This window comes from Ovis aries, chromosome 8, assembly GCF_016772045.2.
Source record: "Ovis aries strain OAR_USU_Benz2616 breed Rambouillet chromosome 8, ARS-UI_Ramb_v3.0, whole genome shotgun sequence".
NCBI classification, from domain to species: Eukaryota; Metazoa; Chordata; class Mammalia; order Artiodactyla; family Bovidae; genus Ovis; species Ovis aries.
The window spans coordinates 16,023,127-16,095,215 of NC_056061.1; the positions used below are offsets into that span (position 1 = coordinate 16,023,127).

At 38.9% G+C, this 72,089-nt stretch overlaps 1 long non-coding RNA gene across 2 annotated transcripts; it reads left to right on the top strand.

The window, feature by feature from the left end:
- The first annotated feature begins 22,527 nt into the window (after window positions 1-22,527).
- Window positions 22,528-60,162, top strand: LOC121820228 (uncharacterized). Of its 2 annotated transcripts, none has more exons than XR_009601513.1 (3): window positions 22,528-22,610; window positions 39,396-39,520; window positions 56,262-60,162. It is a non-coding gene; the product is annotated as an uncharacterized LOC121820228 (long non-coding RNA). The 2 variants fall into 2 exon arrangements; XR_006060714.2 differs by lacking the exon at window positions 22,528-22,610 and adding an exon at window positions 24,448-24,497.
- Window positions 60,163-72,089: the final 11,927 nt, after the last annotated feature.

Below are 72,089 nucleotides of genomic sequence, written 5' to 3' on the forward strand. Positions count from 1 at the left end.
AGTAAACACAGTGCTATAATATAGGAACAGCTCAATAAATATTTGTTAATGAATAATTTTAGTTTCTGATACCTTTTGCATAAAATATACTGTACCCAATAATAAGGAAACACCCTATTAGTAGGGCTCAGTCTGTACAAATTTTCAGTTTTTAGGAGAAGAGAATGAAGAGAAGAGGAACTTAAGGATAGCTCAGCTGAAAGGCATGTGATTGAGGAGCACTTAGTGGAATAAATATCAGAATCTTGGAAATGTCAGAACGAAATGGAATGTCATAGAGTCCCAGGCTTCAGGTCATCTGCCTTTGAAACAAGCAAACCTTTGGTGATAGTGGCAGAGTGCTTCAGTTCAGTTTAGTTCAGTCGCTCAGTCGTGTCCAACTCTTTGTGACCCCATGAATCGCAGCACGACAAGCCTCCCTGTCCACCAACTCCCGGAGTTCACTCAAATTCACGTCCATCGAGTCCGTGATGCCATCCAGCCATCTCATCCTCTGTCTTCCCCTTCTCCTCCTGCCCCCAATCCCTCCCAGCATCAGAGTCTTTTCCAATGAGTCAGCTCTTCACATGAGGTGGCCAAAGTATTGGAGTTTCAGCTTTAGCATCAGTCCTTCCAAAGTACAACCAAGACTGATCTCCTTTAGAATGGACTGGTTAGATCTCCTTCCAGTCCAAGGGACTCTCAAGAGTGCTTAAAGACCCTTTAATAAGTTTTCAAATAAGTACAGGGCCAGCACATTATGAAAGCTAATTTCTTAAAATTTTAAAGAAGGTCAAAGAAGAGCCGCCTTTTTTTTTTTTTTTTTCTAGGACTGCAACTTGAATGTAAAAGGGACTGGCTGGAGGAGTTTTTTAAGTCGGAGATGCGGAGATGCGTAGGTACCAGCCTTGTGCTGGTGCCACTCCACGTGAAAGTTCCATTGTGTGCCACCTATGATAGAATCTAACCAGTCACCCAACAACAGTGACATACTGGTCCAGATTTGCCCAGGACTTGACCATTTAAGTACTGCAAATCCTATGCCCCAGATACTACTTCACCCCTAGGCAAACCTGGATGGTGGGTCACCTTAACTCCAGCCTGTTCAAGCTACTGATGTTTTACAGGAAGCAGGAACTCATCAAACTAAACCAGGTGACTTGTATAGCAGCTGGTGTGTGCTGTGTGCTGTCACTTCAGTCGGATCTAACTCTGTGCGATCCTAAGGACCATAGCCTGCCAGGCTCTTCTGTCCAGGGAAATGTCCAGGCAAGAGTACAGGAATGGGTTGCCATGCCCTCCTCCAGGGATCTTCCCCACCCAAGGATGGAGCCTGCATCTCTGACATCTCCTGAATTGCCAGGCAGGTTCTTTACCAGTCGCGCTACCTGGGAAGCCCATATAGCAGCTAGCAGAAATGAAAGATCTGCAACTTTAATGCATTTCTTAGCCTTTCTGGATGCAAGTTACTTTTCCTCAGAACCCCAATAGGCAGCTGATAAATAGAAGGAATATATGAACCCCACAAGCCAATATCCTGGTGGAGGCCCAAAACCATGCTGAAAGATGATAAGAAAGAGAATATAAAAGGACTGCAAGCAGTAGAAAAAAAAAAATGTTCTAGTTTCTGTTCACCTGGGACTGGTTTCGCTCCCAGTGAAAGTGGTAGCCAGGATAGAAGGTGTTTTGACTTCATCTTTCTAGATACTGTGTGTGTTAGTCATTCAGTCATGTCCTACTCCTTGTGATCCCACGAACTGTGGCCCACCAGGCTCCTGTGTCCATGGAATTCTCTAGGCAAGAATCCTGGAGTGGGTTGCCATTTCCTTCTCCAAGGGATCTTCCCCACCCAGGGATTGAACCCAGGTCTCCTGCATTGCAGGCAGATATACAGTGTGGTTTTATTCAAATAAATAGTGGGACTTTATTCATTTTAGACAGTGGGGTTTTATTAATTTTATTCAAATCATCTGATGGTGGGGATCTGAGCCCCCTCAATGATGAAATGAGTTGGGTTTTATGGCTTGTGGGGGCTTTCCTAGTAGCTCATCTGGTAAAGAATCTGCCTGCAATGCAGGAGACCCTGGTTCAGTTCCTGGGTTGGAAAAATCTCCTGGAGAAGGGATAAGCTACCCTTTTCAGTATCCTTGGGCTTCACTGGTAGCTCAGATGGTCAAGAATCCGCCTGCAATATGGGAGATCTGGCTTCAATCCCTGGGTTGGGAAGATCCCCTGGAGGAAGGCATGGCAACCCACTCCAGTATTCTTGGCTGGAGAATCCCCATGGACAGAGGAGACTGGCAAGGTGCAGTCCATGGGGTCGCAAAGAGTTGGACACGACTGAGTGACTAAGCACACACATAGGGCTTGTGTACAGAAATGTACCCATACCTTGAACATAAGACTGAATGGGAGAAATCTGTTTTCAGTGAGGAGGTAGCCACTCTCAGAGATGTGTGTGGTGATCTGAAGGGTGTGTAGGAAGAGGTAGCAAATGTTTGTTATCTGTTTAATTTGAAGCTGAGTACTATGAGCAGCATCGAGGGACGAACTGGAAAGGGAAATGTCCTTTCTAGTCTCTGAGCTCACAGTGCAGGTTCCGAACAGTAAAGATCAAATTAGGATAGAGTTGAATCAAACTGGAATCAAGATTGCCAGGAGAAATATCAAGAATCTCAGATATGTAGATGACACCACCCTTATGGCAGAAAGCAAGGAACTAAAGAGCTTCTTGATGAAAGAGGAGAGTGAAAAAGTTGGCTTAAAGCTCAACATTCAGAAAACTAAGCTCATGACATTTGGCCCCATCATTTCATGGCAAATAGATGGGGAAACAGTGGAAACAGTGGCTGACTTTATTTTTCTGAGCTCCAAAATCACTGCAGATGGTGATTGCAGCCATGAAATTAAAAGACACTTGCTCCTTGGAAGAAAAGTTATGACCAACCTAGACAGTATATTAAAAAGCAGACACATTACTTTGTCAACAAAGGTCTGTCTAGTCAAGGCTATGGTTTTTCCAGTGGTCATGTATGGATGTGAGAATTGGACTATAAAGAAAGCTGAGTGCCGAAGAATTGATGCTTTTGAACTGTGGTGTTGGAGAAGACTCTTGAGAGTCCCTTGGACAGCAAGGAGATCCAACCAGTCCATCCTAAAGGAAATTAGTCCTGAATATTCATTGGAAGGACTATGCTGAAGCTGAAACTCCAATACTCTGGCCAGGCTGATGCGAAGAACTGACTCATTTGAAAAGACCCTGATGCTGGGAAAGATTGAAGGCAGGAGGAGAAGGGGATGACAGAGGATGAGATGGTTGGATGGCATCACCGACTCAATGGACAAGAGTTTGAGTAAACTCCGAGAAGTGGTGATGGACAGGGAGGCCTGGCGTGCGGCAGTCCATGGAGTTGCAAAGAGTTGGACACAACTGAGCGACTGAACAGAACGGAACGGAAGATAGAGTTGAATGACTTCTGATCTTTCAGAGAAAAGTTTTGTAATGTTTGAATGCAGAATCACATTAAAGAGCTACTAATTAGTGGCAGAATTCATGACTAGAAATCCCTTATATCTGGTGATTGTTACACTTGCTATAATATACTTTAAAATACTGCTGTCGTGTCCAACTCTGTGCAACCCCATAGACGGCAGCCCACCAGGCTCTGCCATCCCTGGGATTCTCCAGGGAAGAACACTGGAGTGGGTTGCCATTTCCTTCTCCAATATAGTATGATAGTTTGGTGTAATTTACACCCTAAGGGCAGTTTGAACTATGGTGTTGGAGAAGACTCTTGAGAGTCCCTTGGACTGCAAGGAGATCTAATCAGTCCATTCTGAAGGAGATCAGCCCTGGGATTTCTTTGAAAGGAATGATGCTGAAGCTGAAACTCCAATACTTTGGCCACCTCATGCGAAGCACTGACTCATTGGAAAAGACTCTGATGCTGGGAGGGATTGGGGGCAGGAGGAGAAGGGGACAACAGAGGATGAGATGGCTGGATGGCATCACTGACTCGATGCACATGAGTTTGGGTGAACTCCAGGAGTTGGTGATGGACAGGGAGGCTTGGCATGCTGCAATCCATGGAGTCGCAGAGTCAGACGCAACTGAGTGACTGAACGGAACTGAAGGGCACTTAGTTAACATTTGAATTACACTAATTAGGTATGCAGACTTCAGGGGTGGTTAGTTAGCACTTGAAAGATAAAGCAAAGCTCACTCTCAAGAGTCTTTAGCCTAATTTTATTAAAAAAAAAATTAACCAACACCAAAAGTTTTGTTAATTAGAAAAATGGATGTGGAAATGATTTTTCCTTTGTGAAATGACTGAACTTCAGGTGTCGATTAGAAACAGAAAGCCAGTAGGCTCTCTGCTTTGAACTATACTGGGCAACAAGGTATAGTGAGCCAGCAGCCTCTGCCTTTGGGTAGGGGCTCTAACCTTAGGACTCTTCTAAATCCTGTATTCAGGGTACTTTTCAGACTTGTTCAGAATATTCCGGTAGCCTAGATCAAAAGGAAAAGGAGAGGCTCACATACATATTTTAAAACCTTTGAAGATCACAAATCAAATTAACAAACTGTAAAACCAAGGTAGAATTCTTCCTACCCTGACAAATTTAGCTTCATAATGACATTTGAAAGATAACTGTAAAACTATAGTTTTATAAAGTCACTAAGTTGGCAAAATACCCAAAAGACTAAATTTAATTATTACTGTCTGGTGACTGTTGAATAGGAACTGTTTTAGATGACTAATAAAATTATATATAATTCATAAATCATTATGTGTTTATTCTATGAACTTTCTTTCTTGCCTTTATTTCAGAAAAATCATTAGGTTGTTATCAAGATTTTTACATAATCTGTGTTCTAACGATAATGATGATAGAATTAAAAAATGTAATTGTATTCCAAGCATGATTGCATTTAAAATCCAAATTTGAACATATTTTATAAAATGTATTCTTAAGTAAATGTAAAAGATTTAAAATTAAGGTTATATTAATGTTTTTAAGTTACAAAATATTATGAGTTATGTAATCGAATTTTAAACACTTCTACCTTTTGGCTATTGTGAATAGTGTTGCTATGAACATTGCTATAGAAACATAGTTTTATGCATTTTGCTTTTCTCACTTGACAACACAGGGTGGAAATTCTTTCGTCATCTGGCATAGCTGTAATTTATTTCTTTTAATGACTCCGTGATATCTGTGATATGTGTGCAGCACAATATATTCAGCCATTCTGTCACTGGTGGGCATCTGCTTTGTTTCAAGGCTTTTATCTATTTATTCACTCTGGAAGCTGCTGCTGCAAAAAAAAAAAAAAAAAACCCTAAACATAAGTTATTAAATACTCGTGCTTTTATTTCTCTGGATTAGTGAGTTCAGATATCCATGTAAAATTTGCATGGCAAATCTATACGTCCTATTATTGTACCGGCATAGAAAGAGAAAGTCCTGCTGATTAAAAAGCCCCACATCTAAGCTGACAGAATGCTATTGTATACGTACGCAATGCTATGACTCTCCTAGCAACCAGAAATATCAACACCACGTTTCTATGGCAATAAGCAAATGTTTAAGCTTGAGAGAGAATACTCTAATATGTGGTGTTCAGGGAAGTTTTGACTATTAGATAGAAATTAAAGGAGATACCTTTGTTCTTAGATATTTGCATAATATATTAATGCAAAGCCAGGAAAATGTAGATTTATTACATGTGATTTTGTGAGCACAGGTGGCTGAAGATACATTCCATGTTACTACTGACCCTGTTTAATTCTGGTTTATTTTTCACTAGATTAAATTTAAAATTGGTAATTATCTCCTCCAGTCCAACTCAGCTATGCAAAAAGAGTAAAAAAAAAGAATTAATGTTTACAGAGATGTTTACTGAATTTAAGGGCTTTCCTGGTGGTTCAGATGGTAAAGAATCCACCTGCAATGCAGGAAACCCGGGTTTCATCCCTGGATGGGGAGGAGCCCCTGGAGGAGGGCATGACAACCCACTCCAGTATTCTTGCCTGGAAAACCCCATGGACAAAGGAGCTTGGCAGGCTACAGTCCATGGGGTCACAAATAGTTGAACACCACTGAATGACTAACACTTTCATTTTTTTCACTTATTGAATTTGAAACCCAAAGAGGTGTGATCATATTCTGACAGATTCACAATCAGTATGACACCTATTTAGTGTTTTGATTCAGAACTTTTTCACTTTAAAGCTGATGTCTTTCCACCACTTTGCTTAGGATCTACCCTTCTAGAGCTCTACAGGAATCCAAACCAAGCCTGGTATCCCAGGTCTCCTATCTGTTGTGCCAGGAGTGAGTGTGTGGTTTTCCCTGTCCACAGTCGCAATTTTCTCTTTCAACTCTTTTTACTCCTCTGGACCCTATAACTGAAATTCACTGATAGTCTTGTGACTTGTATTCTAATTCCCATGTTAGACCAGAGCCCTGCCTTGGCTACCCATCCCAGTCCTTAGCTAGGATGACCTCAGACCAGCTTAGACCCTAGGAGGATAATTAATGGGACTAGTATAATAAGTAAAATAAATTTCTGCTTTTTCCGTGATGACTGTTTTGATGCTTTCTGAAAATATCAAAATCTGCAAAAACAAACAAACCCCAAACACAAATGAAATCATATTTTAATTCTCCTGTTTTGCCTAGTGCTCACTTAGGAAACTGGATGCTGCATTTTGAGTTTTGCTTCAACCAGACAGATGATTCAGATCTTGCTAGGTGTTAGGGGCTGGATTGTGGCCCCCGCCTCCCCAGATTTCTCTGTTGAAATTCTAATTATTAGGACATCAGAAAGTGACTGTTGGGAGGCAGAGCACTTAAAGAGCTAATTAATGAGGTCAGATGGATGGACCCTGATCCAGTATAACTGGTATCCTTATAAGAAGAGGAGATTAGGACACAGACAACACACTGACCAAGGCCCAAGCATGCGAGGACATGATGAGAAGACGACCATCTGCAACCCAAGGAGAGAGGCCTTGGAAGAAACCGAAACAGCCAACACATTGATCTTGGACGTCTAGCTTCCAGAAGAATGAGAAAAAGATTTCTGTTGTTGAAGATAACTATTTTGTGATAGTTGGGTTATTATTAAACCTTTATTTATTAATCTTATTATTAATAAATATTTCGTTATGGCAGTTTTAGCAGGCTATACCTTAGGTGAGCATTACAGCAGCCCAGCTACTCCCTGGGTTCCCTTTCTTGGGCAACAGTACTGGCTCCAGTAAGGAAGAAGTTCCCTCCACCCACTGAACACTGCGATGGATCTGCTGGCCATCCACTCCCATGAGGTCCGCAGCCAGCTCCCTCTGCTCCTTTGGTTCTTTCTATTCACTCTTCCTCCCCTGCGTACTGTTATTGCTGGAAGCCCTGCTTCTGAGAGTGCTAATCTATTTTCTGCAGGAAGTCTGTGACCTTCAACTATACCAAAACTTGAGCTCTCGCCAAAAGTCCAACCACTTATCATATCAAAGCAACTTTAATCAAAATATTTACTAACCTAGTTGATTTATAATGATTGGACAAACTGATAAACGCATTATCAGTTCGGTTCAGTCGCTCAATCGTGTCCAATTCTTTGACCCCTCATGGATTGCAGCATGCCAAGCTTCCCTGTCCATCATCAACTCCCGGAGTTTATTCAAACTCATGTCCATTGAGTCAGTGATGCCATCCAACCATCTCATCCTCTGTCTTCCCCTTCTCCTGCCTTCAATCTTTCCCAGCATCAGGGTCTTTTCAGATAAGTCAGTTCTTTGCCTCAGGTGGCCAAAGTATTGGAGATTCAGCTTCAGCATCAGTCTTTCCAGTGAATATTCAGGACTGATGTCCTTTAGGATAGACTGGTTGGATCTCCTTGCAGTCCAAGGGACTCTCAAGAGTCTTCTTCAACACTGCAGTTCAAAAGCATCAGTTCTTCAGCTCTCAGCTCTCTTTATAGTCCAACTCTCACATCCATACATGACTACTGGACAAACCATAGCCTTAGCTATATGGACCTTTGTTGGCAAAGTAATGTGTCTGCTTTTTAATATGCTGTCTAGGTTGGTCTTAACTTCCAAGGAGCAAGTGTCTTTTAATTTCATGGCTGTAGTCACCATCTGCAGTGATTTTGGAGACCAAAAAATAAAGTCTGACACTGTTTCCACTGTTTCCCCATCTATTTGCCATGAAGCAATGAGACGAGATGCCATGATCTTCGTTTTTTGAACGTTGAGTTTTAAGCTAACATTTTTACTCTCCTCTTTCATTTTCATCAAGAGGCCCTTTATTTCTTCTTCGCTTTCTGCCATAAGGGTGGTGTCATCTGCATATCTGAGGTTATTGATATTTCTACATGCAATCTTGATTCCAGCTTGTGCTTCTTCCAGCCCAGCGTTTCTCATGATGTACTCTGCATATAAGTTAAATACTCCTTTCCCAATTTGGAACCAGTCTCTTGTTCAATGTCCAGTCTAACTGTTGCTTCTTGACCTGCATATAGATTTCCCAATAGGCAGGTCAGGTGTTCTGGCCGATGGCTGTTAATATTTTCATTTTAATAACCAAAGGCTTATGATGACATATTATGGCATTGTTGTAAGCCTAGGTGAATAGAAAATTATTTCTTAATAACAAAATTAAAATTTACTCTGTGTTATTTGTCATTAGCTTGAAAAGATTTAATGAATAAGCAGTACTTGGTATGTAAAAAGAAAACACTCTATTAACCCTACTCCAAGTTATCAAAGAAATGATCCACTAAGGGGTCAATAAAAAGTTTAGGTTGACCTTTAAAAATCAAAGAACTTTATTGTTATTATTTGTTCCCTCAATAAACATGTGTCTAAGATTTTCCACACCACCCATTAAAAAAATCATTTATTTCACCTTTGAAAAATTTCAGTGTAATGATTTGAGACTTTATAATAAAACTACAGAGTTCTAATATTTTATATTAGTTAATTTTTTAACATTTGATAATTCTTGCTAAATTTCATTGGATAACTCTAGACATATGCCTTTTGATTTTTATTCCCCCTTCGTATGTATTTCCATAATCATTTTGCCTGTGTAATATAAATGTTTATTCCAAAAAATTATGTCTTCAATTCATCTTACTTCTATTAATGGAAGATGCTATAGAAGAGCACATATTAGAAGTTTGGTAGACACGGATTTGAACCCCAGCTTTGTCATTATTAATGACAGAGTGACTGTCTGAGCCTAACTCCCAAAATCTCATAAGGTTGTTGTGAAAATTTCAATTAAATAATGAATTCATTGTGGATAGATATGTAACAGTAAATATCTGACAAATGTTCCTGGATACTGTCAAGTAACCCTGAGACAGCTATTTATTTATTTGAGCAGTTCTCAGATTTCTTCAGAGCTTATTTATAATTTTCAGTTTCCACTAACAAGTGTGCAGACTTACATGTCATCCTAGTCACTTACTCACTTCTAAGACGTGGAATACATTGATCAGTTTAGCTGATGTTTCTTCCAGTGTTTCTCAAGTATCCTCAATTATGTTAGTTTCATGGACAAATCAGTCAAGCATACAATACTTTGTGGGATGTGCCAAAAAGAATATGTGATCCAATGAAGATACAAAATGAAAATACATAATTAAGAGAATAAATATTAACTAGGTATCACTGTCTAGCAGCACAGTGAAATTAAAGTCAGAATGAGTTGGATTAGAAAAAATTTCATGGAAAGAGTGTGGAGCACTATTTGAATTGGCCTCAATTAACCCTTAATATAACAAAAACGCCAGCAATAAGAGATAGTATGATAGCTCTTAATATGTTTTGGGGACCGTTGTTGCTTAGTTGCTAAGTTGTGTCTGACTTCTTTGTGACCCCATGGACTGTAGCTGACCAGGTTCTTCTAGTCAGTGGAATTTTCTAGGCAAGAATACTGGAGTGGGTTGCTATTTCCTTCTCCACGGGATCTTCCTGACCCAGGGATCGTACCTGAGTCTTCAGCATTGGCAGGAGTATTCTTTACCCCTGAGCCACAAGGGAAACCCTCTGGGAACAGCACTTTTATTAACTCACTTAATTCTCAAAAAACCCTTATGAATTAAGTACTATTTACTCCATTTTACAAAGAGGTAAAGAGGCAAAGAAAGGATGAGAATTAGTGGTTGTGATACTCAGTCTTTCCTACCAAATCTACAGAAGTGGAAGAGGTTAACTGAAAGGCAGAGTCTATTGTAAGTATTGCAGATGGACCATCCTCATTGTGTGACAAAACATACAACCTCCCTGGTATTCTTCCATCTGAACCCCATACTTTAACACGATTACATTTTCCCCTCTTTTACTTCATGATATTATTCACAGCCATGGGGTCGCGAAGAGTCAGACAAGACTGAGTGACTTCACTTTCACTTTTCACTTTCATGCATTGGAGAAGGAAATGGCAACCCACTCCAGAGTTCTTGCCTGGAGAATCCCAGGGACGGCAGAGCCTGGTGGGCTGCTGTCTATGGGGTCGCACAGAGACGGACCCGACTGAAGCGACTTAGCAGCAGCAGCAGCATTGTCCACTTTGCTTTCTATTTACATTCATCCATATTCCTCCATCCCTCAAGATTCTTCACAAAGGTTTTGTCTTTAGAAAGAGTTTTCATGTTAATCCTCAATATCCCGCAGAAAGATATTACATTTTTCTGTACTGATATTAAACCACCTTGGTATTTATTTGCATCTGTTTCTTTGCTTTCATAATCGTTCATGTCTATTTTTTTTTATTACATAATGGCATGCAGAACTTCCACAACCAAGCATCAAACCTATGCCCTCAGCAGTGGAAAAGGAGAGTATTTAATCACTGAACCACACCAGGGAAGCCCTATTTGTGTCTATTTCTTACTGTATTATAAATAACAGAGGAAATGAATAATGTCTTTTTATTTTTTCTTTTCTTCATTCATCCCTTGTTGCTACCCCCAACCCTCTTGCCTGGTACCTATTTTTCGTACTGTAGGCATGCCTTAAGCATTTATAAAAATTAAAGAAAATTAGTGATTATAGCAGCTGATTTTGTTCTTTCCACTTCACAAAAGTGGAAAAGAGGTAGCATGTTAAATAAACGTGAAAAGAAGGAAAAAAATCTAAACAATTGCTAATTATGAAAAAAGATCGCTAATTATAAAAGAAGAAACTTACAGATGGAAGAATATGATGAATGAAAAAAGGAATAAATTATTAAAAAGAAATTAAAGAGCAATAAAAAACAGAGGTTGAAATAAAATGTGACTGGAAGAAAACATAAAAATAGAAAAGAGCACATGGGCTTCATTTGGAGAAAAAGTTGTGGAAACGAAAGAAAAATTAAAAGTAAAATACAAAGGAAAAGAAATATATAAAAAGAATGTGAGAAAAACATGAGACAATAGAGAAAAGAGAAGTAGACAGGAATTTTAAAATGTCTCAATTGTGGGAGTAAGTTTGTACCCTCACAAGTCTTTCTTAATAGAAGTCCTGAGTTAAATAATTTGATTTGGCTTCACTTCCCACCAGCAAGATGGTAGGAGGGGCAAATAACATTTAGAATCAAACCCCATACCTGCCAGAAACGCTCAGAGGGCTCAAACAAAGCTTGTGCACACCAGGACCCAGAGACCCCACAGAGACTGAGCCAGAACTATGTTTGAGCATCTCCTGTGGAGGTGCAGGTCAGCAGTGGACTGCCACAGGCCCAGGGGCTTTGGGTGCAGCAGACCTGGGTGTGGCATAAGCCCTCTTGGAGGAGGTCGCCATTAACCCCACCATAGAGCCTCCAGAACTTACACAGGACTGGGAAACAGACTCTTGGAGGGCACAAACAGAACCTTATGGGCATCAGGACCCGGGAGAAAGGAGCAGTGACCCCACAAGAGACTGATCCAGACTTGCCTGTGAGTGTTCAGGAGTCTCCGGCAGAGGCGTAGCCGCCGGTGGTCTGCTGCAGGGTTGGTGACACTGAATGTAGCAGTGTGTGCATGGGACCTTTTGAAGGAGGTCCCCATTGTCTTCATTACCTCCGCCATAGTTTGGCCTGAGGTCAAATAACAGGGAGGGAACACAGCCCCACCCTTCAACAGCAAGTTGGATTAAAAATTTACTGAAAGCTATGATCAACCTAGACAGCATATTCAAAAGCAGAAACATTACTTTGCCAACTAAGGTCTGTCTAGTCAAGGCTAGGGTTTTTCTAGTAGTCATGTATGGATGTGAGAGTTGGACTGTGAAGAATACTGAGCACCGAAGAATTGATGCTTTTGAACTGTGGTATTGGAGAGGACTCTTGAGAGTCCCTTGGACTGCAAGGAGATCCAACCAGTCCATTCTGAAGGAGATCAACCCTGGGATTTCTTTGGAAGGAATGATGCTAAAACTGAAACTCCAGTACTTTGGCCACCTCATGTGAAGAGTTGACTCATTGGAAAAGACTTTGATGCTGGGAGGGATTGGGGGCAGGAGGAAAAGGGGACGACAGAGGATGAGATGGCTGGATGGCATCACGGACTCGATGGACATGAATCTGAGTGAACTCCGGGAGTTGGTGATGGACAGGGAGGCCTGGTGTGCTGCGATTCATGGGGTCGCAAAGAGTCAGACATGACTGAGCAACTGAACTGAGCTGAGCATGGCCCCACCGATCAGATCAAGACCCAGTTTTCCCCTCAGTCAATCTCTCCCATCAGGAAGCTTCCATAAGCCTCTTATCCTTCTCCATCAGAGGGCAGACAGATTGAAAACCACAATCACAGAAAACAATCTAATGACATGGACTATAGCCTTGATTAACTCAGTGAAACTATGAGCCATGCCCTGTTAGGGCTACCCAAGACAGACGGGTCATGGTGGAAAGTTCTGACAAAATGTGGTCCACTGGAGAAAGGAATGGCAAACCACTTCAGTATTCTTTCCTTGAGAACCCCATGAACAAGATGAAAAGGCAAAATGATAGGACACTGAAAGATGAACTCCCCAGGTTGGTAGGTGCCCAATATGCTACTGGAGATTAGTGGAGAAATAACTCCAGAATGAAGAGAAAGAGGCAAAGCAACAACAACACCCAGTTGTGGATGTGACTGGTGATGGAAGTAAAGTCTGAGGCTGTAAAGAGCAATATTGCACAGGAACCTGGAATGTAGGTCTCATGAATCAAGGCAAATTGGAAGTGGTCAAATAGGAAATGGCACAAGTGAACATCAACACTTTAAGAATCAGTAAACTAAAATGGACTGAAATAGGTGAATTTAACTCAGATGACCATTATATCTACTACTGTGGGCAAGAATCCCTTAGAAGAAATGAAGTAGCCCTCATAGTCAACAAAAGAGTCCAAAATGCAGTACTTGGATGCCGTCTCAAAAATGACTGATCTCTGTTAGTTTGCAAGGCAAACCATTCAATATTACGGTAATCCAAGTCTATGCCCTGACCAGGAATGCTGAAGAAACTGAAGTTGAATGGTTCTATGAAGACCTACAAGACCTTCTAGAGCTAACACCCAGAAGAGATGTCCTTTTCATTATAGGGGACTGGAATGCAAAAGTAGGAAGTCAAGAAATACCTGGAGTAGCAGGCAAATTTGGCCTGGAGTACAGAATGAGATGGCAAAGGCTAATAGAGTTTTGCCAAGAGAACACACTGATCATAGCAAACAACCTCTTCCAACAGCACAAGAGAAGACTCTACACAAGGACATCACCAGAAGGTCAATACTGAAATCAGATTAATTATATTCTTTTCAGCCAAAGATGGAGAAGCTGTATACAGTCTGCAAAAACAAGACCAGGAGCTGACTGTGGCTCAGATCATGAACTCCTTATTGCCAAATTCAGACTTAAATTGAAGAAAGTAGGGAAAACCACTAGACCATTCAGGTGTGACCTAAATCAAATCCCTTATGATTATACAGTGGAAGTGAGAAACAGATTCAAGGGATTAGATCTGATAGAGTACCTGATGAACTATGACATTGTACAGGAGACAGGGATCAAGACCATCCCCAAGGAAAAGAAAGGCAAAAAGACAAAATGGTTGTTGGAAGAGGCCTTACAAATAGCTGTGAAAAGAAGAGAAGTGAAAGGCAAAGGAGAAAAGGAAAGATATACCCATTTGAATGCAGAGTTCCAAAGAACAGCAAGGAGAGATAAGAAAGACTTCCTCAGTGATCAATGGAAAAAAATAGAAGAAAACAATAGAGTAGGAAAGACTAGAGATCTCTTCAAGAAAATCAGAGATACCAAGGGACCATTTCATGCAAAGATGGGCTTAATAAAGGACATAAATGGTATGGACCTAACAGAAGCAGAAGATATTAAGAAGACGTGGTAAGAATACATTAAAAAACTATACAAAAAAATATCTTAATGACCCAGATAATCACAATGGTGTGATCACTCACCTAGAGCCAGACATCCTGGAATGGGAAGTCAAGTGGGCATTAGGAAGCACCACTATGAACAAAGCTAGTGGAGGTGATGGAATTCTAGTTGAGCTATTTCAAATCCTGAAAGATGATGCTGTGAAAGTGCTATACTACAATATGCGAGCAAATTTGGAAAACTCAACAGTGGCCATAGGACTGGAAAAGGTCAGTTTTTGAACCCAAAGAAAGGCAATGTGAAAGAATGCTCAAGTTACCGCACAATGGCACTCATCTCACATGCGAGTAAAGTAATGCTCAAAATTCTCCAAGCCAGGCTTCAGCAATATGTGAATCATGAACTTCCAGATGTTCAAGCTGGTTTTAGAAAAGGCAGAGGAACCAGAGATCAAATTACCAACATCTATTGGATCATCAGAAAAGCAAGAGAGTTCCAGAAAAACATCTACTTCTGCTTTGCTGACTATGCCAAAGCCTTTGACTGTGTGGATCACAGCAAACTGTGGAAAATTCTGAAAGAGATGGGAATACCAGACTGCCTGATCTGCCTCCTGAGAAATTTGTATGTAGGTCAAGAAGCAACAGTTAGAACTGGACATGGAACAAGAGATTGGTTCCAAATTGGGAAAGGAGTACGTCAAGGCTGTATATTGTCACCCTGGTTATTTAACTTCTATGCAGAGTACATCATGAGAAATGCTGGGCCGGATGAAGCACAAGCTGAAATCAAGATTGCAAGTAGAAATATCAATAACCTCAGATATGCAGATGACACCACCCTTATGGCAGAAAGGGAAGAAGAAATAAAGGGCCTCTTAATGAAAGTGAAAGAGGAGAGTGAAAATGTTGGCTTAAAACTCAACATTTAGAAAACTAAGATCATGGCATCTGGTCCCATCAGTTTATGGCAAATAGATGGGGAAGGAATGGAAACAGTGTCAGACTTTATTTTTTTGGGCTCCAAAATCACTACAGATGGTGATTGCAGGCAAGAAATTAAAAGATGCTTGCTCCTTGAAAGAAAAATTATGACCAACCTAAATAGCATATTAAAAAGCAGAGACATTACTTTGCCCACAAAAGTCCACATAGTCAAAGCTATGGATTTTCCAGTGGTCATGTATGGATGTGAGAGTTGGACTATAAAGAGAGCTGAGAGCTGAAGAACTGATGCTTTTGAACTGCAGTGTTGAAGAAGACTCTTGAGAGTCCCTTGGACTGCAAGGAGATCCAACCAGTCCATCCTAAAGGAGATCAGTCCTGAATATTCATTGGAAGGACTGATGCTGAAGCTGAATCTCCAATACTTTGGCCACCTGAGGCAAAGAACTGACTCATTTGAAAAGACCCTGATGCTGGGAAAGAGTGAAGGCAGGAGGAGAAAGGGAAGGCAGAGGATGAGATGGTTGGATGGCATCACTGACTCAATGGTCATGAGTTTGAATAAACTTCGGGAGTTGGTGATGGACAGGGAGGCCTCACGTCCTGCAGTCTATGGGGTTGCAAAGAGTCGGACCCGGCTGAGTGACTGAACTGAACTGAACTTCCCACCAAGGGTTGCAAGACTTCATATGAGGATTCCAGACTCTGCACTGGTTGATGACACGATGACTGTCATTGAGGTGGTGAGAAATTTGCAAGTGGTATTTCCAAAATATTAAAAAAAAATAAATTGACAAAATATTTTCCTAACTATATTTTACCAAGAAATAATATTTGGCAAAAACGCACTTCATTGAAAGTAGTTAGCATTTCTCATTCTAGTTTTGAGAATAAGGAAATCTCTTGATTATTTCCGTCAGTATACTTTATCCGCCCTCACAGTGAGAAGCTTTGCCTATGCACGCCTGCCAAGAGTACCAGCTGTGGTGGTGAGATACTACACTCACCGACACTCACAGCCTCGCCTGTGCCCTCGACTCCCTCTGCTGTTCACAATGCGTTACTGCTGAGATCGGGAAATGCACCTGTTAGTTTGTCTCTTGTAAGAAAAAATTGTCTATTAAAGAAAGCTGAATATCATTGTCAAAAGCTCCAAATGGTGTTTAATATGATTAATTTCCTAAATTCCACAATCACAGCACTAGAATTGCCCATTCTTAAAAAAACTACCTCTTTGAATATAGTGCTTCAGAGAGTTGTGTTCCTTAGGATCAGATTTTTCTCCCCTTGGTTAGTATCAGTTTTATATTAACTATTGGTAAAACATGAATACATAGCAAGTGGTTCTATTCGTAGGTATTTTTTTAAGTGTCTAGATAATGGAGAAGGCAATGGCACCCCACTCCAGTACTCTTGCCTGGAAAATCCCATGGGTGGAGGAGCCTCGTAGGCTGCAGTCCATGGGGTAGCTGAGAGTCAGACACGACTGAGCGACTTCACTTTCACTTTTCACTTTCATGCATTGGAGAAGAAAATGGCAACCCACTCCAGTGTTCTTGCCTGGAGAATCCCAGGGACGGGGGAGCCTGGTGGGCTGCCGTCCATGGGGTCGCACAGAGTCAGACACGACCTAAGTGACTCAGCAGCTGCAGCAGATGATGTTAAAGTCACATGCTTTCTCTGAATATTTCAATGACTCACAGAGTTTTGTAATACTCTTAGAGTGTGGTTCAAATTTATTTAAGCACTTTTTAAAGGCTATTTTCTTAAATTTTAAAAGTGTGGTCATTTCTGAGACGCCAAGAAACCATTCCAGAGTTATAATACAGAATAAATCGCATTTATAATAGGTATTACAATAACTATATTATAGAGATGGATACATTTTAATTTCTGAAATAACTATTTCCATGGTCACCAATCCACTGAGTATTAAATAATCCCAAGAGGAATAAGTAAGCACCATAAGACAGGCCATTAGCATCCTAAAACTGAGGCAGGGCCACCAGTACAGAGAGGACAAAGACAATGAAAGAGAAAAAGGGGTAGGTAGGTTGCGGGGTGGGGGGCGGGGTTTGGGATGGGGAGGAATGAAAGGAAATGAAGGAGAAAAAGAAAGGAACAGTCCATGTACATAGCAAGGAGGAAGAGAGCAACTAAACATTTTTACATGGAGATCGTACATAGAAGGATAAGAATTTGGGTCAGTTGCACTCATGTTGATCCTTAATTCGATTTGACTTTATAGAGATCTTTATTACTGTTACGGAGAAGGCACTAGCAACCCACTCCAGTACTCTTGCCTGGAAAATCCCATGGACGGAGGAGCCTGGTTGGGCTACAGTCCATGGGGTCGCAAAGAGTTGGACACGACTGAGAGACTTCACTTTCACTTTTCACTTGCATGCACTGGAGAAGGAAATGGCAACCCATTCTAGTGTTCTGGCCTGGAAAATCCTAGGGATGGGGGAGCCTGTTGGGCTGCCGTGTATCGGGTCGCACAGAGTCGGACACGACTGAAGCGACTTAGCAGCAGCAGCAGCAGCAGCAGCGGCAGTTACTACTGCTACAGCACAGCTTAAAAATTCATCATATAAATCTAAATTTGGCACCTTTAAGCTTTGGAATTAACCTTAATCAATGGTAAATCATGATTTTGAAAGTTATTATAAAATACTTTTTCTGTTATCAGAGCACTACTTATTCTTTTTTAAAGAATTGAAATAATGTGAAGGGTAAGTAACGCAAATTAAGAGCCCTGTGACTCTCTTCCACAAATTCATCAGCATTACTCATCAAGAGGCCTCAAATATACATACACACATTTGTATGTGGTGCTTACAATATATTAGGCAATACAGTTGTCTTTCTGTACTCATGTGTTAAGATCCACGGATTCAGTCAATCCTACATCCAAAATATTCAGAGAAAATTCCAATAATCTCCAAAAAACAAAATTTGAATTTGTTATGCACATTTAACTATTCACATGGCCTTCACATTGTATCAGATATTTTAAGTAACCTAGAGCTGAGTTAAAGTGTAAATGAGGATGAGGTAGGTTATATGCAAAAATCACATTATTTTACATAAGGGACTTGGGTATCCACAGATTTTGGTATCTGAGGAAGCTATAGAACTAATACCTTGAAGACACCAAGGGATGATAAGAGATTTATGTGTATTAACTCATTTAATCTTCACAATAAACACCTCACAATAGTATGTACTATTATTGTTCTTATTTTACAGATGAGGAAACAGGTATTGTGGTTGTTTTAGCTCTCACAAAGTTAATACATCTTCTCTAAGATATGTCTAAAATCTGCTTATATATCTATTGCTAGATTTATCCATCTTATTCTTTATTGACTTCTTGCTATGATACATTAGGATTTAGCTTGTTTTTAGCAGGCTTTCCAGTATTCCCCTGCTTCTCAATATATTTTTCTCAAAAAAGCCTAATTTACTGTGTTATATTTAGTTTAGTTTGCGTGCATGCATGCTAAGTCACTTCAGTTGTGTCTGACTCTTTGCGACCCTATGGACTGTATGTAGCCCGCCAGGCCCTTCTGTCCATGGAATTCCCTAAGCAAGAAGACTGGAGTGGGTTGCCATGCCTTCCTCCAGGGGATCTTCCTAACCCAGGGATTGAACCTGCATCTCTTAACGTCTTCTGCATTGGCGGGCGGGTTCTGCCCTAGTGCCACCTGGGAAGGTCTTAGTTTTTTAGGTAGTATGATTTTTTACTACCTTGAGTTTTTGTTTGTCTAACTATATAGAGTATCTACAAGGTATATCCTGAGTATCTTTTGACTCCTCTCAGTAAACATGGACAGTAAGTTTTTCTACTTTCTCTTCCACCTTCACTTTTGGATACTGAACTTATATTTTTTTTCAAGGTTCACACCCCTTACATTGTACTCTATAACCACAGTATTTTCCTACTTTGTCCATAAGTTGATTCTGAAATAGAAAAGTCAATAGACAACGTTATTAATGATTGTGTAAAATATAAATATTGTTGACTGAAGAGTCAAGAAGTGTCTTGTATTTAGCTTGCCTTTTACAGTTGTTTCTTTCTTGTAGAGTTTCTAGTTGATTATTTTTTTTCCCTTGAATCATTTGCCTTTATTACATTTTACATTCTGTTGAGACTGCCCATCATATTTTCTATGATGCTGTGGGCTTTTTTCCCCCACCAAATTCTCCTGCTTGGAGATTTCCATCATCCTCCGGGCCTAGCCAGTATGACTTGCTGTTCTGGTGCCCTGTTGCCTTGCAGTTTATGGTCATTGCCCTTCTGAGTAGGAGCTGCTCTTTGCTGGCATTTTACTTTTTCTTGGCTTATCCCTTCTTCTTTTTTTTTTTTTCCTTGACGTATATCCTAAAAGGAATTTCATCAGAAAGCACCATGGTGGCTAACCTTTCTGATCGCATACACGTCTGAAAGTGTTTCTTGTTCCCACCCTCACCTATCATGGATGATTTTGCTGTACATAAGTTTCTAGGTGGAAAATCATTTTCCCTCAGAATTTTAAACATTCATCCACTGTTTTCTACCATCTAGTATGGCTGATAATATTGATGACAGTCTGTGTTTTGTTCCTTTTTTAAGGAACTTATTTTTATTTCCACACTGGGAGTTTTAAGTATATTCTCTTGATTTATTGTTTTGAGGTTTTAAAATGAAATGACTCTGAATGTCTTCCTTTTAGTCATTGAACCAGACATATTATGTGCTTTGTCGCTCAGTTGTGTCTGACTCTTTGCGACCCCATGGACTGTAGCCCACCAGGCCCCTCTGTCCATGGGGATTCAGGCAAGAATACTGAAGTGAATTGCCATGCCCTCCTCCAGGGGATTTTCCCAATCCAGTGATCAAATCCAGGTCTTCCGCATTGGAGGAAGAGTCTTCCATTTGAGGCACCAAGGAAGCCCTACTATGGGGTATTTCATTCTGCAGACTTTCACTGAAATACTTGAGCTGTAGGAGATTTCTTCTAGGATGATTGTTAGTATTTATTATTATCACATCTCTTCTATGATCTCTGTTCTTTCTTTCTAATGTTGGGCATTCGGGAATAATTATCTGTTTTGTTTTACATTTTTTAATTTTTTGTCTTTTAGTTCTACTACACTGGGAGAGTTTTAGTATTTGTATTTTAGTTTGACATATATGTAACACATTTGCTTTCTTTTATTTGAGTTTTAATAGCATCCTGTCTTTGTTTTTTATTTGTTAAAAATGCAATAGATATGATATCTTATCGAATGTTTCTTAGGATGTAATAAGAAGTTTTTTTTGTTTTAATCCACTTGTTGATGAATTGCCTCTGTTTTTCCTAGAGTCATTTTTTGCTTATTTTGATCTTTCTCATTCATAGTACAGGGTTTTTTTTCCTTCAGATATTTGGTGGTTCTTGCTTGTCCATTTATAGCAGCTGAGTGAGTTTTTGTCAAAGGCGGTCACTGCCCTGACAAGCTTTGTTTTCAGGTGTGTGGGTGGGGAGCTGCAGGTTATAATTTGGGACTCAAATGTCAGAGTTGCAACTCCCACACAAGCTGCCCTACTTCTTCTCAAGCATTGTATTCAATTTGTATGGAGAGGAGTGGTTACTTTACTCCTTCTTTTCTTGCCTGCTCACCCTCCCTCACCCTCCTTACTTCCCTTCTTCCTGTTCATTGTTTCTCTTTTCCTCCCTTCCTCCCTCCCTCTCCTTTCCTTTCGTCCCTCCTCCTTTTATTCTCTTCCTCCTTTCTTTCTCTCTCTCTTTTTTACCCACCTTTGGGATGAGTGTGAATGCTAGGTCATTGGACCCTTTGAGAAAGACACTCGATGAGAGAGGAGGGTGTGCGGGGACATGATATGTTTTCCCTAAAGACTTTCAATGAATTGCTTCATTTTTTTGGCCAGGCCTCACTTCTGCTTTCCACTGTAGTTGATACAGTGTACTCAGGCATCTAGATTCCACTGGGCAGATTAGCTTTCTACTGCAGCCCACTGTGTGTGCATACTTGTAGCATCTTCATTTGCTTCATTACTCACTAGTTCATCACCATTTGCTCCCCCCCACCCCAGAATTTGTTGCAATCATTTGTTGAGTGCACTGCTTTCGACCCTCTTTTTCATTGTTCATGTATAGTTATTTTTAAGTATACCTCTGTGTTATTTTTACTGAGTCTTGGGAAAAAGAGGAGATAAATGTAGGTACTCTTATCTTTCATCTTGATTTTTCTTTTTTTTTTTTGACTGAAGACAAAAATGGCTTTTGTCATTTGTCTATTTGTTCATTGAAGAAATATTTTTGAGGGCTTACTAACTCTATTCCATGCACTGAAAATATAATGATAAGCAGAACCAGAGAGTTTTTCTGTGCTGGTAAGGATGCCAAAGCGGGCAGATAAGAGCAAGGATGTGGCCTAATCTTAAAGGGCAGGTTCCCTGAGAAAGTGAATTTGAGTTAAATTCTGAGGATAGCTGAGAATGAGGTGATTGTATTAAAATGGAGTAGGAGGAAGTATGTTCTAGAAGAAGCAAAAGTATTTACAAAGGGAGATAAATTCGGATGTTAGGACAGTCGCCCAGTTCAGGAATGTTGGTTGTCTGAGCTAGGACTGCAGAAGTGGAAACGGACAGCAGTTGAGAGTTATTTAGTGGTCTGGACAATGCAGTGAAGAGCAGGGAAGAGGCAGTTTTTAAGGATGACTTTCAAGTTTCACGTTGTCGTAGCCTAAATAAACGGGAGCTGCGGAAGAAGCAGACTTGCGGGAAAGAACGTGGCGGTTCCGAACATGTTGAGTTGAAGTGTCCTTGAGATATGCAAAGAGAGACGCTGAGCTGGCTTTTTTTTTTTTTTTTTTTTAATTGGGGTATAGTTGCCTTACAGTGTTGTGTTACTTTCTGCTGTACAGCAAGGTGAGTCATCTATATGTATACGTGTATCTCCTCCCTCGTGGCCCTCCCCTCGCCCACTCCCCGCCATCTAGGTCACTACAGAGCACTGAGCTGAGTTCCCTGCACTATGCAACAGGTCCCTACTGGCCATGTGCAAACCATAAATGCTGGGGAGGGTGTGGAGAAAAGGGAACTCTTGCACAGTCACTATGGAGAACAGGATGGAGGTTCCCTACAAAACTAAAAATAGAGCTAGCGTGATCCAACAATCCACTCCTAGGCATATGTCCAAAGAACATGATAGTTCAAAAAGACAAATGCCACCTAGTGTTCACCGCAGCACTATTTTCAGTAGCTAGGACATGGGAGCAGCCATCCACAGTGGAATGGATAAAGGTGCGGTACATTTATACAAGGGAATATCGCCGAGTTGGTTTTTGAGTATGTAGATGTATTATATAAGCTCTGTATTGAAAGGAAAGGTGAAAGTGTTAGTCGCTCAGTCGTGTCCAACTCTCCAGACTCCTCTGTCCATGGAAATCTCCAGGCAAGAATATTGGAATGGTTAACATTTCCTTCTCCAGGGGATTTTCCTGACCCAGAGATTGAACTGGGATCTCCCACATTTCAGGCAGATTCTTTATTGTCTGAACCACCAGGGAAGCCCAAGATCTATATTACAGATACTAATCTGAAGTGGGTGGCATATAACTACTAACTGAGACTTTTAGTTTTGAATGAGACTAATTAGGGAGAGAGTATATGGTGAGAAGAGATGAAGACATAGAGTTTTAGTCTTGATAAAGTTTTTTCAGTATAACATAGTAAGAGTAAGGAGTGTTTTCTCATTAAAAAATTGTGTTTATAAGTAATATTAATTTTTCCTAAAAAATAAGTTGAATATATGCCAGAAAGACACAGTTGAATATTTAAAATGTTTACCCGTAGAAAGTAATGTAACATTAATTTTTAATTAATTTTAATTTATTATTTAATTTATAATAAATTTGTAATTTATAATTAAATAATTTATTTAATAAAATATATAGTATATATTTAATTAGTTAAATATATTAATATAATATAATTAATTTACATAAATATTATAATTAGACAATTTATTGTTTAGTTTATTATTTAATTTTTAATTTAACAAATTCTGCTATAGAGAGGCTATGAGACCCAGAAAGATATTTGATAAAAATGTTTGGTGATGAAATTAAATTCTTTTTCCTTCTCTTTTTTGGTATGGAGAATAAAAGAGAGGAAGGTTTTTCCTTGTATTTTAAACTTTTTGTTGGTAACATATGTGTTACATTAAAATTTTTTTTTCTTGTTTTTTTTTTTTTTTTAATTTTTATTTTTAGTTTATTTTGCTTTACAATACTGGTGTTGGTTTTGCCATGCATTGACATGACTCAGCCACGGGTGTACATGAGTTCCCAATCCTGAATCCCCCTCCCATTTAATTTTAAATAAATAATAGACTTTGGTTTAATGTTCGAAGAAAATCTAGCTGTCGGCTTTCCAATTTATTAAGGGAAACTAGGAATTTGCCTAGGTGGTTCAGGGGTAAAGAATCTGCCAATGCACAAGATGCAAGAGACGCGGGTTTGATTCCTGGGGTGGGAAGATCCCTTGGAGTAGGAAATGGCAACCTACTGCAGTATTCTTGCCTGAATAACCCCATGGACGGAGGAGCCCAGCGAGCTATAGTCCAGGGGGTCGCAAAGAGCTGGACATGACTGAGCAACAGAGCAGACACACATGTAAGGGAAATTAGTTTAAATTACGTTCAAGAAAACATTTTTAGTAACTGCAAAAATGAGTATGCTAGATTTCAACTGGCATCTACTTCATCTTGATAAGATTGGAAGTCATATTTCCGTAGGAATTCCTGAAAATCATCTCAGGTAGATGAAAATATTATCTATGTTTAATTTCAATGATGACATTGTCCACTCAGCTTCTATTACCAATACTATGTTCATTATAAATTTTACATATTTCCCCTAGATGGTGCACAAAATACAGCTTCTTTTGTTGTTGGAAAATCAACAGAAAATCCCTAAAGCTTTTCTTGATTTTATCTTGCATCTGAATAAAACTAAATCTTCTCTATCTATATACTCTAATAACTGAGATGACATTTTGTCATATCTTTGAGATAGTGGCATGTATATAATAACTGTTTGGAGTATACTAAAATGCAGGTATATATACATTTTTCCTTGGTATTATTATAAAATTAATTTCTAGCCCTCAATGAAGAAAAATTTAATATATCTTATCCATTTCTTTCAGCTTTTCCAAGTGAATGGTAAGTATCCAAATATTATCACGTGACATCATCAAGCGTACAACTATCGACATAGAATGCAAACTAGGTCTAGATTCAGGTACTTCAGACTAGCTCTTGGAGGTATGTACTGCTACTGACATTAAGCCGCTCCCATCCCTTCCCTAACATCAGTGAAAGATACAGAACGTCTGAATGCCTGATTTACACAGTTTGGATTAGTTTTCCTCTGTTAGTTGCATAGGACAGAAGCTACCACAAGAGTGCAGGGCAGGCTTTTGCAAGAAATGATAAGGTAAGTGGATTGGTATGGCTAGACAAGAGTCCCTTTTTAGGTGTTAATCTGGGTTTTAATTTTTAAAACAGCATTGTTTTTCTAAAAGAAGTAGCAGTGTTCAAATAACCCTAAAATGTTTCTGTATTACACCTGAATAATTCTATAAGATTGCATTTTGTTTTCTTTTGAATGACTAATAGACTCAGAAGTTTAAGACTAAAACTTAATATAAAACTCATTACTTAAGTAAGGTCCATGTTTTTCAAATTAGTATCTTCTTTGTTGATCTCTCTGTGGTAGATAATGTGGTGCAGGTAATTTGTGAGCAATCCATTTTTAGGAAATATGAAGTATTACTATTACCATGATAAACATTTCTTGAGACCTACCTATTCCAGGGTCTAATATTTTCAGCAAGACTTTTCTAAATCCCAAATCCATAGTGTAGACAATAACTAAAATACTTCTGGAGTTCAGAGTTCTGTTGAGACCTCAGGCCCTCTGTTGAGCCTTGAAGAAATGGGATGAACAAAGGTTCAGAGGAAGAAATTCCTTCTTTCCCCTTACTTTTCCCTTTAAGTTTCTTCCTAACCATTATCCTCCTGATCAATAGAAGAAATTCATGATATTCAGATCATAGAAGAAATACATGGTAATACAAAAGAAAGTTAAATAATACAGAAGTGGATAACATAAAAAAATTCCCCCTTCTTATTCCCAGCTCTTCCTCACACATTGCCTAGAGGTAGCCAGTGTTAAGACCTAGCTGAGGGTATTCCCTGATATTTTTATACATAAATATTCATATATTTTACACCAATGAGATATAACCACTCATCTATTTGCAACTTGTTCTTTTTATTTTTGTTTAAAAAAATATTTATTAAGAGATTAGAAGATTATATTAGTAAGCTCTACAATTCTAACGGTCTTTACACAAAAAATGATCTCTCTCTTAATGTACTAACAATATTCAGCCTTCCATTCTAGTAAGACTTGCACAGCTGTGAGCACAGAAAGAGTGCCTGCATATTTATTAGAAATTTTTTTATTTTGGCATAATTATATATTCACAAGAAATGGCAAAGATATGTACATGAAGGTCCCATGCACCCTTCACTTACTCCTCCCCTATGTTATCATCTGTAGTACAGTGTCAAAACCAGAAAATTGATATTGGTACCGTCTGCAGAGTTTATTCAGACTTTACTAGCTGTATATGCAACCATTTACGTGTGAGTGTGTTTGGATGTGTACTTCAATGCAATTCAATCACAAATGCAGCTACCTGCAGTTACCACCAGAAACATAGTACAGAACTTTCTGTCACCACAAGGCTCCCATGTCCTGTTACACTTGCAACCTCAGTCTCTCATCTTTGGCAATCACTAACCTGCTCATCTCTATAATTTTATTTCATAAATGTTCTATAAATAGAGTTGTGTATAGTGGGCTGCAAGGAGATCCAACCAGTCCATTCTGAAGGAGATCAGCCCTGGGATTTCTTTGGAAGGAATGATGCTAAAGCTGAAACTCCAATACTTTGGCCACCTCATGCAAAGGGTTGACTCATTGGAAAATACTTTGATGCTGGGAGGGATTGGAGGCAGGAGGAGAAGGGGACGACAGAGGATGAGATGGCTGGATGGCATCACTGACTCGATGGACATGAGTCTCAGTGGACTCCGGGAGTTGGTGATGGACAGGGAGGCCTGGCATGCTGTAATTCATGGGATTGCAAAGAGTCAGACATGACTGAGCGACTGAACTGAACTGAATTGACTGATAGTTTTAAACTTTTGAGATTTTTTTTTTAATGTCGCATAATTCCCTTGGGATTCATTGATGGTATTTCAGCAACTTTTTCTTTTTACTTAACCATGCATCATAAATAATTTCCCATATTAGCACATATAGGTCAATTATATGTATTTGTTAGTTTCCAAAAGTGCAGTGTACCATTGTGTAGATGCATCACAGTTTATTTAGTTGGTGAGTGAAGTGAAAGTCACTTAGTTGGAATTTTCCAGGCAAGAATACTGCATTGGGTAGCCTATCCCTTCTCCAGGGGATCTTTCCAATCCATGAATTGAACCAGGGTCTCCTGCATTGCAGACAGATTTTTTGCCAGCTGAGCTACTAGAGAAACCCCATTTAACTGGTCACTTATTTGTTATTTGACCTCTGGATTGTTTCCTAGGTAATATTTTGAATAGTAAGTAAATTTGTATATATGTATGTGTGCAGGCTTCCCAGGTGGCTCAGATATAAAGTGTCTGCCTGCAATGCAGGAGACCTGGATTTGATCCCTGGGTCAGGAAGATTCCCTTGGAGAAGGAAATGGCAACCCACTCCAGTACTCTTGCCTGGAAAATTCCATGGACAGAGGAGCCTGGTAGGCTCCAGTCCACGGGGTCACAAAGAGTCGGACATGACTGAGTGACTTCACGTTCACTTTCGTGTGTTTGTGTTCAGTTCAGTTGCTCAGTCGTGTCTGACTCTTTGCGATCCCATGAATCGCAGCACTCTAGGCCTCCCTGTCCATCACCAACTCCCGGAGTTCACTCACACTCATGTCCATAGAGTCAGTGATGCCATCCAGCCATCTCATCCTCTGTCATCCCCTTCTCCTCCTGCCCCCAATCCCTCCCAGCATAAGAGTCTTTTCCAATGAGTCAACTCTTCGCATGAGGAGGTCAAAGTACTGGAGTTTCAGCTTTAGCATCATTCCTTCCAAAGAAATCCCAGGACTGATCTCCTTCAGAATGGACTGATTGGATCTCCTTGCAGTCCAAGGGACTCTCAAGAGTCTTCTCCAACACCACAGTTCAAATGCATCAATTCTTCGGCGCTCAGCCTTCTTCACACTCCAACTCTCACATCCATACATGACCACAGGAAAAACTATAGCCTTGACTAGACAGAACTTAGTCGGCAAAGTAATGTCTCTGCTTTTGAATATGCTATCTAGGTTGGTCATAACTTTCCTTCCAAGGAGTAAGCGTCTTTTAATTTCATGGCTGCAGTCACCATCTGCAGTGATTTTGGAGCCCCCCAAAATAAAGTCTGACACTGTTTCTACTGTTTCCCCATCTATTTCTTATGAAGTGATAGGACCAAATGCCATGATCTTAGTTTTCTGAATGTTGAGCTTTAAGCCAGCTTTTTCACTCTCCACTTTCACTTTCACCAAGAGGCTTTTTAGTTCCTCTTCACTTTCTCCTGTAAGGATGGTGTCATCTGCATATCTGAAGTTATTGATATTTCTCCTGGCAATCTTGATTCCAGCTTGTGCTTCTTCCAGTCCAGCGTTTCTCATGATGTCCTCTGCATGTAATTTAAATAAGCAGGGTGACAATATACAGCCTTGACATACTCCTTTCCCAATTTTGAATCAGTCTGTTGTTCCATGTCCAGTTCTAACTGTTGCTTCCTGACCTGCATACAGATTTCTCAAGAGGCAGGTCAGGTGGTCTGTTATTCCCATCTCTTTCAGAATTTTCCACAGTTGATTGTGATCCACACAGTCAAAGGCTTTGACATAGTCAATAAAGCAGAAATAGATGGTTTTCTGGAACTCTCTTGCTTTTTCGATGATCCAGTGGATGTTGGCAATTTGATCTCTGGTTCCTCTGCCTTTCCTAAATCCGTGAACATCTGGAAGTTCACGGTTCACGTATTGCTGAAGCCTGGCTTGAAGAATTTTGAGCATTACTTTACTCACATGTGAGATGAGTGCAATTGTGCGGTAGTTTGAGCATTCTTTGGCATTGCCTTTCTTTGGGATTGAAATGAAAACTGACCTTTTCCAGTCCTGTGGCCACTGCTGAGTTTTCCAAATTTGCTGGCATATTGAGTGTAGCACTTTCAGAGCATCATCTTCCAGGATTTGAAATAGCTCAACTGGAATTCCATCACCTCCACTAGCTTTGTTCGTAGTGATGCTTTCTAAGGCCCACTTGACTTCACATTCCAGGATGTCTGGCTCTAGATGAGTGATCACACCATCATAATTATCTGGGTCATGAAGATCTTTTTTGTATAGTTCTTCTGTGTATTCTTGCCACCTCTTCTTAATATCTTCTGCTTCTGTTAGGTTCATACCATTTCTGTCCTTTATCGAGCCCATCTTTGAGTGAAATGTTCCCTTGGTATCTCTAATTTTCTTGAAGAGATCTCTAGTTTTTCCCATTCTGTTGTTTTTCTCTATTTCTTTGCATTGATCGCTGAGGAAGGCTTTCTTATCTCTTCTTGCTATTCTTTGGTACTCTGCATTCAGATGCTTATATCTTTCCTTTTCTCCTTTGTTTTTCACCTCTCTTCTTTTCACAGCTATTTGTAAGGCCTCCCCAGACAGCCATTTTGCTTTTTTGCATTTCTTTTCCATGGGGATGATCTTGATCCTTGTCTCCTGTACAATGTCATGAACCTCATTCTGTAGTTCATCAGGCACTCTATCTATCAGATCTAGGCCCTTAAATCTATTTCTCACTTCCATTGTATAGTTGTAAGGGATTTGATTTAGGTCATACCTGAATGGTCTAGTGGTTTTCCCTACTTTCTTCAATTTAAGTCTGAATTTGGCAATAAGGAGTTCATGATCTGAGCCACAGTCAGCTCCTGGTCTTGTTTTTGTTGACTGTATAGAGCTTCTCCATCTTTGGCTGCAAAGAATATAATCAATCTGATTTCGGTGTTGACCATCTGGTGATGTCCATGTGTAGAGTCTTTTCTTGTGTTGTTGGAAAAGGGTGTTTGCTATGACCAGCACATTTTCTTGGCAAAACTCTATTAGTCTTTGCCCTGCTTCATTCCTCATTCCAAGGCCAAATTTGCCTGTTACTCCAGGTGTTTCTTGACTTCCTACTTTTGCATTCCAGTCCCCTATAATGAAAAGAACATCTTTTTTGGGTGTTTGTTCTAAAAGGTCTTGTAGGTCTTCATAGAACCATTCAACTTCAGCTTCTTCAGCATTATTGGTTGGGGCATAGACTTGGATTATTGTGATATTGAATGGTTTGCCTTGGAAACAAACAGAAATCATTCTGTCGTTTTTGAGATGGCATCTAAGTAGTACATTTCAGACTCTTTTGTTGACCATGATGGCTACTCCATTTCTTCTGAGGGATTCCTGCCCGCAGTAGTAGATCTAATGGTCATCTGAGTTAAATTCACCCATTCCAGTCCATTTTAGTTCACTGATTCCTAGAATGTCGATAGTCACTCTTGCCATCTCTTGTTTGACCACTTCCAATTTGCCTTGATTCATGGACCTGACATTCCAGGTTCCTAGGCAATATTGCTCTTTACAGCATCGGACCTTGCTTCTATCACTAGTCACATCCACAGCTGGGTATTGTTTTTGCCTTGGTTCCATCCCTTCATTCTTTCTGGAGTTATTTCTCCACTGATCTCCAGTAGCGTGTTGGGCACCTACTGACCTGGGGAGTTCCTCTTTCAGTATCCTATTATTTTGCCTTTTCATACTGTTCATGGAGTTCTCAAGGCAAGAATACTGAAGTGGTTTGCCATTCCTTTCTCCAGTGGACCACATTCTGTCAGACCTCTCCACCATGACCCGCCCATCTTGGGTTGCCCCGCAGGCATGGCTCAGTTTCACTGAGTTAGACAAGGCTGTGGTTCTAGTGTGATTAGATTGACTAGTTTTCTGTGAGTATGGTTTCAGTGTGTCTGCCCTCTGATGCCCTCTTTTTGTGTGTTTGTGTGTGCCTATATATATATATATAACATATATATATAGGCATATAATCTAATTGTGTTAGATTTATAGCACAAGAATTATAACAATGCCTTTTACGTTTTTGAGAGAGTGCCCTTTAAGGGCATTTTGTGAATGCCCTTAAATTTTGAGGCCAGTAGTAGCCTCCAAACACCGAAGTAATTTGTGTTGTCAGTGAATTAGAGTGCCTTTTTCCTCACCTCCTTATTAACACTGAATGTTATCAACCTTTTAATTTTGTCTTTGTCTATCTGCTGGCTTAAAATTGTATTTCATTGTTTTAACTAATGTATCTTTAATTGTGAGTAAGGATATACCCATTTTTGTTTATTAACGATAATTTGCATTTCACTTAGGAGAAAGAAATATAAGCATACCTTCAGGGAAATATGAGCAAGGCAGCTTGTAGCTGAGTCTTTGATCTGGGGGTCAGTAGGGTATTAGATTTGAGATGTAGGTGCCAGATTGTGACAAAATGATGAAAAATTTAGTCTAAAGGCGATGGTGAGCCATTGAAGTGTTGGTGTAAAGCTGATAATGTAACGTGTCAAATCTATTGTAACTGGGAAACTAGAAACAGGAATCCAATTAAGGTGCTACCATGGTGCTTCCTGATCTAAATTGATGGGAGTCTAGACTAGGCATGACTAGGGGGTCCTGAAAAGATTGATAAGAGGCACATTCTTTAAAAAAAAAATCAATAGGAAACACCAACAACAGATTCTGTGAGAGTGGACTCCAGATTGATGTCATGACCTTGGGATAGAAGGATTGGGAAATGATGTACTTTATAGTAGAAAGAAAACTGGAGGCAACTGATTTGGAGTTTAAGAACTGGATGGAGGTATTTGCTTTTGCTTTAAATATTTTAAGTCAAAGACTTCCCTGGTGGCTCAGATGTTAAAGTCTGCCTGCAATGCAGGAGATCAGAGTTCCATCCCTGGGTTTGGAAGATCCTCTGAAGAAGGGAATGGCACTCCACTCCAGTATTCTTGCCTGGGGAAATCCATGGACAGAGGAGCCTGGGAGGTTATAGTCCATGGGGTCACAAAGAGCTGGACATGACTGAGCAACTGACACACACATTGTAAATCTAATGAGTAAATATTACTCCAGGGCAGACAACGTGCTGGCACCATGTCCGTGCTTTCATATACCGTGTGTTGCTCCAAACATTTTCAGAATCCTGTTATTTTGCACTGAAAATGTTGAAAAAAATTAGAATTCATGGGGAAGGTAATGGGAAGAGAAGAGAAAAGCTGTCAGGGATTATGCAAGATGTGAGAAGGTTAAGGGTCCCCAGGTCAGCAGACCCAGCTTACAGTTTTGGCTTCTCTTTTTTTTAGCTTCATGACCCTGGGCAGTGCTTAATGCCCAAACCTTCATATCCTTAGTACCCTTCAGACTTGGTACCCTTCTCTCAAAAACAGAAATAGTATTAGCAACTGTCTCAAAGAACTGGTACATCAAGAGAAATAGTCCATGTAATAGTGGTCCTTGCATATAATAAATCTTAATTATGTTTGTTATTGCAATTATGATTGGATAAAATTGTATAAGTTTCCCAGGTGGTACTAGTAGTAAAGAATCTGCTTGCTAATGCAGGAGATGCAAGAGACATGGGTTCGATCCCTGAGTTGAGAAGACCACCTAGAGGAGGACATAGCAACCCACTCCAGTATTCTTACTTCTGTCTCCCATGGACAGAGGAGCCTGGTGGGCTACAGTCCATAGGGTTGCAAAGAGTTGGACATGACTGAGTGACTAAGCAGCAGCAGAAAAATTGTATTTTCAGTTATACCTTTTTAATTTCCCCTGAAGAGGATTCTGCCTTGTTTGCTTAGCCTCTTCCCCTCAACCACTTGCCAAAGAGATCCTGGCATTTCCAGTAAGGATTTTAGGTTGTTTGTGAGGCCAAGTAATGAGAACAGGAGCAGAAATGGAAAGGATAAAATCGGTGGGCTGATTCTTAAGGAGAAAAGTCATGGACATTTAAGATGACATCCTTCAGGATGTCAAAGTCTGTTGAAAAATTTCAGGAGCATCAGATGTTGTTTAGTCACTCAGTCATGCCTGACTGTTGCTATCCCATGGCCTAGAGCCCTACAGGCTCCTGTAGCCATGAGATTTCCCAGCCAAAAATACTGGACAGGGTTGCCATTTCCTCCTCCAGGGGATCTTCCCAACCCAGGGATTGAACCTGGATCTCTAGCATTTGCAGGCAGATTCCTTACCACTGATGCATGCGGGAAGCCCCGCATCCAGATAGAAAAGAAGAACCAGACACAAGAGGAGGCAGAAAAAAAAAAATCTCTGGGTTAAAACATTGGGAATTTAGTGACTGAGAGTTTCTGGAAACCTTGGGGGGAGTGAGAGAATTCAGGAAACAGAAATTCTACTCTGTTGTTGTGGACCATGCATTTAGATGTCCTTTTTATGTTCTTTGATGAATGTAAGTAAGGGGTTTGAATCAGAAAGCTTACATTCTGTGTCCATAGTCATGTGCTACTGATGCTGATAGTGGTGTTGCCAGGCAGGAGTTTGGTTGGGTCCAACTGGTACCAACCTATCACTAAACCCATCCATGTTTACACAGTAAACTTTTCCTTATTGCTGCTATGATTATGCTGTTCTAGGGGTCACAATCACATATCTCATTTATACAATTTTGCTGCTACTGCTTAGTTACTTAGTCTTGTCTGACTCTTTGCGACCCCATAGACTGCAGCTGGCCAGGCTCCTCTATCCTTGGTATTCTCCAGGCAGGAATACTGTAGTGGGTTGCCATGCCCTCTTCCATGGGATCTTCCCAATCCAGGGATTGAACCTGCGTCTCCTGTATTTGCCGGCGGATTCTTTACTACTAAGCACCACATGGGAGGCTTATACAATTTTATCCAATCATAATTATAATAAACTGGTGCCAACCTATCACTAAATCTTATCCATGCTTATACAGTAACTTTTCCTTATTGCTGCTGTGATTATGCTGTTTCAAGGGTCACATTGAAATATCTACTTGGGTCAGATGAATACCAGACCTGTCTGGTATGAGGCATTACGGTGCTGGTTCAACATTTAGAATCAGAGAGATCTAGAATTTGGAGGGAAGCAGTGTGTAACCTCCATCTGAGTTTTTCCTCTTAACTCTGATTCAGTTGGGACAGACAAAGAAGTCTAGCCAGGGAGAATCTAAATGTTTTATTATTGCCAGAGCTGCTGGGACACTCATCTTGGGTATGTAGCAAAAATACTGAACCCCATAAATATTGAATCCCGTAAATATCCAAACTTTCCAACCCACAGGCCTGTCTGGACTCTGGCAGGCCTCCTCCCCTGGGGCAGAGATGTAATGGTTCAGTTGTGTTAAGGAGAGAGGATAATGTGTACTCTTTGTAAATAAATTGTTCCCAAAAAGGAGGCGAGGAGGAGAAGGATCTCAGCTCTCTTTGTCTGGTTCTTGTTCCCAAACGTGTCAGGCGGGTATACTAAGTTCTCCCCATTCTCTATTTGCCACATTCCATCAAGATTGCTGGGAGAAATATCAATAACCTCAGATATGCAGATGACACCACCCTTATGGCAGAAAGTGAAGAGGAACTAAAAAGCCTCTTGATGAAAGTGAAAGAGGAGAGTGAAAAAGTTGGCTTAAAGCTCAACATTCAAAAAACGAAGATTATGGCATCTGGTCCCGTCAGTTCATGGGAAATAGATGGGGAAACAGTGGAAACAGTGTCAGACTTTATTTTGGGGGGCTCCAAAATCACTGCAGATGATGACTGCAGCCATGAAATTAAAAAGACACTTACTCCTTGGAAGGAAAGTTATGACCAACCTAGATAGCATATTGAAAAGCAGAGACATTACTTTGCCAACGAAGTTCTGTCTAGTCAAGGCTATGGTTTTTCCAGTAGTCATGTATGGATGTGAAAGTTGGACTGTGAAGAAAGCTGAGAGCCGACGAATTGATGCTTTGGAACTGTGGTGTTGGAGAAGACTCTTGAGAGTCCCTTGGACTGCAAGGAGATCCAACCAGTCCATTCTAAAGGAAATCAGTCCTGGGTGTTCTTTGGAAGGAACAATGCTAAAGCTGAAACTCCAATACTTTGGCCACCTCATGCGAAGAGTTAACTCATTGGAAAAGACTCTGATGCTGGGAGGGATTGGGGGCAGGAGGAGAAGGGGACGACAGAAGATGAGATGGCTGGATGGCATCACTGACTCGATGCACATGAGTTTGAATAAACTCCGGGAGTTGGTGATGGACAGGGAGGCCTGGCGTGCTGCAATTCAAGTGGTTGCAAAGAGTCAGACACAACTGAGCGACTGAACTGAACTGGACTGAACTGATGGAGCTACTGTTTTTGTTGTTTTTAACCCATTGGGTTAAAATCATCAAGTTTTAATGTCTTAACCATTGAGACTATGGTCGAGATTTTGCTGGCAGCCTGGTGGTTAAGATTCCATGCTTCCACTGCTAGGGGTGTGGGTTTGCTCTCTGATTGGGGAGCTAAGATTCTGGATGCTGTGCAATATAGCTAAAAAGTAAAAAAAAAAAAAAAAATTAATAAATAAAAGATACTCTGGCAACTACAATGAGTGTTATCAACACAGATGTCCCCAAATTGAATATAATTGCCTTCTCTGTATAACATTTTCAGGGAGATTCTGGAGACATAAAGTTTTGGGTCAAATTATATTGCTGAAGTTAGTGTAAAATCAAAGGACCTTAAGTCTCCCCCAATTTTTTATTCTCTGTCTGGTTCCTGGGTTGAGTCGGGTTTTCTTTAGCATCTGTGGCTAGATTTCCTTCACCAAAAAACATGTAAGAGTTGTAAGAGTCAAGTCTCCATATCCTTGTCTTTTAAAAAAGTGTTCAAATAGTTAACAATAAAAAATCATCTGAGCACCAAGCCCTCATTCACCCAGTTTAGAAAATGGGCCAACTCCCATCTCCTAGAGCATGATCCCACGCAAAAGTGTGTCTCCAGGGCCTTTTACTTAGTGTTGCCAAAGTCTAAGTAGTATTTGAGAGAAGAAAGTTACATTTTACTCTGTTTGGACTTCCTGCAGTTCCTGTCCACCCTTAGTTCTTTCAATCCTCAAATGGGAAACATGAGAGCCTAATGTCTCTTCTAGCAAGAGACAATATTGTAATTTTGTCACAGTCCCATGGCCAGAATTGGGGAGTGGAATGTATGTATACATGTGGGCTTCCCAGGTAGTGCTGGTGGTAGAGGACCCATCTGCCAATGCAGGAGACCTAAGAGAAACAGGTTTGATCCCTGGGTTGGGAAGATCCTCTGGAGGAGGGCATGATGACCCACACCGGTACTCTTGCCTGGAGAATCCCATGGACAGAGGAGCCTGGCAGGCTATATAGTCTGTGGGGTTGCAAAGAGCTGGACATAACAGAGCAGCTTAGCCCACGTGCATACACATGTATCCATGCACTCTGTATTTTTTCCTCCAAGCTTAGAAGCTATTATCGCGGCCACCTTGACCCATAGTTCTCACTTGAGGTGTTTTTCTTTACCTTCTGAGTATTTAAACTCTTTCAATTTTCATTTTCTTTTTGAATCATATGCTTCTGGTACTCCAGAGCTTAATGAGTGTGGACTCTGTTCAGAGCTACAGTCATCTGATGTCTTGTCAGCAGGCATTTTCAGACCTGTACCTGTTTTTTCCTTTTAATATGAACTCCCTAATTCCAGAGACTTGTTGGTAGGGAAGATTTGCCTGGTACCTGCCTGAGAATCAGTTTTAATAGATTTCTCAACTGAAGACCCTTCTGATAATTCTGAAACCTGTACCTCTTGGGGCCTATTCTTTAGGACATTGTACTTAGTATTTAAATGTTCCAGATCTCACGTAACATTATTTTCCCATGAATCTTTTTCTGTAGTTGTAGAATATTTGTCTCTAGTTTCACTTATCTCTACTGTTTGGTTGCATCTTCAGAGAATCTCAACTGAATTTTTAATCAATTTCTTAAGCATTTATTTGTCTTTTTTCTAATACTGTTTGCTTGATCTGTTCACTTTTTTTCTTTTTAATTTATTCTTTCTATTTCTACCCTATTCATCCAGATTATTTGTAGCTGCTAACAGTGGTATAGTGAGATTCCAGGACTGCCAAAACCTAGGTTGCCAAATATTTCTTCCCCAATATGTTTTGGCTTGATTAATCCTACCCAGGAGCTACTCTTCATCAGAACAACATCTAACTCAGACTTCGTCTGCTTTGGTCCTGCCTGACTCCACTTTAATGTGCTCCTTCTTGGCTTTGCCATCCCTGGAGTCGTAATTTCACCCATAGTTCTGGCATGTGCTTTCAGGGCACTGTACCACTCTGAAACTCACCTAATAATTCTTGGAGTATTTTACTGTGATAAATCCCTATGTTCTCCTCTCAAATCTGTGTGGATTTTTATGTTCTTTAACAATTTAGTATTGTTGTCCTCAAGAGTTTGTTTCCCAATTACATTTACAATGGGGTCAGTATTTGTAAAGAAACCACTTCTTAATAGTTTCCAGGATCTCCTTTGGGGAATCATTCCTTTTGTTCTTTTCTGAGATTTCACTTCTGTTTTCCTCTTTCAGTTGTTGTTGGGCTCTAGTAATCATCAGATATCTCTTCCTTTTCTAATGACTTCTTTAACAGCAAACAATACTGGGTGCATCTCTTTCTTTTTTATGTGTTTCTCTTCCTGCCCTCTGAATCTCTCCATTGTATTTGTTTAGCCTTTCTTCCATATTTCAGTTTTCCCTTGTGAAGATGTCTCTCTTTCTCTAGCTTAGTCTCCTCTTTTATTGGTGTCCTATTTTCTACTTGGAAAATGAGTTTGAAAAGGCAAACATGAGTAGAAGACATTGAATGCAAATTCTATCCTATAGATCACTGTAATGTGGCTGCACGCTGGAATTACTTTAGGAGTTTTAAACAAGACAAAATCTGGGGCTCATTTCCAGAGATTTCGAGTTAATTGATTTGATGGCAACTAGACATGGTGTTTTTAAATGTCTCCCTAGATGACTTTAATTCTCAAGAACAGTGAAGAATCTGAAACTTTACTCTATTTGCTAACTGAAATCTTAGTCTGCTACAGTTTCAAGGATGCTGGCCTAAGACATGAAATTCCTTAGTTAGAGATAAAGGACAAGTTATTATTCATAGAAATATTAGTATATTACTCAAAGAAATATCAGCTATTACTCATAGAAATATCGGTATTTGGGTGCTAGTTCCTTGAGCTGTTATTCCCATAGGGTGATGCAGAGAGGCCAGATGACACCTTTACACGTAGTATGTTTCATTACAGAAGAGGATTCCTAAGTTTAGGGGACCTGAATATTTTACATTAGAAAGTAGCATGCCTACACTTTGCTCCAGGGGAAGAAATGTTATTTCTATCTTCTATAGAAACATCTTTGAAGGGATAATATGGAAAGGTAGTCAGTGCTTTGTTTCATGGGATGAACCTGTGGTAGACCTGAGGAAAATGGACTCTCAACAGAGTTGAGACCTCATCTATTGACAAAGATGAATCCTGAAATTGTTTAAAGCAAATGAATAAAAGAAATGCCTTAAATAACATATTTAACTGTGAAAGAAAGAAAGCAGACTCACAACTTAAAAGCTATCATACTAATTCAGGATTTTCCTAGGTGCTGTGCTGTGCTATGCTTAGTTGCTCAGTTATGTTCAATTTTTTCCGGCCCCAGGGACTATAGCCTGCCAAACTCCTCTGTCCATGGGAATTCTCCAGGCAAGAATACTGGAGTGGGTTGTCATGCCCTCCTTCAGAGAGTCTTCTCAACCCAGGGATTGAACCCAGGTCTCCCGCACTGCAGGTGGATTCTTTACTGTCTGAGCCACCAGGGAAGCGCCCCCACCCCCCCCAACACTAATTCAGGCAAAACTTGAAAAGGCTTTGACTAGGTGATTGTAGAAGACAGAGATTGACACAAGAAGAAGTTTTAAAGAAAAAATCGATAAGCACGGATTATTGATTAGATGTAGCTGAGAATGAGAGCCACAATGAAATAGAGTTTTCTTTGCTGGAAAGTTAATTTTGTAATATTGTGTTGCTTCGAAGTTGCTTCAGTCGTGTCTGACTCTCGGTGACCCTGTGGACTGTGGCCCACCAGGCTCCTCTGTCCGTGGGATTATCCAGGCAAGAATACTGGAGTGAGTTGCCATGCCCTCCTCCAGGGGATCTTCCCAGCCCAGGGACTGAACCTGCGCTTTTATGTCTTCTGCATTGCCAGGCAGGTTCTTTACTACTAGTGCCACCTGAGAATATTCCTCAGCTATAAAAATTTGGAACCTTGCCATGTGGGGGGACCTCATGAAAGGATCTAGAGAGTATTAAGCTAATGAAATAAGCCAGATAGAGAGAGATAAATATCCTATGATTTCTCTTATATGTGGAATCTAAAGAACAAGACAGACAAGCAAAGCAAAATCAGACTCACAGATACAGAGAACAAACAAGTGATTGCCAGAGGGGAAGTGCTGTGGTGGGGAGAGATAGGTGAAGGGGGTTAAGAGGTGCAAACTATAAGTTGTAAAGGTGAGGAACTATGGGATGTATTTCAATAACACACAGCATAAGGAATGTGGTCAGTAATATTATAATACTTTGTATGGAAACAGATAGTTCCTATGCTTATTCTGGTGATCATCTCAGAATGTGTGCAAATATCAAATACTATGTAGTACCCCTGAAACTAACATAATACTATAAATCATTTTAATTAAAAAATTCCCATTTGTTTAAACAGTTAAAAATATAGAAGTTTTTCCCCACTAAGAAAATAATACTTTTTCTTCTTTTTTTCTTGCCTTCTTTCTGTTTTTCCTGCTTTCCTTCCTTCCTTATCTTCCTACATGTCTGGAGAAGTAGCATGGCACACAGGAGAAAGTGCCTTCAACTTTGGAATTGTTCAGACTGTCCATCAACAATTATTGATCTTACACATGTGTGTGCCTGGCACTGTTTCTGGAGCTGAAGGTGCGTGCATGGTAAGTTGCTTTAGTCGTGTTTGACTCATTGTGACCCTATCGACTGTAGCCCACCAGGCTCCTCTGTCCATGGGGTTTTCCAGGCAGGAATGCTGGAGTGGATTGCCACTCCCTTCTCCAGGGCATCTTCCCCACCTGACCCAGGGATTGAACCCGCATCTCTTATGTCTCCTGCCTGAGAAACCCAGAGGATACATTAGTAAGTTATACAATATAGGTCCTGATGGAGATAATATTCAAGTGATTGAAGACATTATTTGATGTCAAAACTCTAGTTTTCTCATCTCTAAAGTGGAGTTTTCCTAAAACAAAGGTAAGTGACTTAATGAGGTAATGAATGATAAGTTCTTGAAACATAACACGTACTCATGAAATGGTACTTATTACTACTAGTAGTATACATATTTTTAATCTGTGACTAGGCCTTTTCACTTTCTGTGTTGAAATTTACTAAATTCCAGGTAGAACAGGTAGAGGGTTCCTTGGCAATCGGTTTAGTTTTCATGAGTAGCTTTCTGGAGATACTCAAGCAGGTAACTCAAAATTACCCTCTGGAAATTGATTATAAATCTTCTCTAAAAGTTCTCAGAAGCTAACATTTTTCTTCTGAATGTGTTGAAAACACTTTCCCTTTCTTTGCCTCACTGCTGTGGTTAGTCACTCAGTCGTGTCTGACTCTTTGCGACCCCATGGACTGTAGCCCGCCAGGCTCCTCTGTCCATGGGATTCTCCAGGCAAGAATACTGGAGTGGGTTGCCATGTTCTTCTCCATTGCCTCACTGTACACAAGGTCTTTTTGCCTCATTAGTGGCGAATTCACTTGTCACGTTAGTGACTTTGACAATGTTCTTGGTATCAGTGGCGAATTTACGTAGTATGTGGCCATAAACCAAGTACAAGCTACAGAATTTCTGTTTAAACTGGAGAATTATATTTATGGTTTCTACCTTGTGGTACATTTAATCAAGTATTGCGAACATGAGGAGAAAGTACCTACTAGATTTTTTCTTTATTAGCCTATATTAATTTCATTTTACAACAGAAATATGAAAGCCAAACAAAATGATTTCTAGTTGACTTATACAGTTGTTGTGAGTCATTTTGCTTTTGACCTTGGGCCTTACAAGAGCCACCTAAAGTATAGTCTGTGATAACCCCTCAGAAATGTGCTGCCTAGCAGGCTGCCATGCTTAAATAATATAGTTTTCTTATTTCACTCAGCAGTAACGTGCCTTTGAGCAAGAGGAATCTAACACCAAACGCTTCTTTCTGGAGAAAGTAAAGTTCAGGGTCTTAAAGGAGAGGAATATCTTATTTTAAGAGATTCCGATTATTGAATATTATGTGGGTTATTGCCTTCTCAGCAAGATAAATGAGTAGCCAACACTGTCATCCTCTTCCGATAAGTCAGAAAGTGATTCTGGATTGAAAGTAGATTTGAAGCCCTTCTCTAACATTTTCATGTATGTCTGAGGTTTTTGGTAACTGAATATATGACTATATTTGGAACTAATGCATACAGAGAACTCTTGGGTTTTTGGAGAGGCCATCAAGAGTTCATATATCATTCTGTCCAGACAGTTCACTTGATGACAGCTTGATTTCAATCAGGTTAACATAACTTAGCTCTCTCTGTGTGCTGAGAGTGTCATGAAGAGACACACACTGTTCCTTGGTCACAGGCTGTATTTGAGTTTCTGGTTGGCTGTTCCTTACATGCTTGTGTAAAACTGAAGGTTGGAGCAAACACATCTATTAACAGAAATCAACTTCAAGTTTCATCTTGTAACAGTTCTTTGGAATCTCATCTGTGAAATCATCTTACCACCAACTATTCATTCTAATAAGGAAATGTAGGGGGAAATAAGAGAGCAATTAAATGCATTTCACAAATATGATGCACTGAATAGCATGGGGATTTTGCTAAGTTACTTAGAAGAATTTATTACTTGTGTGTCATCAGTGATGTTTTAAGGAAAAAATAATCATGGTGCTGTCTCAGAATAGCCTACCTATTAAAGTTATTACACAAGTAGTTTTTCTGTAGTTATCAGCCAATGCAATTAAATGAGCTTATATGGTCTTTTCAGTAAATGGAATAACTCATTGTCTAATTCACATACTTGTTTGATTACCTGCAGTTACTAGCGGCAGCACACTTAGGTTTGAATTCTCATACTCCTCATTGGCTCAGTTGAGTCATGATAGTCTCTAACAGAAAGTCAATAATATCTGCTTCCTAAGGTTGCTATAAATATTGTATTTAATGCCCTCAGCATCAAAACCAGGAACACAATAGCTTTTCAATGAATTGGGTTACTTTTCATCCTGAGATTTTTTTCGGAAGTGTAGCAAGGGGGATTCATCTACATTTGGGTTTTTTGCCATTACAATGAATATTTGCAGGATTAAAACTGTCAGAAAAAAGATCATCCAAGCCACTCTAAATTTACTGATGGAGAAAACATCCAACAGAGATATAGTAATTCCTGACGTTGGACATAAATGTGAAATATCTTCTTACCTTTCATTAGCTCAGAAGAAGTCTATATAGTATATTCCTCAATGCAAAAAAAAAAAAAAACAAAAAACCCCAAAACTAATAATTCTTCTGATTGAGGTTGATTTTGTTAATTTTATAAAGGCATTTTATAAGAAGCCTTGTTATTTTTATATTCTATTTTATTTCTATTTTCTCTATATAAAGATGCACACATAAAAAAAGTTTTTAGCAAAACCCAGCACCCACTCCTGAGAGTAACTGGGAGATCAAGCAAGCCTCGGCTTTTATCTTTCTTTTCTATTGATATATTTCTACTGAGGCTTTGAGAGGTTAGATGTTCAAATTTTCATTCTTCCTGTCTCATTATTTATGCCTAGTCTTCTCCTCTGGGACTCGCTACGGAAAGTAGAAAAAGGCGAGGGAAAGAATACATTGACCTGGATTCTAAATCCTTACTCTTTTGTGCAAAACATTTTTTTTTTCACCATCTCTTGATTTATTTCCCTGTCAGGCATCCAATAAGTCTTTTGCACAAAAACCATACTAGCTTTGAAGCACTTAAATTAGTGTTTTGGTTTTCAGTGGGAAAGGACAAAATTCATGTGGGTTATTGCTGGAACAAGATGTACATTTGAGACTCTGGAATTCTATTTTTTTTTTTTTTCTTTTTTGGTAGCAATGATCATGGTTGGGTTATATAGCATTTGTGTTGTTGCTTGTTTAATTTATCTTTACATGGAATTGAAGTCTGTACACAGAATGGGTTTCAGCTTGTTGGAGCATCAGCGTTGGCAACTTAGAATAAGGAATTATTCTTTGAAAACAGTTCTGAATCAGTATTTTACAACTGAATTAGTTCTGTGCTCCTGGGAAATCTTAAAGTTCTGACTTCTTGTAAAAACTGCATGAAACTTTTCCTTGATGGTAGTAGTTCTCCAAGAACATTACTAAAGTGACAGTGTATTTGAGCCATTTCTGATTTTTCATTCTAATAGTTACTGAGCATCATTTAGGTTTCCCATGTCCTTTCAAACTGGTAATATATTATTTCTCTGTCACTGGAATTTAATTTGTTTTTAGTGATTTGCTTCAGTAGCTGTTACATTTTACCATAGGAGTATCTCAGGTGAAAATGAATGACCAGTATCTTATAAATGAAACATACAGAGAAGATACGAATGATAGGATGAAATATATATATATATATATATATATATATATATATATAAATGGTAAAGATCAAAATACAATTATTATTAAATTTGGTCTTAGTGCTGAGACCACAGCTAAGGAAAAAATTTTTTGTGGTAAACAAATCCTTGAACTAGAAGACACAACATTTGACTTTAGATTCAATTCTGCCACCAATTTGCTGTATGATTTTGCTTATTTAAACTATCCAGGCTTAGTTTTCTCATCTGTAAACTGAGTGTGTGCTCCCTAAGCTATTTTTCCTGCTTTAACATCATGATTTGGGTGTAAGAAGCCCAGAAGCATCCGAGAGTACAAAAGATTTAGTTTGAAATGCCATTAGAACCTAGGATGGAAAACAAGGGTGAGGGTGGGCTTGAGTATGGATGTCGGTCGGACTCAAGAGGAAGTATATGGCCCACTAGAGGATTTGCAGTCTGATCAGTCTGGACTTAGGGAACTGACAAGAGCCATAAGGGTAGACAAATGAATAGAAAGACAGATTTAAAGCACTCATTCCGACACTTTACCACCCCCAATCCCTCATATGTTTCCTGTTCAGATAATAACAAACCCCAATTATATCTGGCTTGGAAACTGGAAGAAGAGAGAAGAAAGCAAGAATATATTGCTGATGTAAACTGAATCTAGGTAAAAAAGAAGACAAACTAATCCTTGCATGCATACATCAAGCCATTTTTCTTCTCCATTTACAATTTTTAATGAAAATTGCTTTCTTTTATAGAATTCAGACATGGCTTTTATATCTAAGATGACATATTGTGAACCATTCCTTGAAATTCATAACTTTCCTGGTGTTGATGATTTTATTTTGAAAAAGCAATGTCAAGTTAATCACAGAAATATTTTGACCCTCCATGTCTCTGAAGTTGGGCCTATAAACCAGAAATCTGATATTTCCACAGAAGCACGAGGGGTCATTTTACTGAGTTTTCTCTAGATCAAAAATATGTAAGCAATAACAGACAACTTAAATATGACTTTTATAAGTGAAAAATGAATGGGAAGGATCCAGCTCCTAGGCAAAAATTAAAGTGCCTATTGGATATATCCATTTGAAGGTCATGCCATCAACTCATCTTCTGAACTCTCCTCCTTTCTCTTAATCCCTTTTATGTTTCTTATTGTCAGACATCTAAGCCTAAAACTCAAAATTATTCTTCATGTTTTTCTGTCTCTGGCCTGTTGTAACCAGGTAAGTTCTAAGGCCTGTTGATTCTTCATTTGACTTATTTCTTTTCATGCACGTCTCCCAAACTACCATTGCCTTCTTACTTTTTCTCAATATGTTCCAATTCAGAGGTTACTTCTGTACAACCCTTCATTGATCTTCTCGTTCTGAATTTTGTATTTTGAAAAATTCAAAACACAAGTTTTGGAAGTTCATGAAATAAACGGAATCTATAAATTGGCATGGTACTTTGTTAATTTGGGGTTTCCCTTGTGGCTCAGGTGGTAAAGAATCTGTCTGCAATGTGGGAGACCCAGGTTTGATCCCTGGGTTGGGAAGATCTCCTGGAGGAGGGGATGGCAACTTACTCCAGTATTCTTGCCTGGAGAACACCATGGACAGAGGAGCCTAGTGGGCTAGAGTCCATGGGGTTCCAAAGAGTTGGACACGACTGAGAGACTAACAACTTTGGTTAATTTATCTATATTTTATAAATCCAAGACATATATGTAACTACAATAAAAGTTTGATCCACATGTAACAGTCAGCATAACCACACCAAGAAAATATACTCTTTTAGCGTTGCGTACAGTTCTCCACTTGTGAACCACACGTTTTGGGCCTATTCACTGTATGCTATGCTATGCACGCTAAGTCGCTGCAGTCGTGTCCAACTCTGTGCGACCCTATGGACAGCAGCCCTTATGGACAGACAGCAGCCCACCAGGCTCCTCTGTCCACAGGATTCTCCAGGCAAGGATACTGGAGTGGGTTGCCATTTCCACCACTATTCTAATCCCTTTGAGTGAAATACTAATTTCATTATGTCTAGGGCAACTATGTAATTTACTGTTCAAACTGGATCACTTTGAACAATGAAAGGGAGGATATTAATAATTATGATAATTATGTCTGATCAGTGGTGTAAACTAGAACTGTCCCCGGCAATGTGGGGAGATTATTCCAGACATGTCACTCTGAGCTATAACCTCACTGCCTTCCATAACCAATGAATAGAATTAATTTTTTTAACTTGGCATTCAGTAACTTTATATTACCCTTTTGTATCTCTCTGATGGGTGTACTCACTGATCTCCTCAAATCTTTTGCTTAAACTTTTCCACCCTTGCACCTTTGCTAACACTGTTTTCTCTCCTTTGAATGTTATCCTCACACCACGTCACCAATCTAATTCTTATACAAATTTTAAAGCAGAGTTTATCCCTCCTATTTCTGATAAAGCCCCCTAATTTAGTCTGCTGGTATTGCTTTCCCTTCTCTAATCACTGGTTGATCACATGTAAGCTTTCTCTGATACCAAATTTTTTAGGTTTAATTATCTGATAACTCTTAAATGGATTTCAGATTCTCCAAAGGCATCTTTCTTAACTTATCCTTCCTTTTGGTTCATCAGTGTCTTCTTTTATTCTTTCTCTTCACTCTTATTATCTGGACAAGAAGCTCTGGAGGTGATGTCAAAATGAAGGAACAGAATCAGAGGCAAGAGAGTATAAAAGATAAGATGAAATGTTTCTTCCACTAAGATGAAAAACATGGCAGCTGGAGAGATAAAGTGACAAAGTGAATGGCTGCATCAGTAGTTAATAGAAGGGGTGTTGGGATGTGGTGTCATAAAAGTGGGTCATGGAGAAGAGGATAAGTGGGCTGGGGAGGAATCATGGGAAAAGTTAGGAGCAGCGCAGCAATAGAATTCTGAACATTGTCTAGCCCAGGAAATTTGTTATTCAAAATGTGCCACATTCCAGAAGCACTGGTATCACTCAAGAGCTTATTAGAAATGCATATCTTCAGTCCCTGTTTTAGAGTTGCTGACTTAGAGTCATGTTATTAATAAGATTACTAAGCGATTCCTTTGGGAGAAGGCACTGGCACCCCACTCCAGTACTCTCGCCTGGAAAATCCCACGGACGGAGGAGCCTGGTAGGCTGCAGTCCATGGGGTCGCTAGGAGTCGGACATGACTGAGCGACTTCACTTTCACTTTTCACTTTCATGCACTGGAGAAGGAAATGGCAACCCACTCCAGTGTTCTTGCCTGGAGAATTCCAGGGATGAGGGAGCCTGGTGGGCTGCCGTCTCTGGGGTCGCACAGAGTCAGACACGACTGAAGCGACTTAGCAGCAGCAGCAGCAGCAAGCGATTCCTTTGGGAAGCCCTGGCTTAAAATATCCATTTGTCTTTGCATATAGATTTTATAGTCAAGCTGGGTCCTGTCACATGGGTGCACCTCTCTGAGTTAAATATTCATGTATGACCTTCAGTATATCCAGTAATAAAGGTAGGTTGGTTAAATGCTGAGTTGAAATCTAGTTTTAATTCCTCACTGGTTCCTCAGTGCTTCAAATGATGGTGTAGGTCTTGCATAGACTTTCACAAAGGTGGAGATGGAGGAGATTTGAGCTCTATGTGTGTTAGAATAATATTTTTCAGATAACAAACTGTGGTTTAATAAGAGTTGGGTGGAGAATAATGGAAATAATCTAATTATGGATGAACCAGAGTTTTCAAGTATCTGTTCCTGTCATTATGATCTGTAAGGCTTTTGACCTCAAATATCTTCTTGCCAGTTTTAAGTGCTTCAGAACAGCAAAACAGTTGGCCATCTGGTTTTACTAAACACTTTCTCATGTACAAAGGACAAGATGTATTACTTGGAGCAGCTAGAACTGCGCTGTTGGAAGAATTTGGGACACTTCTCTGTACAAACTATTTCTCAAAGACGAAGAGCTTGGCCTGTATCAAAAATTAAAGAAATTCTTTGTTGAGAGTACTTCTGATTCTTTTTTAACATGCTTCAGTTTTCTGTAGCTATGTGTAAATAAGCATTTCTTTAACTAGAGAAGGTGTTTCACAGTTTGAGTTACACATAGCCACTTACCTTACTTAGCCTTCCCTTCATGGAAAAGCAAACTTTGCAATCCAAATCTTTAGGCGAGTTTGGTTATGTTTTCCTGCTTGCTTTCATGATTAAATTGGAAATGACACTTAACTAGTTAAAATTTTGTTACTTAACAAGAAAAAATGAAGTCACAGGTTGAAAAAGACTAATGATAAATTTTTTTGTTTTTAATGATAAACATGATAAAATATAAATTATATTGCCCTATAGAAAAAAGGCAACATAAGATCATTGAAAGTAACAAAATTCAATATATGGTGCTAAACATATTGTTTTCACTACAGATGTAACAAACTCAGAAAACACAAAACCTTTCAACATTACTAATTTTATGCTTAAAATAAATAAAGCTTTCCTTCCCATGATTTGATCTAACTAGTTTTCAGCAGACTTTCTTTTTCCAATGATCCATGTACAATTTGCCATAGGATGCTTTGATCACAGTTAATAGGACAAAAATATCAGGTCAAAAGTACCAATTTTTACTTAGGAGGACAGAATCAAACAGATGTCAGCTGGCGTATATATTTGTTCAATCTTAGGCAAGATTGTTTAGCAAATACTTAGTTGATTGTGTTTCTTGACTGTTGTATTTGATCTAATTGCTTGTTTAATAATTTGCTCTTGAGGCAGTAATATACAGGCATTTGTCAAAATATTACCTATTTTAAACTACTTGTTTAAATGTAATTTAACAGAAGGAGCAGGATATTTAAACTGGGGCTCAGGAGATCTGGAGGAAAAGAGTTGTTATGTCCTCAAATTTAGTTAGATTGGAGTTAGAATTATTTATAGAGAATTTGTGACCTCATGGACTCCTTACCCATGTACAGGCACACCTCAGAGATACTGTGGGTTCAGTTTCAGACCATTGCAATAAAGTGAATATTGAGTAAACCAAATCATTAATGTTTTGGTTTCCCAGTGCATATGAAAGTTATGTTAACATTATATTGTAGTCTATTAAGTGTGCAATAGTATTATGTCTAAAAAAAGTATATACCTTAAGTGAAAATATGTTATTGCTAAAAAATGATAAATTTCATCTGACCCTCCCACACCTGATCTCTAGGAAGTTAAAGATTGTTCATGTAAGAGGCCCAATTCTTGATGCTTTCAATTTCTATTCTTGTGCTGGTTCTTTTCAGCCAAACTTCTAACTAGCTTAGAATCATGGAAAGCTTATTATGCTGATATTTAAACTAATTTGGTGGTAAATGTGGCAAATGTCTCTTTAAATTCCATGAAGAAGAATACTAACAAAAATCATTTTATGGGTTTTCAAAAAAATTTTTTTAAATCAGTAATGGTGATACATTTTTGAACACTAAAAAAAAATGAAATGTTATATTTAAAGTCAGACCCAAGGCAATTAGTTTAAGTAGAAAATTTTATTCTAAAACCAGCAAAACAACTGGGCTAAAAAAATCCAGATGCTGAGTTAGTACAATAAAGTATACTGTACTGTTATATGCAAGAATCACTGACTTCTATAGAGAGACCCCTGCAGTGAACACGCAACTCATAGCTTACAATGAAGTAGCAATTCAGGGAAAAGTGTCACTCAAATACTGTCTCAGTTCAGTTCAGTTCAGTTCAGTCACTCAGTTATCTTCAACTCTTTGCGACCCCATGAATCGCAGCACGCCAGGCCTCCCTGTCCATCACCAGCTCCCGGAGTTTACTCAAACTCATGTCTATCGAGTCGGTGATGCCATCCAGCCATCTCATCCTCTGTCATCCCCTTCTCCTGCCCCCAATCCCTCCCAGCATCAGAGTCTTTTCCAATGAGTCAACTCTTCGCATGAGGTGGCCAAAGTATTGGAGTTTCAGCCTCAGCATCCGTCCTTCCAATGAACACCCAGGACTGATCTCCTTTAGATGGACTGGTTGGATCTCCTTGCAGTCCAAGGGACTCTCAAGAGTCTTCTCCAGCACCACAGTTCAAAAGCATCAATTCTTTGGCACTCAGATTTCTTCACACTCCAACTCTCACATCCATACATGACCACAGGAAAAACCATAGCCTTGACTAGACGGACCTTTGTTGGTAAAGTAATGTCTCTGCTTTGGAATATGCTGTCTAGGTTGGTCATAACTTTCCTTCCAAGGAGTAAGCAGCTTTTAATTTCATGGCTGCAATAATCATTTGCCATGATTTTGGAGCCCCCCAAAATAAAATCTCACACTGTTTCCACTGTTTCCCCATCTATTTGCCATGAAGTGATGGGACCAGATGCCATGATCTTAGTTTTCTGAATGTTGAGCTTTAAGCCAACTTTTCCACTCTCCTCTTTTGCTTTCATCAAGAGGCTTTTTAGTTCCTCTTCACTTTCTGCCATAAGGGTGGTGTCATCTGCATATCTGAGGTGATTGTTGTTTCTCCTGGAAATCTTGATTCCAGCTGTGGTTCTTCCAACCCAGTGTTTCTCATGATGTACTCTGCATAGAAGTTAAATAAGCGGGGTGACAATATACAGCCTTGACGTACTCCTTTTCCTATTTGGAACCAGTCTGTTGTTCCATGTCCAGTTCTAACTGTTGCTTCCTGACCTGCATACAGATTTCTCAAGAGGCAGGTCAGGTGGTCTGTTATTCCCATCTCTTTCAGAATTTTCCACAGTTGATTGTGATCCACACAGTCAAAGGCTTTGGCATAGTCAAGAAAGCAGAAATAGATGTTTTTCTGGAACTCTCTTGCTTTTTCCATGATCCAGCAGATGTTGGCAATTTGATCTCTGGTTCCTCTGCCTTTTCTAAAACCAGCTTGAACATCTGGAAGTTCACGGTTCACGTATTGTTGAAGCCTGGCTTGGAGAATTTTGAGCATTACTTTACTAGCGTGTGAGATGAGTGCAATTGTGCAGTAGTCTGGGCATTCTTTGGCATTGCCTTTCTTTGGGATTGGAATGAAAACTGACCTTTTCCAGTCCTGTGGCTACTGCTGAGTTTTCCAAATTTGCTGGCATATTGAGTGCAGCACTTTCAGAGCATCATCTTCCAGGATTTGAAATAGCTCAACTGGAATTCCATCACCTCCACTAGCTTTGTTCGTAGTGATGCTTTCTAAGGCCCACTTGACTTCACATTCCAGGATGTCTGGCTCTAGGTGAGTGATCACACCATTGTGATTATCTTGGTCTTGAAGATGTTTTTTGTACAATTCTCCTGTGTATTCTTGCCACCTCTTCTTAATATCTTCTGCTTATGTTAGGTCAATATCATTTCTGTCCTTTATCGAGCTCATCTTTGCATGAAATATTCCCTTGGTATCTTTAATTTCTTGAAGAGATCTCAAGTCTTTTCCATTCTGTTGTTTTCCTCTATTTCTTTGCGTTGATCACTGAGGAAGGCTTTCTTATCTCTCCTTGCTATTCTTTGGAACTCTGCATTCAAATGTGAATATCTTTCCTTTTCTCCTTTGCTTTTTGTTTCTCTTTTCACAGCTATTTGTAAGGCCTCCTCAGATAGCCATTTTGCTTTTTTGCATTTTTTTTTTCCATGGGAATGGTCTTGATCCCTCTCTCCTGTACAATGTCACAAACTTCATCCATAGTTCATCAGGCACTCTGTGTATCAGATCTAGTCCCTTAAATCTATTTCTCACTTCCACTGTACAATCATAAGGGATTTGACTTAGGTCATACCTGAATGGTCTAGTAGTTTTCCCTACTTTTTTCAATTTAAGTCTGAATTTCACAATAAGAAGTTCATGATCTGAGCCAGTCAGCTCCCGGTCTTGTTTTTGCTGACTGTATAGAGCTTCTCCATCTTTGGCTACGAGAGAGAGAGAGCCATGATATTATAACAGATCATTAGAGTTGGCTCTTTGGTTTCTCAGTGAAAAACATCATGAGGCATGTATACTGGTTTTTCTATTGCTTCTATGACAAATCATTACAAATTTAGGGGCTTAAAACAGCCTTACAATTCTGTAGGATAGAAGTCTGACACCGGTTGCTGGGCTAAATCAAGGTATTAGCTGGACTATGTTCCTTTTTGGAAGCTCTAGGGAAAAATCTGCTTCCTTGCCTTTTTTAGCTGCTAGAGATTGTTCACATTCCTTAGCTCCTGGCCCCCTTTCTCCATTTTCAAAGGCAGCAATGCTGTATCACCATGACGGTTTTTCAAGACTCAGGTCTCTTTCTTCCTCTGACTTACTCTTCCATTTTTAAGGACTTTGCAATTACATTGGATATACCTGGATAACCTCCCTACTTTAAGATCAGCTGATTAACAACATTAATTCCATTTGCAGACTTAATTCCCCTTTACCCTGTAAACCTAACATATTCACAAGTTATAAATATTAGCACTTGTCATTGTTGGGGGCATAGCTGTGCTTACCATAAACAGAGATGATGGCAGCTATGAGAAAACAGGTGGAAATGCTAGGGCTACGTGAAATATAATTCTTTGGGGGGAACTTGGTAATACTGTGAAGATGGCCCAGGGTCTTGCTCTACAAGGTCTGGTCCATGGGTCGGAACATGGGCATCACCTTGGACTTTGTTAGAATACAGTATCTTGGACCTCCACCACAGACCTACTGATTTGGGAACTGCAGTTTAGCAAAATTCTCAAGTGAGATTCATATGCATATGAAAGTGTGAGAGGCAAGCTCCTAGAAGAGGGGTTCCGTTCCTTCAACCAGAGAAACTTCAGTTGTATGTGCTTTGGTTATTGGGCTACTAAGTTTTCTCTTGAAGTTGGGAACTGAAAGAAAAGTTGGACAATCTCGGCTGCACAGGCTGCAGAGGCGTCCTCTTCTCAGACATTTCTTTTCCCACAAGTCCCTGTCTTCATCTGGTGTTACTGACATTCTTCAAGTACACAGTTTCCTTATGGGGGGTGGTGACTGGGAAGGGGTGGGAGGTGAAAAGTGACCGAAAACTGTAGACAGCTAATTGTTAAATTTCCAGAAGATGAAAAGCGATGTTTAAGTCCAGTATAAGGATTTAGAATCCAGCTCTGTTGAGTGACACACTGAGCAGATTTAACTTTATTATCTGTCTCTTGCTAATGGTTTCTGTCAGCCTCTTTTTGGCACAATGTATCCATTTTAAAGTATCTTTTTTCAGTCTCAATTAATATGCCATTCTTATGTATAACTTTATTAAAGTTTACTGAGTTTTAATGTTTTCCATGTGACTCAACTATATGTATTATTATAAATTATTTTTGTTATATCTTTATGCTTTAGTAAATATGTCAGCATATATACTTAAAAAATGGAAGTTTCCTAAAGCTTGGGAAGAAGACTTAGGAACATAGTCTCTAGCAAAAGTTTAGAATGCAGAAACAAACAAAAAAAAACTGTGAGCACTTTGGAGAATTTTAGAGACTGTGACATCATAAGGCTTCAAAATAAGTTCATTGAAACAAGCCATAATTTATTTTATATCCTTCTGTATTAGAGTCACTAATGTGATAAATCAGGGAAGCATGTGCACAGCGAAACTTGAGAGCACTGGATACGCTTGGTGACGGAAGTGATACATTCTGATCATTTAAAAACATTGTACCCAAGGTCTGTTGCCTGGTGATTTACGTAAAGCAGAGAGGTAGAAATAGGTGTCTGTCCTTGACTCCAAGCTACTCGTTTTTATAAAAGCCATTTAAGAAGGTGAAAGAGTGATTTTTTTTCCTAATAGTTGATTTAAAAGTTTAAAGGGATAATAAATAGATTATGCAGAAAAGGGAACCAGAATTAAAAATTATCATTCTTAAAGGGAATGCTGTGATTGAAGTCAGAACTTCATCAGTGCTGGAGAAAATTTTTTTACTTTATTAGTAGACAAATGTGGTGATCTGCTTGTAGAAGTACCGATGAAAAAGAAGTAGGGTTCTAAATGATCATAAAGTTCCCATGTGCTTATAGTGTAATTATCTGAGGGCAGAGACTATTTGATTTTGAATCCCCAAGGCCTAGCCTAAAGCATGGCACTTAGTTACTTGGTAAATGTTTGGTGAATGAATAATTACTGAATTACATAAAAGCTAGCATTAGGTTTGGTTGTAATAATACAAGTCTAGAGTCTGTGGTGTAAGATAATTTACACCCAAAATAGTACATCTGCTCTGGATATCATGTTTTTAGAGTTATATTGAAAAAATGCTATGCAGGAGGACAAAATGAGAACTCTGTTGAAGAAAAACATCCTTAAGGGGAATGTTACAGTGGGAGGAAAGCAAGAAAGAGGGCATTTTAAATAGTCATTATTTTGAAACCTTTATAGAAACATGAGGACAGGTTTGTTACTATAGTAGGTTGGTAAAAAGCAAAAGTAGGAAAATTATAAAGCTATAAATTTCAATGTAATGTGGGAATTTTCTAACAAGGCTGTCCGGTGATGGAATGGGCCCCCTTAATGCTGATGCTTTGCCTGTCACCGGAGGCTGTATGACCATTGTTCAGAGATTTTGGGTATGGAAGGATGCCTTAAAACAAGACTTCTGATTCTCAAACACACTAGGGCATGGGCTGCAGACTTTTATTTTTAATCTACTATACTGTTCAGGAAATGTTTATTGATTTGACACTTGTTAACTTTTATGGGGTTGGTATCTCTTTAGTTTGCATCTGTAAATTTGAATGAGACAAAGGGAAAGGCTATGGTGCATAAGAAATAAGAAGGAATAGAACTCTTCAAGACATTTAGGAGATTCAGAAATTTCTAACCCTTGGTTGCTTAATTTCCATGCAATCCTCTTATTGATTTCTCTCCTACAGTGAGTAAGTATAACATTTAGAGATGCACATGAAGCAAACTTTCCTGGGTTTGTTCTAATTCCTGGTCATTGTAGTAGTAGATTTGTGTTGCTTGACAACTTTTTGCTCAGGCATTCACTCATATCTTTTACTTTCACGAATAAAAAAATTAAGACATAATCCCCCAAAACATGGGGTCACAAAACTTATAATAGAAAAGTGGATATTTAAAATTCCTGATATAAAGTGATACAAAGATCACTTCCATAAGAAGTGTTGTGTTGTTATTCAAGGGTATGCTCTACTTTTGATATGACCTTATAGCGCAAACATTTTTTCTGGACTAGAACGATTTCCTAAGGGAGATGGAAAAAAAGACTGGCAGGTATGATGGTGGTATGCTAGAATAGCCAAGGAGATGAAAGAATAGTGACAAAATCTCTTGGTAGAAAACAAGAAAGTATGGGCTCCAGATTTTCAAGGTGCACTGCAGTTTCTACTAAACTTCATATTAAATCAGAATGTAAAGGTTTTGTATCACAATCAGACAACATAAAGTTCTGGGAAAGCTCTTTGTAACAAAGTTGCTCTAAAAATGCAAAGAAAAACCTAACAAAATTACTTGAACTGATGTTTGTCATAACTTTTCCCCTCCTCCTTGTTCCTGATAGATTCGAGGAAAAAGCCAGTATTCTGCTTAAACAAAGAGATTGTTCTGGGCATGACAATGTGAATAAAAGATTTTTCTGTCTAATTCTTCCCATATGTTGGAAAAACTAAGTTTATTGTTTAGAGTACTTTGATGGAGCAAATAAGTTAATGAAGTAAACCCAAGTAATAAATCCAGTAAATTCAGTATAATCCCGTCTCGCACTGTCAGATGTCGCTGTTAGCTGTTATTACATCGCCATTTCACTAGGGTAGGACCTTCAAATTATGTTCACGGTTAACTGGAACAAGTTTTTTCCTAAAAACAAAATCTTTTTTTAGGATGCCATTTTTGAATATTTTTTTATTATCAGTTAAAAAATATGGTACTTGCTATGCACTCCAGTGTTCTTGCCTGGAGAATCCCAGGGATGGCAGAGCCTGGTGGGCTGCTGTTTATGGGTAGCACAGCAGCAGCAGCTACATAACGAGAATAGATATAACTTATATGTGAATTCTAAAGTATCATTATACAGTGGACACCAAGGAACTCATCACTGAATTTTTAAAAATGCTATCAACGTTTTACATCGGAACCAGCTGCTTCCGTCCTCTTCTCTGCACCCGGAGAATCAACAGAGAGATATGTCATTCTGTCTTAAATTTTAAAAAGTGGACTATGCCTAGCTGCTATAGTATTAAATTTTGCTTGTTTTGAGCTATAACATCATACTGTAATTACTATATGTAAGAGGCCATCTATATTGTTGCAAATTGCAGTTGATGTATCTAGACTGTGTTATTTTCCTTGTGTGAGCACACTACAGTTTATCTAGCTTCTTTTATTTTTTTATTATTTTATTTATTTATTTATTTATTTTTTCTAGCTTCTTTTAGATGACCATTGGATTTTTCTAATTCTGTTTTATTACTATAAACATTGCCACTGTGAGCTTTTTGGAAGACATGTGTGAGAGTTTCTCTTGTGTTTATGTAAAAATTTCTCTAGGAGTGGAAATTCTAGGTTATGGGCCATACATGTTCTGTCTCTATAAAACAATGCCCAACTGTTTTCCATGGTGGTGGTTTCAGCTTACCCTAGCCCTCACGCAAATGTTGCATTTGATCATTATCTTCTCTAATGCTTGATATTATCAAGCATCGCAACTTTTTCCATTCAAATTATCATAAATAAAGTGTTCTATTATAAATGTGAACATTCATAGATTTTTTTTAGACCAAAGGAAATAGTAATAAAGTGGCAATCAAGGAAAAATTGATGTTGTTCATTCATTTAACAAGTGTTGTTGAATGCCTACAGCTATGAAAAATGTGTAAGTATAAAGAAAAAATATGAAAAAAGTTTTCACTCTAAGGAGATTTTAGGATACATAAAGCTGAAGCCTTCAAACAGTAGTACAAGACAGTGTTATTTTCATTTTTCAGATTTCCTTCTCCTCTCCCTGCATATTCTTTGCCTCTATAACTTAGGACTTTGCAAGAAAGAAATTTAATTGGTTTCTATCTTCAAACAACTTCTGAGTGTCTATTCTGTCTTATTCATTTATTCTATCAGCTTGCACTTGGACTACCACAATCTTCTACTGAAGGATGATACAGATCTGAATATGAACAAAATGGAGAGTTGAATGAGTGAGGCTTTTCTGCCTGAGTGAAAAGACATGCAGGAAAGTAAAAGAAAACAAGGTGCATGACTTTAAATGGAAGAAGGGAAGAATTTGAACATTATCCTATTGACAATGGGGAGCAGCTAAAGGAATAAAATAGTTTTTTTCTTGATTCTTGATTTATTCAGAAGGGATAAGAGATTATATTTAGAAGAGACGTGATGAAGCTCAATGTATGACGGAAACAAAAAAGGCCATATATGCAAGTCCCTAGAATATTTTTTTCATGAAAAATAAAGAGTAAAATAACATATGGTACAAAAAGCAGTATCTAAGACAATCTCTAAATTAGAGTTTTCAATACATACAGTAAATGGTATAGACCACATAATCTTGGAAAAAATAAAATCAACATTCTTGACTTCTTACCTGGTATAAATTATTCTGGATATATTTAATGCCTACCATAAAGCAGTAGTATTCTGTTCACAAATAGTTTATTCCTTTGTTTTTAAACTTTTGTATGGTTTTAATGTCAAATATGATTAGCTACTTTCCTAATTTGTATATAACAAAAATTCTTATCAAACCCTGTAGCTCAGTATTCACTGATTTGGATTTTTAGTTTACATATCAAACATGTTTTTGGAAAGAATATGCATGAAGATACAGAGCTCGAATGAAATGTTGAATGAATGAGAATCACGCAGTTGGCTGAATGACATTAAAAATGTCCTGTTTCTCTTAGTACTTCTTTATAGCATAGTTATTGTGAGACTGTTTTCCTTTGAGAATCTTTTCTAGTGAGTTGTTATGTCTTTTAGAAAGACATATTAGTTCAGATAAAGTTCTCTAAGTAGATCCACTGCTTTTCAAGGCTAAAAGTGAAAGGAAGAGACCAAAAAAAAAAATTTCATGGTAGAAACCAGTTTGGAAACTCTTTTATGCTGTAAATGAGGTATGGCATTGTTTTTTACTTCATTGTATAAAGTTTACAGGTCTAACTTTACAAGGTAGCTATTAACCTTTGGAAAGCAAATAATGAAACCTAAACATACACACAATCTTAAAATTGCAATTTAGTTTACATAGGCAAGTTGGACATATTTGCTAATGATTGAAAGAAGCTGTTTTATATATTTATTAGAATAGTTTATTTTTATATTTTATTCATTCCCTTTTATTTCTACTCTTGCTCTCTTATTAACCAATAAGTAATGTGTTTGCTGTGTATGTTTTACACTGTCTGTCTGAAATAGTCTATACAGCTTTCACTATTAAAACAGACTTCTAAGACCAAACTAAGCTAAAATTTGTACCTTACTCATTTTTTCCTCAATTACATTATTATTGACCTAAAGAACATAGCAAACCTTTTTCCTTATTTGGCATGTGGCTATGTTCTGGCTTTTTTCTTTTGTGGAAAAATCTGGAAAGTACTAATCAGGATAAAGAATTGGAAAAATAAATCACACATAATTCCACTGCCCAGAGGTGGCCAGTTAACATGTCGGTTTACTTCCTTTTAACTTTTAAAAATAGTTGTTAAAAATAGAGTTGCGTTCATATTTTACAAGCAATTTTGTGATTTTTCTACATCTTCATTATAATATAAGCATTTCATTTAAGTCTTTTAAACATAGTTGTATTGACTATGTAATATTCCATTATAGATGTATCGTAATTTGTTTAATTTTCCTCTATTGTTAGACTTTTTAGTTGTTTTCAAATTTTGTTGGCTCATAGGAAAAGCAAGGGAATTCTAGAAAAACATTTACTTCTGCTTCATTGACTATGCAAGAGCCTTTGGCTGTGTGAATGTGAGTGAGTGTAAGTCGCTCAGTTGTATCTCACTGTTTGTGATTCTATGGACTGTAGCCCACCATGGGATTTCCCAGGCAAGAATAGTGGAGTGAGTTGCTGTTCCCTTCTCCAGGGGATTTTCCCAACCCAGGGATCAAACCCAGGTCTCCCTCATTATAGCAGATTCTTTACTGTCTGAAACAACAAACTGTGGAATCCCAGACCACCTTACCTGCCTCCTGAAAAAGCTGTGTGCAGGTCAAGAAACAACAGTTAGAACCAGATGTGGAACAACAGATTGGTTCAAAATTGGGAAAGGAGTACATCAAGGCTGTATATTGTCACCCTGCTTATGTAACTTCTATGCAGAGTACATCATGTGAAATGCTCGGTTGAATGAATCACAAGCTGGCATCAAGATTGCTGGGAGAAATATCAACAACCTCAGATATGCAGATGATGCCACTCTAATGGCAGAAAGTGAAGAGTAACTAAACAGCCTTTTGATGAGGGTAAATGAGAAGAATGAAAAAGCCAGTTTAAAACTCAACATTCAAAAGACTAAGATCATGGCATCCAGTCTCGTCACTTCATGGCTAATAGATGGGGAAAAAGGGGAAACAGTGACAGACTTTATTTTCTTGGGCTCCAAAATCACTGCAGATGGTGACTGCAGCTGTGGAATTAAAAGATGCTCACTCCTTGGAAGAAAAGCTATGACAAGCCTAGAAAGCACATTAAAAAGCAAAGACTTCACTTTGCTGACAAAGGTCCATATAGTCAAAGCTATGATTTTTCCGGTAGTCATGTATAGATGTGAGAGTTGGACCATGAAGAAGGCTGAGCACTGACGAACTGATGTTTTTGAACCCGTGGTGTTGAAGAAGACTCTTGAGAGTCCCTTGGACTGCAAGGAGATCCAACCAGTGAATTCTAAAGAATCACTTCTAAATAGTTGCTGGCAGGACTGATGCTGAAGCTGAAGTTCTGCTACTTTGACCACCTGATGCAAAGAGCTGACTTAATGGAAAAGACCCTAATGTTGGGAAAGATTGAGGGCAGGAGAAGAGAGCAACAAGGATGAGATGATTGGACGGTATCATCGACTCACTGGACATGAGTTTAAGCAAGCTCTGGGAGATGGTGAAGGATAGAGAAACCTGGTGTGCTGCAGTTCATGGGGTTGCTAAGAGTCAGACGTGATTTAGTGACTGAACAGCGACAGCAATTTTTGTTATAAATAATATTAGACGCTTTTGTACATAAATATTGGTCTTATACTTTACTGATTTCTTATGATAAATGATTAGTCATGGAACTACATTGCCAAGTTATTTTCAGAAAGGCTCTACTAGTTGTCATTTTTATCAGTACTTATGAGCATGCTCACATTATTAAGCTCTTAAAAATATATAAGCTCTTGAGTATAATCTTTTTCCTTATTTGGTGTGTTAAAATACGGTAGTATTACATTTTACTTTTTAATTTTTGCATTTTTTGAATATTCACTATTCATTTGTAGTTTTTCTTTATACACTGTTGATCCATTACCTTTGTTCATTTATTGGGCTTCCCAGGTGGTACTAATAGTAAAGAACCTGCCTGCAAATGCAGGAGACTAAGAGACATGGGTTCAGTCCCTTGGTCAGGAAGATCCCCTGGAGGAAGACATGGCAATCCATTCCAGTATTCTTGCCTGAAGAATCCCATGGACAGAGGAGCCTGGCGGTCTACAGTCCTTAGGGGCACAAAGAGTTGGACACAACTAAAGTGACTTATCACACACCTTTGTTCCTTTATCAATGAGGGTTTAGTTTTTTTGTTTTTTTTTTTTTGTAAGCATGGACTTTTTATTGTATTTGCAAAATATTAATTTTTTTTCAGATTTTGTTCAGATTTTTTGCCTTTTTATTTACTGTTTAATGTTGCAGAGTTTTAAATTTTGTGTTATTCAAAAACCTTAAACTTTAAAATTATTTTCATTGCTTTTACTTTATAAAACTTTTTCCTTTCCATAGATTAAAATGTATGTTTAATGACTAAATATAACTTGAATCCATGTGTAATTTATACTCAGTGAGTATCTAAATTGTATATTTGGGGAAGGAAATGGCAACCCACTCCAGTATTCTTGCCTGGAGAATTCCATGGACTGAGGAGCCTGGTGGGCTAGAGTCTATGGGGTCGCAAAATGTCAGACACAACTGAATGACTAAACAGCAAATTGTATATTTCCCCAAATTCAAGTATCTCAGCCTTGTCTCCTCTTCATCTCTGATTTATGATGTCTCTCCAGGGTATCTGAGATGTGTTTAGCAGATTTTTTGTTTCTTTGATCTGTCTGTCCTTACTCTGATGATTTAATTTAATTTCTGTAGTATTTAGCAGCCATGTTGCCTATATCTGATGCCCTGAAAGCTTGGATTTGAGGAATTTTGCCCAGTGGTTTCCTTAAGTTTTAGGACTATTCAGCCTCTGACACTTCTTCACTCCTTTTCCCTCAGCACATGGATGCACCTTAATTGTGTCTCATCCCATGACAATGGACTAATAACACTCTGGTCAAATCCCGGGAGCTAGAAGATTCTTGCTTGGCTATTAAAACAAAGAAATGAACCAGCAAAGCAGCTGTTAGTGACTACAGCACAAAAGAGAAGCAGGTTAAAGTTACCTGCAGCTTCTGAAGCATCTTGAAAGAGTGATGGGGGGAAAAAAACCAATCTCTTAGAACCACATGTGGCCTGTGATCTAACTAGGAAGGAAAGGGCCAGTGGGGAAATAGCCACATAAACCCCTGGAGAATTTCTGTGAGTGTGAAACTGTTGGGAAAGTTCAAGAGAATTAATATAAATTGTCTTCATTGATTAAGAGGGCTTCTGATAAGCTGGGGTACTCTCAACCTTCAATACAGTATAAACTCTCTGAGAGTAGTTTAATAAGTTCTGTGATTATTGTAGTCAATTAGATGTGAGATGAAAGTACAAAGATTTAAATTCCAGGTAGAATTTTAAATTTAAATTTTGGATCATTAATTCAAATGAGACGAGGCCATAATCTTGAATATGAAGCCTCCTTTAGCCCTCTTTATCATCTGCTGTTTTCATCCTAAAGCAGGAAAGAGGCAGTGGAAGAAATACGTACATACTGCTGTCTCTGGGATTGCACAGAGTCGGACACGACTGAAGCGACTTAGCAGCAGCATTATTATATTTATAAAATAAATATGTATTTATAATTATAATAGAAAATATTATATGTTTATAATAATATATATTACTTTATATATGTACCAATTTCCCATCTCTCATGAAACCTAGCCAGCAGGATACTAAGTGAATAAACAGAGCTGAAACTTTGAGAGTTCATTTGGTTTGATTTTTCTACAATTCCAAACTACCTAGAAAAGATTTTATCATTATCTTGATGATCAACTTAGTACCTCGTGTTTTCCATAAAGCAGAATATTAAAAAGAAACAGCAGTATAGCCCCCAATACCACAGGGTCAAAACCCTCGTGTCTTTCCTTTAATAAGAAGCATACTTTAAAATATTGTCTTTTATAGTCATCAGTTCTCCCATTACTTTAAGCCAAAGGCTTTTGCTGGCTGCTGCTGCTAAGTCGCTTCAGTCCTGTCCGACTCTGTGCGACCCCAGAGACGGCAGCCCACCAGGGTCCCCTGTCCCTGGGATTCTCCAGGCAAGAACACTGGAGTGGGTTGCCATTTCCTTCTCCAATGCATGAAAGTAAAAAGTGAAAGTGAAGTCGCTCAGTCATGTGCTGGCTAGATGTAATTTTATTTATGTACATAATTATATCTTTAGTAGATGGTTACTTCAGTTAATGGGTCAAAGGAAATGTTCTTAACTATCTGTTTATTATCAGACTATGGAAGACCACAGGATACTGTTAGTAGTTAGTAGTATGCAACCATTAGCTAGAATAGGACATCTTGAACAAGAGGTTTTTAAAAATCTGTGTGTGTGTGCTCAGTTGCTAAGTGGTGTCTGACTCTTTGTGGCCCCATGGACAGAGGAGAGAGGACGAGCCAGCCAGACTCCTTTGTCTATGCAATTTTCCAAGCAAGAATACTGGAGTGGGTTGCCATTTCCTTCTCCAGGGGATCTTCCTGACCCAGGGATTGATCCCACCTTTCCTGTGTTTTCTGCATTGGCATTTAGATTCTTTACCACTGAGCCACCTGGGAAGCCTTTTAAAAATCTAGGCTTACATAATTTTAAATCATGAACTGTCTTGTGATATTCTCTCAGCTTTCCAATGATCTCCCAGTAACAGAAACCTTTGCAAGGCCTTACTGTGGTGTGAGTCAAATGAGGGTGGCACTCACTAAACTGGCACAATGCCAGTGTTAAGAGTACCCAACTGTAATGTAAAAGTACTAATCTCTCCTAGTACTTTTATAGAACCTTTTCCTAAAGAGCCAAAGATGCTGAATCAATGCCGGTATACTTTCCTTATGGTAGGCATAGTTGATTGCAGTTCCTCATCACTTACTCTCTGTTAGCTAGATACTGTGCTTTGTGATGGAGATACAGAGAGGAACACATAAAATGTGGGCTTGCAGTTCAGTGACTCTCAAATGTATGTGCCTAAGAATCATTCTGGAGGGTTGTTAAAAATGTATATTGCTCATTCTTTCCCTCAGAGATACTAATTCAAAAGATCTGGGCTGGGCCCAGGAGCCTGAATTTTGTCAGGAATAATTTGATGAAGCTTTAAGGCAGGACACAGACTGTGGGGTCAGAGTGCTTATACACTGGTTCCCTAGTTACTTGGAGAAGGAAATGGCAACCCACTCCAGTATTCTTGCCTGGAAAATCCCATTGACGGAGAAACCTGGCATGCTACAGTTCATGGGGTCACAAAGAGTCAGACATGACTGAATGACTAACACACACCCCAGATACTATCTGTGCCTGAAATCAAAGTTTCTAGTTCCAGAAGTCACAGAGTCTAAGTTGAATTATTTGTAAATTCCTACTTTATAGAATTATTGGGAAGACCGGATGAGAAGATGTATAGAAAGTACTCAGCAGAGGGCCTCATCTGGGGTAGAAACTCATTAAGTGAGTGCCTTTGTTAGTATTAAAAAGCAAATCTGGACCAACTGTACTATTTTTGTGCAATTCAATTGGAAAACGTTCAAAGTAGGAGTCTGGGGATAATTGAAGAGTCTAGGAGGAATTGACTTATGATGAAAGGCAAGAATAATTCAGCATTTACAACTGTAAAAAGTTAAAAGGTTTAGAGTGGTTGTGGGAAAAGACATAGCTGAAGGGCATAAAGAAGACATTACTGACCAAAATGCAGAATAAGATGATCAGAGTATTTGATGCAACTAAAGAAAGGAAATGGAAATTGCAACAGTCTTCCTAACAAATGGTAGGAAGGATTATGGTTATTCTGACATATGAAAAGGAACACTAATTTTAAAAAATAGCTAAAATACATTTTCAACAAAAGCAAAAAAAAATGCTGTTCTTTGTTGATAAATTAAGAAAAACAAAATAAAGCAAAAGAATTATTTGTAAATTCAAACAAAAAGAAGAAAACAACCACCCAGGAACTTTGGCTGTAAAAACCAAAGAAAGAATGAACTGAGGACTTGGTAAGAAATGGAGTTCATCAGAGATCCATGTTCTGAGATTATTACTATTTTTCAAATGCTGTGCAGCTGGAGTGAAAACAATGAACTCTATCTGTTTTTCCTAATATTTTAGTGGTCTTATTAATCCATAATATGATTAAACCAAAACTATTGTTTAATTTCATTTTTCCAAAAGTTAGCATTTTCAGTTCAGTTCAGTTCAGTTGCTCAGTCGTGTCCGACCCTTTGTAACCCTATGAATCACAGCACTCCAGGCCTCTCTGTCCATCAACAACTCCTGGAGTTTACCCAAACTCATGTCCATTGAGTCAGTGATGCCATCCAACCATCTCATCCTCTGTCGTCCCCTTCTCCTCCTGCCCTCAATCTTTCCCAGCATCAGGGTCTTTTCCAATGAGTCAGCTGTTTGCATCAGGTGGCCAAAGTATTGGAGCTTCAGCTTCAACATCAGTCCTTCCAATGAACACTCAGGACTGATCTCCTTTAGGATGGACTGGTTGGATCTCCTTGCAGTCCAAGGGACTCTCAAGAGTCTTCTCCAACACCACAGTTCAAAAGCATCAATTCTTCGGTGCTCAGCTTTCTTTATAGTCCAACTCTCACACCCATACATGACTACTGGAAAAAGCATAGCCTTGACTAGATGGACCTTTGTTGGCAAAGTAATGTCTCTGCTTTTTAATATGCTGTCTAGGTTGGTCGTAACTTTCCTTCCAAGGAGTAAGCGTCTTTTAATTTCATGGCTGCAATCACCATCTGCAGTGATTTTGGAGCCCCCCAAAATAAAGTCAGCCATTGTTTCCACTGTTTCCCCATCTATTTGCCATGAAGTGATGGGACCAGATGCCATGATCTTAGTTTTCTGAATGTTGAGCTTTAAGCCAACTTTTTCACTTTCCTCTTTCACTTTCATCAAGAGACTTTTAGTTCCTCTTCACTTTCTGCCATAAGGATGGTATCATCTGCATATCTGAAGTTATTGATATTTCTCCCAGCAATCTTGATTCCAGCTTGTGCTTCTTCTAGCCCAGTGTTTCTCATGATGCACTCTGCATATAAGTTAAATAAGCAGAGGGACAATATACAGCTTTGATGTACCCCTTTCCTGATTTGGAACCAGTCTTTCGTTCCATGTCCAGTTCTAACTATTGCTTCTTGACCTGCATACAGATTTCTCAAGAGGCGGTTTAGGTGGTCTGGTATTCCCGTCTCTTTAAGAATTTTCCACAGTTTCTAGTGATCCACACAGTCAAAGGCTTTGGCATAGTCAATAAAGCAGAAATAATGTTTTTCTGCTACTCTCTTGTTTTTTCGATGATCCAGCAGATGTTGGCAATTAGATCTCTATGGCTCAGATTATGAACTCCTTATTGCCAAATTCAGACTCAAATTGAAGAAAATGTGGGAAACCACTAGACCTTTCAGGTATGACCTAAATCAAATTCCTTATGATTATACAGTGGAAGTGACAAATAGATTCAAGGGACTAGATATGACAGAGTGCCTGAAGAACTATGGATGGAGGTTTGTGACACTATACAGGAGATAGGGATCAAGACCATCCCCAAGAAAAAGAAATGCAAAAAAAGCAAGATGGCTGTCTGAGGAGGCCTTTAAATAGCTGAGAAAAGAAGAGAAGCGAAAGCAAAGGAAAAAAGGAAAGATATACCCATTTGAATGCAGAGAATAGCAAGGAGAGATAAGAAAGCCTTCCTCAGTGATCAGTGCAAAGAAATAAAGGATAATAATAGAATGGGAAAGACTAGAGATCTCTTGAAGAAAATTAGAGATACCAAGGGAACATTGTGCAAAGATGGGCTCAATAAAGGACAGAAATGGTACAGACCTAACAGAAGCATTTTATTCCACTATTTTTAATGGCATTTTGTTCAGAAACTTTATATATACTGCTTGAGTAAGGAGTTCTGAACAATGAAAATAACCACTATTTTTGTAATAGCTTATAGATATGACGTGTATGTGGCAATACGGGTAATAAAAATCATTCACAGTGAACTGGGAGACTGGGACTGACATATATACACTGCTATGTATCAAACAGATGACTAATGAGAATGTAATGTATAGCGCAGGGGACTCAGTGCTCTGTGGTGACCTAAATGGGAAAGAAATCTAAAAAAGAATGGATATATGTTTGTGCATGACTGATTCACTTTGCCGTACAGTAAGAAACAAGAAACTAACACAACTATACTTCCATAAAAATTAATTTAAAGAAAAAGAAATTTAAGACTTGTGGACAATAGAGGCGATATCAGATAGATTCAATTGGCTATTGCTTTAAAGATAGAAGAAGGGGCCAGAGCCAAGGAATGCAGGCTACTTCTAAAACTTGCAAAAGACAAGAAAACATATTCACCTCTATAACCTCTGAAAGTAAGGCTTCTGGCACCTTGATTTTAGTCCAGAAAAGCATGTACAGGACTTCTCACCCACAGAGCCATAGACCATAAATTTGTGTTAAGTCATTAGGATTGTGGTAATTTGTTACAGCACCTCCCAAAAACCAATACAGGATGTTTGATCTGAAAATCTGTGAAAATCACATTGGAAACAAACATATTTTCCTTAAAAAAAATTATTAAAAGTGAGTTTACTAGAAAAACAATTTGCCTTTGTGAATTCCTTGACCTCTAAAGATCAGATAGACTTTTATTGAAACAGGAAAACTCATATGGCCTTAACCAACCCGGAAAGCTTTAAGGTATGAGCCAGTGTGGGGAACCAATCAAAGGCTGCCAAAAGTGAATCAGAAAGTCTTCTCATCTTACTTCCCCAAATCCCACCCAGTAGAAAATCCCGCCTTAGTAGAACGCTGACCAACCAAAGATTTCTTAAGGTAGCCTCCCTTCGCTCTATAAAAGGTACTTTCCTTTCAAGTCCCTTCTAGCCTACCAGGACTAAACAGACAGTAGCTGACGTTTTCACTACAGTAAGCTCCAGATAAACAGCATTTGTTTAATTCTGTATGTGGTTTTCATCGTTTTGACAGTTTTAATAAGGATCAGTTTTGAGTTTTATTTAACCACGGCCATATACTATGATAGTGTATCACTCGAGATCACAGAACCTTGTCACATCATTGTCCTCTACATGTAGAGACACAGCACTAAACACATGCACAGATTCTTTCAGCAAGTAGCTTCCCCCATGGAAGAAGAATTAAAAAACCCTTCAATGATTTAGCAAAACTAACCTCAGAGAAAGTATGTGGTTCATTTTGGATAGATATATCATAACTTCACTCAATCCTTGGTAGTTTCCCAGTACACTGCTATTGGACTACCCGTTGCTGATCTTTCCCCCCAGGCGATGGACACCATCCATCCTCATATCTTACTGTCTGTCAGTTTTGAGGAAGGGAGGAAGACCAGGAGATGGCATAGGAGCAAGTGTCAGCTGTGAGAATAGAAAAAGGTTAAAGTTAAAAATAGAGTAAAATGAAAATCAAATCATGACTTGTAACTAAGCAGATTAATACTTGCCTGATACATTGTAATGCTTTGTAAATTTTTGAAAATAAATCGATTGGTCTTCAATAAGAAGAATATGCATTCTTAATCACCAAATTCAGAGAAGGCAATGGCACCCCACTCCAGTATCCTTGCCTGGAAAATCCTATGAACGAAGGAGCCTGGTAGGCTGCAGTCCATGGGGTTGCTAAGAGTCGGATACGACTGAGTGACTTCCCTTTTGCTTTTCACTTTCATGCATTGGAGAAGGAAATGGCAACCCACTCCAGTGTTCTTGCCTGGAGAATCCCAGAGACGGGGGAGCCTGGTGGGCTCCCCTCTATGGGGTCACACAGAGTCGGACACGACTGAAGTGACTTAGCAGTAGCTTAGCAATCACCAAATTAATGCCTTTTGCAGCATTATTATAACATGAAACAGGTAGGGGGTGGGATGGAGGATACCTCTAGAGCCAATCTTACCTCTAAATAAGTCAGATAGCTAATGCAGTTTGGTAGATTCCTAAAAGTCTGTTCCTCCAGAATTTCTCCCTTACTCAATGGCTATGGTGAATAAAACTTTTAACACTGAAGGTATTGACTTTTACAGAATCCTGGTGAATGGATTATATCTATTTTGGGGCCTTTTAGAAATCTCAATATGTTATCTGGAAAGTACAACACATTGTTATGTTAGTACCCGTTAATCTTAAACAATGACTTGTTTATAGGGTTGAGAGTTTCAAAGAACATGATTCTGAGGGAATGACAGTAATTATTCAAACAGGGACAAGAGTCATAAAAAAGCTATAGGTAAGAGTGGAATGCAAAGTTACTCATGTTGAAATTTTGGATAGAATTGCCAAGGCTATTTCTCTATGTTATTAATTACATGCTGTTGGAAGTTCTTTCAATTTCCTTTCCCTTCTCTCCTCTCCCTTTCCTACCTCCTTCCTTTCTTCTCTCTTTCGTTTTACATTTATTTAAAGTAGAATCTTACATTTGAAGACTCCAGTAAGGGGTAAAATTGAAATACCTATTGGCATGATTTAACATTCATTAATCTCATAGATCAAAATAGTTTGAAGAACTTTGGCAGACCTCACTGGGAGAATGTAAAATGGGATAGTTGCCCAGCTCACCTCTGGAGAAAAGGTTTAGCATAAACATGATGTGAGAGGATGAGCGAGTCCCACCCAGATCACAGCAGGCCTGGCTGCAGTCTTATTACATGGCCAGCCGACTTGTCTGGGACCTAGGGAACTACTCATTAAATCAGGTCAGCAGTTGTGAAGAGGAAAAGCTTTCAAAGGGAAACACCTCAAGTATTGAGCATAGGGCAGTAGATGCTGGGAATCCAAATAATGTCAGGGGATTTATTAACAACAGCTGATGCTTATCATGGGGCTTCCCTTGGAGCTCAGGCAGTAAAGAATCTGCCTGCAATACAGGAGACATGGGTTTGAGCCTTGGGTTGGAAAGATCCCCTGGAGAAGGAAATGGCAACCCACTGCAGTATTCTGGCTTGGAGAATTCCATGAACAGAGGAGCTTGCAGGCTACAGTCCATGGGGTTGCAAAGAGTCAGACAGGACTGAGAGACGAACACTTTCACTTCTTTTCAAAGCTTATCACACACTTGCATGATTTCAGGTACTGTTAGGATTTAAATATTCTAACTCACCTATTCCTTTCAACAAACCTATGAAGTTAGTATTTATTTTATCCCCATGTTACCGATGAGAACCTCATCAATATTAACTGTAGGGCGATGACCCTTCTTGTGTGTGTCTCATGGTGATTCATGTGAGAGTCTCTCTAGAGTACCTGCTTAGGAGTGGAGCTGCCAGATCAGAGAGAATGCCTATCTTCTCCTCACTGGATAAGACCAAATTGTTCTCCAAAGATATGGCACCACTTTACCCTCTAGTTACACATGAAATCTTCCAACTTCTTCATATAGTCAAGCTTTCAAACTTCTGACATTTTGAGGACAGTGAGATTGTATCTTAGTTAGCTTTGAATTTCCCTGATTTGCTAATACTTTATCATATTTTCAAATGTTTATTGGCCATTCTGGTTTCCTTTCCCAGGAATTTGCTCTTTTTATTCTTTTCTAATTTTTATCATTATACCTTTATATTGATATGCTTTGGCTACTGATTTTCTGCTGATTATATGTAGTGCAAATATGCTTTCCAAGACTTCCTCTCTCACTTCCTTCATTTTTCCTTCCCTCTTACTCTTTTTCTCATATGTTTTTGATGTATTATCCATTAGTTTCACATTTTAATATAGCCAGTTTATCAATCTTTTCTTAATGGCTTATTTGCCTCATCCTGAAGGCCTAACAATATTTTTCTCATCTTCAGCATGTCTTAAATTCTCAGATATTCTCTGCTTCTGAGCCTTCTTTCTGATCTATTTTCCTTAAATCCCTGAGCCAATATCACACTGTCTCAGTAAGCCAAGAGATCAGTAGGGGTGATTTTCCATACCTTATTATTCTTCTTCAGTATTGTATTTCTTTATCTTGAGTCTTACTATTTCTCTTCAATATTATATTTAGTATTCTTGGGTCTTTGCTCACTCTTATACGTTTGATAAAAAGTTTTGTAACTTCAATAAACTGACCTTTTGTGAGTTTGGATGTAACTAAACAATTTAATAGATTAATTTGGGGGTGTAACTGTGGTGTTGGAGAAGACTCTTGAGAGTCCCTTGGACTGCAAGGAGATCCAACCAGTCCATCCTAAAGGAGACCAGTCCTGGGTCTTCAATGGAAGGACTGATGCTGAAGCTGAAACTCCAATACTTTGGCCACCTCATGTGAAGAGTTGACTCATTGGAAAAGACTCTGATGTTGGGAGGGATTGGGGGCAGGAGGAGAAGGGGACAACAGAGGATGAGATGGCTGGATGGCATCACTGACTCGATGAACATGAGTCTGAGTGAACTCTGGCAGATGGTGATGGACAGGGAGGCCTGGTGTGCTGCGATTCATGGGGTTGCAAAGAGTCGGACACGACTGAGCAACTGAACTGAACTGAACTGAACTGAAGTGTTTTCCAATAGTACTTTGTCATTTACTCATGACATCTTTTGCGGGATCTGTGATCTCTTATTTCTGTTATAAATAAAAACTAAAAAAATCTCATTTTCTAGCTGTTATTGGTGTATGGGACTATGATCGGTTGTCTGTTGCATTGACCATGCATCTAGCAACACTACTGAAGTCTCTGAAGTAGTTATTCGACTGTCAGTTCTTTTGCAGAAATAGCACTTTTGCTTTGCCTTTCATACATCTGTGAAAGTGAAAGTTGCTCAGCCGTGTCTGACTCTTTGTGACCCCAAGGACTGTATAGTGCATGGAATTCTCTAGGCCAGAATACTGGAATGGGTAGCCTTTTCCTTCACCAGGGGATCTTCCAAAACCAGGGATCAAACCAAGGTCTCCCGCATTGCAGGCGGATTCTTTCCCAGCTGAGCCACCAGGGAAGGAAGCCCCTCCTGCATGTGTACATAATAACAAAAATCACATATTTATAGCATATATACAGATATCATAATATAAATAAACATCTACATTATCTATGTATTTATATATATACACATGTGTACCTCTATTATCTATTATCCATCTGTTATCCATTCTTGTCTTACAGAGCTAGCTAGGTCTTCCAGTAAAATATTATACAGCATTGTTGATAAGGGAGCATACTTCCAATGTTTCACTCTTTAGGGCCCTCTTTCTTTTAGGCAAATAGGAAATTTCCTCCTATTTTTGGATAGGCTAGGTTAGGCTGTAATAACAAATAACTTTAACATTTCAGTGGCTTTCAAAGAAAAGCTTACATCTGCCTCACAGTTTTTCTCCATTATAGGTCAGCTGTGGGTCCGCTCCCATCACTTTGTGCCAGATTAAATGATATGGAGCTGTTTCTGTTTGTAACATTACCAGTTATATGATGAACAGTGTTTTGGCTCCTGAAGTTTCTGCCTGGAAGGGGCAGGACACAACTCTTATGCTTATGTTTCTTTGACCAAAGTATGTCTAATGGCCATGCTTGATTTAAACAGGCTGGGAATATACAGCCTCCTTTAGGGGGAGTGTATTAAGAGAGAGGCTGCAAATATTTTGAACACTAGTGTAATTGCCCACAGTGGGTAGAGTCAACCACTTAATACCTATGCCTATTTAAGTTTTATAAAGACTCCTATCCACAATTTAAAATTCATGGAGTTATTTTATTCTCCCCTTTCTCTTTTTCTAAACCCAAGAAAAAATTTATGAATAAACAAGTAAACTTTCCCAAGTCTAAAAAATCTTGTTTAAATAATCAACATCTTTCTTCACTTAGTTAAAAGCTTTTGGGGTGAGAATCTTTATCCTTTGAAGATAACTTGTTGGCATTCTTCTTTGTCTTGGTTCTGCTTATAACTGTTGTGATAGATACAGGAGAGCTAAACAAAAAAATAGATAGTTTTTTTTTTTTTCTGGATGTAAAACCTATGCCCCTGAAAATACTGTCTTCCATGATTGACATTGTCATAGGGGAGGGCATTTGGAAATCCAAAATGGTTTGAGATTATGATTGATTGTATTTTAGGAAATAATATATATATATTTAAACTCATTTTGTATTGATGTATAGCTAATTAACAAACAATTTTGTGATAGTTTCAGGTGAACAGCAAAGGGACTCAGCCATACATATACATTAATCTATATTTTCCTAAACTGCCCTCCCATCCAGGCTGCCACGTAATATTGAGCGGAGTTTCATGTGCTATATAGTAGGTCCTTATTGACTACCCATTTAAAATATATCAGTGTGTACATGCCCATCATAAATTCCTTAACTATCCCTTCCC